At 47.0% G+C, this 70,537-nt stretch overlaps 3 protein-coding genes across 5 annotated transcripts; 1 reads left to right on the plus strand and 2 right to left on the minus strand.

Moving 5' to 3' along the window:
* Window positions 1-370: 370 nt before the first annotated feature.
* Window positions 371-17,737, minus strand: PPP2R1A (protein phosphatase 2 scaffold subunit Aalpha). Its single transcript, XM_035118153.2, has 15 exons — window positions 17,632-17,737; window positions 12,737-12,827; window positions 12,265-12,365; window positions 10,953-11,185; window positions 10,672-10,819; window positions 10,433-10,588; window positions 9,985-10,099; window positions 8,996-9,066; window positions 8,436-8,570; window positions 7,252-7,425; window positions 6,831-6,891; window positions 4,643-4,797; window positions 3,367-3,509; window positions 3,073-3,164; window positions 371-1,831 (listed from the first exon to the last, which is right to left on the minus strand). Exons 1-15 carry the CDS (start codon window positions 17,707-17,709, stop codon window positions 1,815-1,817), a joined length of 1,770 nt encoding a protein of 589 aa, XP_034974044.1. The 5' UTR covers window positions 17,710-17,737; the 3' UTR covers window positions 371-1,814.
* Window positions 17,738-23,866: 6,129 nt separating this feature from the next.
* On the minus strand, window positions 23,867-29,117 carry LOC132592258 (uncharacterized protein K02A2.6-like). The gene is made up of 2 exons (XM_060275270.1): window positions 25,183-29,117; window positions 23,867-23,975 (listed from the first exon to the last, which is right to left on the minus strand). The coding sequence occupies exons 1-2, from the start codon at window positions 29,049-29,051 to the stop codon at window positions 23,867-23,869; spliced, it is 3,978 nt and encodes a 1,325-aa protein (XP_060131253.1). The 5' UTR covers window positions 29,052-29,117.
* Window positions 29,118-40,433: 11,316 nt separating this feature from the next.
* LOC118086499 (sialic acid-binding Ig-like lectin 14) lies at window positions 40,434-57,517 on the plus strand. 3 transcript variants are annotated; one of them, XM_035118148.2, is made up of 12 exons: window positions 40,434-40,509; window positions 42,433-42,582; window positions 43,412-43,846; window positions 47,570-47,881; window positions 48,003-48,035; window positions 48,835-49,086; window positions 51,135-51,200; window positions 51,324-51,575; window positions 52,298-52,606; window positions 52,999-53,089; window positions 54,401-54,557; window positions 54,733-57,517. In XM_035118148.2, the coding sequence occupies exons 2-12, from the start codon at window positions 42,471-42,473 to the stop codon at window positions 54,928-54,930; spliced, it is 2,217 nt and encodes a 738-aa protein (XP_034974039.1). In that variant the 5' UTR covers window positions 40,434-40,509; window positions 42,433-42,470; the 3' UTR covers window positions 54,931-57,517. The 3 variants fall into 3 exon arrangements, with proteins under 3 accessions (XP_034974039.1, XP_034974041.1, XP_034974042.1); XM_035118150.2 differs by having other exon boundaries at window positions 43,415-43,846; XM_035118151.2 differs by lacking the exons at window positions 51,135-51,200; window positions 51,324-51,575.
* Window positions 57,518-70,537: the final 13,020 nt, after the last annotated feature.

Consider the following 70,537-nt stretch of genomic DNA (forward strand, 5'->3'; position numbering starts at 1 on the left):
ATCATAGAGTTGGAAGAGACCACAAGGGCCATCCAGTCCAACCCCCTGCCAAGCAGGAAGCATCTTTAGGGATGGACAAAGCCTGGAAGGCTGAATTCAGGCCCACAGGCCCAAGGTTCCCCCACTCCTGTCTCAAATAGTTTTACAGTGGTACCTCGACTTACGAAGACGATCCGTTCCATGGCTGTCTTCGTAAGTCGAAGTCTTCGGTTCTCAAAGCGCCTGTTCTGCGCAGGGCACACGCGGCAAAAAGACTTCCGGGGTTGTCGACTTTGGAATTTGAACCCTTCGGAAGTCGAGTCGTTCGGTTGTCGAGGTACCACTGTACTCTGTTCCCGTCACCCCAGCTCAAAGTGAATGAGATGCCAAATAACGATTGAACATTTTATTAATCGTAGAGAGGGGGGGGGAAACAAGTGTGTACACACACACACAAAAAATTCCAACAGTTTTAAAATTACATGCCACTAACAGAGGGTGTTTGGGTGTGTTTGTGTTAAGGGGTGTGTGGTTAGAAAACACACTTATATACTTGTTCAGTGCAAGAACCACAGAAGCAGCAGCTGGGAACTTAAAAAAAAGAGGGGTCAGGACCTAATCAGGGCAGACTAAGAGTGGAGGGGAAGAGGAAGTTGGTGGTGGTTTTTCATGATAGACGCTGGAGATTCCAATCAGCTAATATGCCACACTGGATAGTCCAAGCATTGCAGGAGACAGCGACCTGATTGCCCCTTCTGCTCCTGCCGACTGATGTCTTCATAAAAGCATCCCTTTACCCCCTCCCAAATTTAGGAAGGGCCAACCTTGAAAAGCCTGGCTGAAATAGCAGGTGTGTGTATGACAAATTTTTAGCCTAGAGGCAGTCTCCCCAAACGCTGAGGACCCAAGGCAACAATTCCTGCTGGGTTCATATCTGTCACCGCCCCAAAGTAATATTTTCTGCAAAGAGTTGCTTCTCCCAACATGCTATCTACAGAAGCTCCTTCCAGCACAGAAGATAGGGTACGAGGGGAACCTGAACTAAGAAAGAATAGTAGTGAGTTTGGTGAGAAATTAAAACAATAGGGATTTAAGCACCCCTTCCCCCCCCCACCTCTCTGGGGCTGGAGGGGAGAGGCCTCTGCTGCATTCAACTTATAGCATAGGAGAAGTTTGCTAACAAAGGCACCCCCTGAGAACTAGTTAGTTTTGTTGCTCTCTCTGATTAAGTGGTGTTAGAGATACTGAATGGAGGAACCCTGGGACTTTTTAAATCGCTGTGATGGGGGAGTGGCAGGGGCGATCTGACTTCCTACTGAGCGAACTTCATCAGGAGGAAGGCCAAATCAATACCTCATGCACAGCTACATACAGCACTGTGGGGAAGTTCTCATGCAAACCACGGGCAAAAGGTTACAGAAGCCCCAAGCAGGCCTTGCCTCCCCAGAGTGTTCACATTGATCATGCCAAGTGTAGGTTTGAAGGGGCTGCTCTGCCTCTCATGAGCTTGCACCAGGAGGCAGGACTGGAGGGGGGGGTGAGGGAGAGGCTGCCATTTGCTGCCACCTGGTGGCACAACAAAACTAAATATTGAACCCAGCTAAGATGAGAAAGGGAGGAAGTATCACAGCTGCCCAGGAAGGTTTCAGAACATGGAGCGAACGAAGAGTGGAAGAGGGAGGTGGACTCCAGAGTCGGCCATTGACCAATATCACCATATGGATCCACTTGAGCTGGGGGCTCATAGACATGCAGGGAAATGGGGAGGGGGAAGAGAAAGATCAGTCCAATTGGGGTCCAAGTGGAAGAGACAACAGCGTTGGGGCTCCTAGGGCTCAAACCAGTGCCAACACTGTGAAAAGAGAGAAAGAAAATGAGTTAAATTCCAAGGGTTACTTGCAGAAAGTTGCATACAAATTCCTCCACCGCCAGATTTCCAGATGGCTGGGTTTCTTTCTTGCATGAACAATCCCATATGCAATTATGAACATCTATTGTGACTGTACAGCTAGGAGAAGCAAGAGGGCTGCAGCTCCACCCTCTTGTCGTTGTTGGTTGACGGCTGCGACAGGAGCTGGCAGCTTGTAGGTATTAATGTGTCATCAGAAGCCATTCAGCCATAATCTCCGTGTCACCTCAACCACCAATCTCTGCCCCGTGAAGTCAGTCCACCCACTTAGACAATAGTCACTGAGCCAGGAGGAATCGAACTGTGTACATGCATTGTGCAAACTAACCTGATAAATATTCAGCCCCAGGGTTACAAAAAGGGCAAATCAAACTACTTGTGTGTGGGGATTGAAGGAAGATGCAAGAGCTACTGCCAAAACAAAGGAAGTTACAATGCTTGGGCCTTTTTTGTTTAGAAAGCAAATCTATGGAATTATGTGCGGTGAAGAAAATGGAAAGAGCAGCATTTCTCTACCTCTCTAAGGACCACCCACTGAAGCTGGAAGGTGGGAGTCAGAACAAACAATAGGAAATACTTTACACCGCACATAGTGGAATGCATGACCATATGACACCAAGGCTATCAAGAGGCAATAGTCATAAGGGCTATGTACTATCTCCATGATCAGTGGCTCCAGACTACTGGGAAGCAGCCACATGCCCCAGGTCCTGCTTGTGAGCTTCCTACAGACATGTGGTTCGCCACTGTGGGGACCAGGAGGATGGACTAGATAGGCATTTAGTCTCATCCACAGCACTTGCTCCAAATTCAAGCAAGCTGCAACGTCTGTATCCTTCCCCATCCAAGCTTTTTTTTATGTACACCTCTCCCTCTCACCCCTGCTGATTATGGAGCTGGTAAAGAAAACCTCCCCTTGCAGCAGCAATTCCTTTCCCGCCTCACTCCTCTTCCCTTTGGCTGGAATAATTCAAGTATCAGGAGAAACACTTGGGCACTCTTCCAAGAGAGTTTGCACCCGTCTCAAATCTGGGACAGGAGCAAGCTCCAAGGCACCTCGGGAACAGAGGTTAAGAGGAGAAGGCCTCTGCTGACAAGCACATCCTTCCTAGTTGGAAGCAGGGCGGGAAGCAAGGACACAAGGCGAGGTTGTTCCCGTTGGGGAAAGGACATTTCTGACTCACCAGTCAGCGCCTCCTGGGCGAAGTATTTGACATCCACATCGGGGTCCTGTGTTAGTTTCTCCAGCACTGGCTTCACCTCATTCTGAAGGGTGCTGTGGGGATAAGAGTGGCAGAGGGATGAGTAGGAAAAAGTAAGTGGAAGGCAAAGGCAGTAAATCCAAAGGGCTTCAAAGGCCCCAAGTGCTTCTCCCACTTTCCCCCCTCCCCATAAATGCATCCTCCAATTGGGAGGAGTTTTGGGACTGCTGCCATAAAGGCATCAGGTGCAATGGTGTCCCCAGTGAACTGTCATACTTGTTGTCCAGGATTGGTCCAATTTTCTGAAGGGACTTGGCCACGTTGAAGCGGACGTTTGCTACGGCGTCGCCTGCCATCCGCAACACAGTGGGAAGCATGTGCTTGGTGGTGATCTCCTGCCCACACACCTCTGACAGCACCTAGCAAAGGAAAAGGCATAATGGAGCTGTATCATGATCAAGTGGGATTCACAGGGTACGTAGGAGACTTTGAGCTTCCCTTGGCTGCTAGGTCTGTGCTGCCCCCTCACTTTGAATGCCATACTTGCCGACGGAGCTAAAACGATGCCCTAGCCCTCAGAAAGCATAGGAGGTTTCGCCACTGGGAGTTTCCACTAAACAAGTAAAGCGCCCCTAAAATTTCTCAACATGTTTCACAGAAAGAGTATAATTAATCTGTTCCATAGGAGTCCTAGAAGAAGCACTCAGTAAAGGAGCAGTTTGAGGACTCTCCACTCCTCCTCCTCCTCCTCTCAAAGCATGATGCCCAATATCTAAACCAATCGACAACCCAATGCCTCTTAATGGATTTCCCTGGGCAGCTTATTCCTATGCAGAACAGCTCCATGAGTACTTGGTGATAAAAAAAGAAGAAGAACTCTGGTGTATCCAAGGCTAATCACCCTCAGAATAGACCCATGGAAAATGAATGGAAAGGACTAACTTCAGACCATTAATTTCAACAGAACTTAGAGACAGACAATCTAATGTGTGTTTGGGGGGGGGGGGACGACCTGGAACCTGAAAGTTTTTACTCTCAAGTTTGAAAAGCAGGAAATCTCATCAGGGTGGGGTGGGGGAGCTCTTTTGTACCTGGCATAGGAGTCCATCCATTTCTAATGCCCCCCATCACCCTCCTCTTCCTCAGTGGTTTACACTGAAGGTAGTTTATATGGGGGGGGGGGCAAATTCAAAGTTCTGCACACAAAATGCCTCAAAAGTTGCAATTAAAAATATGCACCCGTTAATTTTGGTTCAGAAAACGGGTACATGAAGTAATCATGCAGAAATGGAAAACTCCACTAAAATATTGGAGAGCAATTTATTATCTGGAGAAAGAATTTTAGCTGCATCCAAATGGAATTGAAGTTCCTTCTAGGTCTAAATCCTTTAACAGAATATGGGACGTGGCAATATTAGAACAATTAATGACTTATAGGTGAGAGGAGAAAAGGAGAACATTTTTCATGCAGTATGGCAGCTCTTGCACATTCTTCCCTTTGCCCTGAGTTTATCCCAACTTCCTCCTCTACCCCATCCTTGCCCCAACTCACGTTGATGCAGAAGAGCGTGGTCATGCGGTGCAAGTAGTTGGGGTCGTTGGACATGGCCAGCACCTTGGGGATAATGGTGGCATGGGCCCAGTCCTTGCCAAACTTCTCCACAAGCTTCTTGAGGTTGCTGGTAGCTGCCTCTCGGATAGCGTAGACTGGAAAGGAGAGCAGAAGAGCAGTGTCAGCACAGGTTAAAAGGTGAGAACGGTCTGAACTAGAGCTATTGTCCAACTTCTTCAGCACATTTGGCACCCCATTTGCAAACCCACTCTGAAGTTTGCAAGATTTTCATGCATGTGTGGGTGCTTATTAAGGTCGTGCACCGGATCTGGCTAAAGTCCGGAGCCCAAACCAAATTCGGTCAATGGGAGGAGTGGATATCACTCTAGGTCAGGCATCCCCAAACTGCGGCCCTCCAGATGTTTTGGCCTACAACTCCCATGATCCCTAGCTAACAGGACCAGAGGTCGGGGAAGATGGGAATTGTAGTCCCAAACATCTGGAGGGCCGAAGTTTGGGGATGCCTGGTCTAGGTCCTTAGCATCTCTATGTCGAAAACCTTCTATGCTTTGCATTGGAAAACAATAGAAACCCAGCTCAATTTTAGACCACAAATGCTGCAAGGACTGGAGTTGGGATTGTACTCCTATGCCTTATACATGTCACTTGTTTCCTGCCCCATTAAAATTCAAAGCAGGAGATGGAAGTGCGACAGATTTCAGAGCCCCGCTCCAAAGAACAATAGGCATCTTTCCACTGGCAATTTACATCCACTCTAACGCGGCATTTGTCACTGGTTAAGCATCCCTTCCATGAAAACATTTGAAATTAGCAGTGAAATTCGGGGTGGAAATGAGGGAAGATAGGCTTTCAGAGATTTCATAAATTGATAGCTCATTTAACAATTTGAATTGTTCATTGGTCACACATTTTACTCGGTGAATATGAGACTGAAAGACACAAGTTCACTTCTGAATCATTCTGGATGCACTGAATGGTGTGTTTTTTTTAAGGCAGAAGGAAATGGATAAAAAAAGCAGTAGCTTTTGGTTAGAAAGCTTTTGGGCCTTGTACTTTTTCAACAGCCCCTAAATGGCCCCAGATATTTAAATTTTAGTTACATTATTCCCCCTCCACACAAAATGACTAAAAGAAATTTTAATTAGTGAACATGTTATTGAATACACATTTGTCTGGTTCAGATATTGTAAACCAGGGGTAGTCAACGTGGTAGCACTCGGATGTTCCTGAACTGCGACTTCCTTCATCCCTAACCACTGGCCATGCTGCCAAATATGATGGGAAGAACTGGTGCTCTTCAGGTGTTGCTGGGCCTCCTACGTTGGCTACCAGCTCTTGTTACAAGAGCAAGCCTCAGAAGGCTTTATGGTCTCATGCTTCCCCTCTGGTGTGGCAGCAAAGTGGATCAGAAGCCTTTTTTCTATCACTGTATGTTTGCCACAGCCTGCAGTGCCATCTGAACTTGGACAAGCAATGGTTAACCTTAACTATGGTTTTAAAAAAACCCCATCATTAATAACCATGGTTTAGTCTGTTATCTGATGTAAAACTAAGCAGAAGCTTCTGAGCTGTGCCAAAAGCATGAGGTTTTCTGTGGCTTATATAAACCATAACACGTGTAAACCAGGCTATTGAGTTAATGTGGCAAACAACCATGGAAACGAGCTACACTGCCCCCCTATCATTGTGAAATAATAGCATTGAACTTGAGCTTAATTGCTCCTGTGGCTGAAAAAGAACTCTCCCATTCAATATTAAAAAATACAACTTTTATTCCTGCACTAAAAGCTTAGATGAGTCAATTCTCTCTGCTGGAACAGGAGCTTTCATAATGGATCCCATTAGCTTTGAAATAAACTTTCTATGTTAAGAGATCTCTAGTTGGATATAAAGTGCTTGATATTTTAAAGAGATATAAAGCACCTGGGCCATAATTTAAAGAGCCACTTTAGCATGTGCTCTTGGCCCCCCTTCCTCTCTATAGCCCTTTCCCCTACAAATAAGGGTGATAAAAATCAACCCTCTAGTTAACAGGGAGAGACTGCACTTCTAATTCTTGTCCAGATGTGGCATTCTACCTTCCTTTATTTGAACAAATGCAAATGTAACCATAGGAAGAAAAAGGGTTAAGGGAGGAAAGGGAAATGTTTAAACTTGAGAGCCTTACCATGATCCACCAACCATGCCATGCAAAGGGAATTTAGCTTCTCGTCAAAGAATTCCACACCCTACAGAGGGGAAATTGCAGAGAGCTCAGATTAACTTGTAATAATGCCGTTTATGGGATTCTCACAGGCAGAAACAAAACACAGAGAAAGTGGTCTCACTCATATGGCAGGTAGGGAACAAACCAGTACAAAGGTTGTGAAAAGTTCCAGGTCTTTAAGCTGAATGGTTAATACTCCCCAAGCAAATGGGCAGCAACTAGCAGTTCCCACAAGGTGGGAAACATACAAAAGCCTTCACAAAGCCAAACAATGTGCCTGCGGCAACCCAGGCCCAGCTGACCCAAGAACATTTTGATCACTGCGTTCTCCCAGCACGTCAAACCTGTTCACTCATACGCAAAAAGCCAAAGATGCACTTACTAGCTGCCCAGCCAACAGGGGCATGTACTCGATGATGGCCAGTCGCACACGCCACTTGGCATCCTCTGCCAATTCCACAATGGCTGGCAGCAGGGACTGGGACAACTGCCGGATGCCAATCACCTCATTCACACAGTCCAGGTTAGAGATTATATTGAGTCTGACTTCCGGGCACTGCAGAAATGTGAACACAGTGAGATCAGAGGGCAATTCCACCTCCCAGGTGCAACCCCTAAAATCTACCCCCTCTTCTAGAACTAGTACATATGGACTGTGAATACTTGCATATCTTCTTCCACATCTAGACTAGGCTTGCAACCTTTTGACTTGGCGAGGTGGCTTTGATTTATTTTCTTACTACCCCAGCTTCCTTCCATCAAAAATCCCAAGGTGGCATACATGTGGCTCCCAGGCAATCACCTATCTAGGCGCTGACAAGACTCAGACTTGCTTAGCACCAGCAAGATGGTGACCTCACGTGCCTTCAGTCCATACTGGGGGCACAGCCTCCCATTTCAGAGGTGGAAGACACCAACCCTAATCTAAATTGGCCTAATTTGGCCATATAAGCCCTTGAACACCAAAGTCAAGGGTAGGTGTGGTACTATGTAGGAACCTGTTGGTCCATCCCATTCATTATTGAGTTTGTTCACAAATCTTTCCAGTCCCAGCTACCTAGCACTGAACCTGGAACCCTAAACATATAAGCATGTACTCTTATTACTTTTCTATGGCCTCTCTTTAGAGAAATTGGTCATTTACAACTCCAGCTGAGTTCCCAGAATTCCTTTGGGGGGGACCAGCAGAGTTAATTTACATTCACAGTGTGCAGAAACACCCCAAGGCATATCTGAGCCTCAGCTAATCTTATGTAACAACTCCCCCAGGATCCAACCTGGTGCCCTTCAGACACTGTTGGATCCTAACTCCATCAGCCCCAGCCAGGAAGGCCCAATGGTCAAGGATGATGGCAGTTGTAAGTCAACCATATCTGGAGGACACCAGGTTGGGGAAGGCTATATTTAGCACTTCAGAGGCAAGGGAGGTAAGCAGCCATGAAATAATGCAACTTAAGGAGATGAAGGCAGGGAAATGCTCCTAAGGCCAAACAGTTTGACACAGAACTGTTAACAAGTGGCCCAAAGGAACACGATGGGGGGGTGGGGATGGGGTGGACCACTCACCTCATCTTTGAGCTGAGCCAAGAAGAGAGGCAGCAGGTGTTCAATCGTGTTGTCTTTGCCCAAAATGGGAGACAATCCCATGATCACAGATGCCAAAGCTGATTTTACATGTTGATTGGCATCTGACACTAGTTCCTGAATGGCAAAAAGTAGTATTAAAAAAAAAACAAACAAACAGAAATTTACTTGCTTGCTGTGAGGCCAACCAAAAACACTGCACTCTGGGTAGCTGACAAACATAAAATACAAGCAAATGGGACACACTGAACACAAACATATCTGCAGTAACTCTTCAACCCATATTCAAAGCATACATACATCTTACTTCTTTATTCTATTACAAGCAACCTTTATACTGTAAATCGCCCTGTGAATGTCAGGTGACAGGCAGTATATAAATTTAACAAACAAACAAACAGTAAAGTCACCCCCTGCTTTAACAGTGAGACACTTGCCTCCATGGTTTCTTCAGCCCTTATTTGTACTGTTATTGCAAGCCTGCAAATGCTTCAAAAAACAAGCTCAAGACTCACTAGAGATTGTCACGTCCTAGAACATACCTTAATGCAGGGCAAGATCTGGGTCATAATGACATTTTCACGGCAATCAGGAGACAGGTTTTCACAGAACTCTTAAGGAAAAACAGTAATCACATTGTTAGGGCTTCACAACCAAAGTGGTGCAGTGGGAATGCTGTTTATCTGGCTAACAAGGAGCCCATCAGGAAGATACAGTGGTGCCTCACTAGACGAATTTTCTTATAATGAAAAATTCGTCTAGCGAATCCCATAGGAATGCATTGAATATTTTTTGATTTTTTTTTTTTGCCCATAGGAACGCATTAATTGAATTTCAATGCATTCCTATGGGAAACCACGATTCGCTAGACGAATTTTTCATAAAACGAACTCGTCTAGCGAGGCAACCTCCGCTCAAAAAATCCTTTCATTAAGCGGAAATTTCGTTAAGCAGGGCATTCGTTAAGCGAGGCACCACTGTATGAGCTCTAAGTTAAAGCTCTAGTAGTCCATTAGGCATCATCACTCCACTGTCAGACTTCCTAACACACCATAATGTACAAATTGCTGACCTCCTGAAACGTATCTTCCTGCAACTGAATTTAGACAAGTCTCTCTTGTTTCTATAAACAATGTAATTTGGCTGTTTAAAGGTTAGTTGTTGCGGCATTATAGAACTACGTCATGTGCAACCTTTAAACACTTTACCTCTTATAAGCATTCATTTTCTATCACTTACATTGCCCCTCTCCCTAGTTTCTTCAAGATGTCAAATAAGTTCAGAATAAAGCCATGTATAGGGAACAGAAGTTATATTACAACAACGAAAATCTGATTTGCAATATTTGAATGCTGAATTTACCTTTTCTAGAACAGAAATAGCACAAAACATGAACTGCTGTTTACAGGATTTCAGATACGTGAGAATACGGATGTGGCAGGAGCACCCCCTCAGAGAATCTGGGTTCCCTTTGATTCCAAACAATTGGAAGGCTCAAGCCAACACCACAGGCGGTGTGACTGCAACTGACCTTTGACTTTGTGGGAGGCAGCAGCCCGCACTTCAGCTTCACAGTCTTTCATCAGGTTCTGGAATGCTGGGACCAAGTCGGTTTTTGTGATTTCTGGACCGACAGCTTTCTGGAGCTGTAGGGAAGAAAAGGCAAAACATATGATGATGATCCCAAATGAATCCCTGCCAAAAAGAATTGTGCTCGAACTGAGAAATACCCTGGAACTGCAGAAATAAGAGGAAAGGACCCTGCTTCTGACCAGAGGAATAAGAGCACTAAGTGAGTTTTTGCAACATTCTTTTAATAAGTTGAATTGAGTTTTGTTTGTTTTAAAAGCAATAATGTGTGTATACACACACACAAAGTTTGAATTTCAGATGATTTGATCAAAAGGCTGGGTAAAAATCTTTAAAATAAAACGAATACCACACAAGCACTGCTGTGGCATAGATGGACTCATACTAACCTCCGTGAACTTGTCAGCCACCATGTAACGGACCCGCCAAGATTTGTCCTCTGCTGCTTGCCGTAGTGTTGGCATCACCAACGATTCCAGGTCCTCCTGGGGCAGGAGCTGTGCAATATTAACACAGGCCTCCACAGCTAACAAACGCACGGAGTCCTGTATGAGAGACGTGAGGTGTGTTACAGGTGATCTAGTCTGGCCCAGCCCTCTCCTAGAAAGCAATGTGCCATCCCACAGACCTGCTCATCAGAGGCCAAGTTAGAGAACATGGGGATGATCTCGCTCTTGACATGTTCCAGCTCCAAGACCTTTGCGAATTCACCCAGTTTAGAGGCTGCCGCTCGCCTGACCATCGGAGTGTCATCCGAGCACAAGTTCCGGAAGTACCTGCAGGAAAGGGATAAGTGACAAGGACCGTCAGCTGGGAAATACAGAACCGTCTGAATTGGTGTCTCTCACCCTTTGACATCAGTGACCCAACAAACAGGCCCTGGACCTTAAAGTAAAGCATCTCACTTACTGTCGGAGCTCAGCTTTGACCGAACTGGAGACTCGAGGGTAACAGACACTGAAGAGGCCACAAGCAGAGGTGCGGGAGGTGAACCAGTCACCTCCTGCCAGTCGCTTCACGAGGGGCACAAAGTGGGCCTCAAGGTCAGATGGAGAGTGTTCATGGGAGATGGCTCGCAGAGACTCCACTGCTTTGTCCCGCACCACTGTCTCCTCAACAGTAGCAAGGCTCTCGAGCGGAGGCTGCAGCACAAAAAGGGAGGATGCATTACACATTAAATGCAATGTCTGCAGCTTAGCATATCGAAGAGTGTTGTAACACCAAATGTGTTACTGCCTGACCTTTTGTGGGTCTCTTATTACAGTAAGTAATAACAGAAATGGAGGGGGGGGATTTGAAGAAAAATGTGATGTTTTGAAAGCTAGATAAATTATCTAAAGATGTGGCATCCTGTCTAAGCAACTTCCTCCCAAGGGAATGTAAGACTGGCTCCATCTCAGCTTTCTGTTCCACATGGGTTTTTAATGGTTTTTAGTATGTGAGTTAATTCCACTTCTCCAGATTTCAATGTATGTTCTGCTCCATTCATAATGTAGTTTACTGATAATCTAGCAAGGGTCCCCAAGGCAGTATGTGTGCACGTGCACACACACAAAACTAAGTTTAGATATTTTGGTTTTGTACACTGCTTTGGATACCCTCTCTAGGGCCAAAAGACAATTTATAAATATTTTTTATAATAAATCAGCAAATCCCTCAAGGAAGAAAACAGTCTTCTAATAGTTCCAGCATGCCCCTGTTACAGTCTTTGGCCCCTGTGCAATTTCTGGAAATACAGAAATTCTGTTTTCAAAGAAGTATGAAGAGGAGGAAGAAAATATGGAAAGCAAGGGGTGCAACTTGTATTGTGTGACAGTGTATGTCAACCGTGCATGGAATCCAAATACAAAGTTACAGCATCTGTTGTTTTGGGGCAACATTGTTGGAAGTGAATTGGAAATAATAATAATAATTTATACCCCGCCCATCTGGCTGAGTTTCCCCAGCCACTCTGGGCGGCTCCCAATCGAGTGTTAAAAACATTCCATATCCCATTAAGCTGCACTTTAGAAGCAGGCAAAGGGTGGATGCATGCTACCATTTCACAACATATCCTTTTTACTAGTGGGCAGTATAATTTAGAATCCAAGCTAGGGCCACCCTCAAATTTGCTAATGACCAACACTTCCCCCACTAAAGTTTGAAAGGAACAGAGGTGTTATAAAATTTCACATTCTCCCACTGTGGAGATTACTCTTCCCCAGGCATTCACTGGGCTTACCAGCAAGCAATGGACATATTCAGGGCCCCCAACCAGAGCTGTGAAGGTTCCCAGCTGTTCCGCCAGAGCAAGTAGCACTTCATCCTCATCATAAATAGTGTCTGTGGGGAGAAAAAAAAATCAGTTAAAGCAAATAGAGACTAAAATCTGCATTGTCAAGAGCAGGAAGTACACCTTGGGCACAAGCAATCCCATCAGCACAATCTTGAACCAACTAAATTCAACAAGGACGCAGTCCCTTTCTTTTGGCAAGGCTGCATTCATCAGCAAAGCTTTGAAAAGGATTTAAAATTCTGTAAGAGTTTCAAGTGCCACTGAGCACATATATACCGCAGCCCTAAAAAGAAAATCACTACAGCTTTGGAAAAGGGATTTGGCGTACTGCCCAAGCTGCAATTCAAACTTGCATGCATCACAGCCCCTAGACTCAATTCCTATTCCCTAAAATCAGAGTTCCTGGTCTTTTCATTACCTGTGAGAAAAGGCAAAAGCTCGCTGCGCGTCCTCTCAACTCCCAGGGCTAGTGCAATGGTGGAGAGTTTCTTGATGCTGTTCAGACGTAGCTGCATAGGAGAGAAAGAAATCAAAAGAACACATTTTTAAAAGGTGAGCCACTAATTTGCCAGCCAACCCTGATTCCTCATGAGATGTCACTGGAGTACAATCAATATAGCGATAGCAGGTTTAAGTGGTATGTAGTCAGAAAACATGCTGGACACCAAAGAAAAGGTCCATGGGAGGTATGGCTTTTCCAAACTCTGAAATAAGCAGGCCATAACTTGTGCGAGCGAGAAATGGGGGGGAAACATTTCAGAGATGTCCCCTGTAACTTTCTTGATTACATACAGAACAAACCTACCTTGCAAATAAATCTACAAAAGGTGATGGCCTACTTATCATTTTTACACTACGATATGCAGTCAGTGTGGCAAATTGAGGGAACCAAATGGGACACTTCCTGGACAGAGAAAACCTGGACATAACTAGCTGTGCGTTCACTAGATTGCTGTAATGTGCTGCAAGTAGGGTTGCCTTTGAGGAATACTGGACTACCTATGTTTTCCAAAAACATGCCTGCTGGTTTGCCAAGTGGAACCAGCCAACAGAAACATCTCTCTGTTTGTTTTAACGCAACTGCACTAACTTCCAGCCCATTTTTTAAAAAGAAAAAAGTATTAGCAGCTGTCCTGGGAGCAGCAAAACGGTATGAGTGGAACATAAACATTATCTATACAATTCAATAAATAAAACACCCAATTGTTGAGATCGGTTGTTTCCTGTTATGAATCACCCAATTAATCATCCACCATCCCTGTTAGAAAAGTAATTTCTGGAAGGCTACTACTGGTGGCAGATCATCATCATGCAGCAACACCAAAGGGCAGATCCATTTTCATTTTTGAGGGCACTGTGAGATAACATCATGAAGCCATGTAGATTCTAGAACAATAAGTTTTGTTAGGTGGGCCCAGTAATAAAGGTAAAAGGACCCCTGACCGGTAGGTCCACTCGCGGATGACATTGGGGTTGCGGCGCTAATCTGGCTTTACTGGCCGAGGGAGCCTGTGTACAGCTTCCGGGTCATGTGGCCAGCATGACTAAGCCGCTTTCTGGCCAACCAGAGTAGCGTATGAAGCCATCTAGATTCTAGAACAGGCATCCCCAGACTGCGGCCCTCCAGATTTTTTGGTCTACAACTCCCATGATCCCTAGCTAACAGGACCAGTGGTCAGGGAAGATGGGAATTGTAGTCCAAAACATCTGGAGGGCCGAAGTTTGGGGATGCCTGTTCTAGAACAATGAATTTCGTTAGGCAGGCCCAGTAATAGTTGAGGGCAAAAGATATTTCTTTCTCTCATTAACACCCCTTTCAGTTTACTTCTTCACTCATTTTGCATGCAGTGCCATTAAACTATTGCTTGTGAATCCCACTGTTTTGAATAGTTAAAAGGAAAGCCCCCAAAGCAGCAACTCATAGTTGTTCTTTGCTTTGCTGGGTAAAGGGAAGCTCTTTGAATCACCTGGAGAGGGGCAGGGATACCCCTACAAGATTGCCTACTGTGAAGGGGTGTGCGTGCGTGTGGAATGGTGTTGAGCAGGCATACGCCGAGGTGAGCCGGAGTGCACGCGGGTACACATGCGCAAACGCTATTTCCGGCACTCCTTCCAGCGCGAAGGAGGCATGTGCACCTTCCCATTGGCTGCAGGAGCTTCCTGCTGTCAATGGGAAGCTGGCTAGCGTCGTGGAAGGCGGTCCCCGCTCTGCTCCGCTCTGCTCCAGTGCGGCACACAGGAGCTGACCGAGTGGGTGGCGAGGGTCCATAGGCCGCTTGTGGCCCATGGGCCTTAGGTTGCCGACCCCTGGTGTTGAGTGTTTGACATACCAGAGAAGATGATTAGGTACCTTACACCTATCCCCTCTTCCAATCTTTCCCTCAATGAAAATATCTCTGGCCACCTCGCCAACCTGGCCTCTGGTCTGCTGATGCTGTAGGAAATTCCTCCAATCTATTACTTTAGCATGGTTGATCTGAACTATATTACTGAGGGTAGGTAGGGTAAGGGAGCTTGGAAAAAATACTCTCTCCCAGCTGTGCCCCCCTAGGTACTCAGGTTTGGAATCAGATTTGATTGACTGGTTGGAGAGAATGATGTGGTCTTCCGCCAGGCTTTTCATCTATTTAAGTAGCAATCTGCTGTGTTTGAACCTTGTGCAGGACAATTAGGACAAACTGGAAATTCTGCTGCTATACTGCCCACCCTGCTGTCTAGGGGTCTCACTGCCCGTATCAACAGATGTGACCTCAGCTTTGTTGTTGAGAGTGCCCAGAATTGCTCTAGGGGATCCCAACACCCACCATATCAAGGGCAGCTCTGGACCAGACAGCCAGAGTAGTCCCAACATGTCAATGGCCCAAGCCATGTAGCAGAGGACAATAACGGTTTTTTTTAGTAATATTAATAATATTATTACTGCAGAAAACATACAGAGGGAGAAATTCACATGTTTAGGCTGGCATACTAGCTATGACCCTACCTGGGCAAATATGGGCTAGCTTTCAAGCCCTGATAACCTACTGAATTTATTCCTGCAATGTGTATCATATGTGGGGAAGCTAGAATTGAAAATGTTTCTGAAACTTCAGTTAGTACCCTTGTAGCCATATTCTGTATCTTGTGGGGCAGGTGTATATATTGTGCCAGTACTCCATCATATTTTTGTTTGTCATTATGATATGTATTTTTCTGTTTTTATATTGTAAACTGCCTTGTGATCTTCAGATGTAGCAGGCACCCCCAAACTTCGGCCCTCCAGATGTTTTGGACTACAATTCCCATCATCCCTGACCACTGGTCCTCTTAGCTAGGGATCATGGGAGTTGTAGGCCAAAACATCTGGAGGGCCACAGTTTGGGGATGCCTGAGATGGAGGGTGGTATTGAAACTGAATAAAATAAATGATAAAAATCTTCACTGACTTCTGTTCCATTCCTAAGCCCAATTTTAAGTGCTGATTTTGACACTGGCATCTGAAGGAGCACCTCTCCCCATATGTACCTACATATGCCGAGTTGTCATCTGATGCTCTTCTCAAAGGGCTCTTGCCAAATGAGGCAGGGAAGGTGGCCCTGCAGGAAAGGCCTTCTCAGCAGCCTCACCATCACCACCTGTGAAGTGCCTTCCCCAGAGAAGGCATCTATTTTAAGATATTTCCAGCACTTTGAAAAGCTTTCCTTTTCCCCAGGGCTTTTAGTAACTACTGTTATAACTCTGCAAAATTTGAATTCCTCTGTGGTGCATTTAATTTAATGTTGCATAGTTGTGATCGTCTGCTCAGTCTGTATTTATATATAGTTCTGAAGTTTTTGTTACTATACTGATAGAAATTATTATAACTTGTTCTTGTTTTTATCTTGCCAGCCCCCTAGAAAATGTCTTATAGGGCAACTCACAAATATTCTAAATTAATAAAGATGGAGAGCCTTAGTAACACCCATCTCATGCTACATGTACTGCACTGCACACACACACACATCTGCCATTCTTTTCTATAATACCATAATGTAATGTAACATGGGAAATTGATTTACATAAAGAGGCAGGTCTTACACTCTAAATTAAGCAGCGGGGACAACAGCTTAAAAAGCAAGAATGAACAAGGATAACAAGGGATAATGGTAAGTAAGGGAAGCCACACAATTTAAGCTTGGTTTACAACCTTGAAGTAATTAAACACATTTTACATCTGAAACAGAAACCCCTAAAATGACACCCTGAAGCTCCTTTCATCACATCAAACCACAGCTGTATAATAGCACATGTACATATTCTTCCAATGAACCTTTCCTTTTCCCTCCCCCAACCCTTTACTGGCTTTTAGACTGTTAACTCCTCAGGGCAGAGACCTTGTTCTGTGCTGCTCTACAAACAGCAGTTCAGTGTTGCTTTTTTACATACAAAATACAAAGGAACAGCTATTTTAGATGCACCTCGGGTGCCACCTCTGCTAGCCCTCAAACAATTCCAGCACTGCAGCCGTTTGGCCCCAAAACACATCTGATGTATCACCAAACAAAGTATTATGGATGGTATTGAGGGATGCAGCCATTCCCAATGGGCACCATGCTAGCATTAATCACAGATTCCAAAACTCTGCATTCCTTACAACCAGAAACCCAAGTGATATGAGAGAGAGAGAGAGAGAGAGAGAGAGAGAAGGGGAGCAGTCGCGCACCCCACATACATACTAAGGCTACCTCAAGGAGGACACCCCTACTGATACCTCCCCGCCCCCATGACTGGCTCCCCTCCATGACAATAGGCAATGCACCACTTCCTCGTCTATGTCCTTAGCCTAACAAGCCCTTAGCAGAAAAAGCCGTGGTATGACGGGCAGGAGACCCCTCCCCTGGAGATCAGAACAAGACGCTTCCTTGATTGGTCAGGAAACACCAGTATAATGAATAGGCGAAGCTCGACCCAATCAGGAGCCTCCTCTCGCCATTCCATCAATATATTTATTAAAGAGAAAATGCGACCCTCCTCTTGGTGGTTTTGACTAACCCCCATACCAAACAGGTCGCCCAGCCAATCACGTGGCTGCTCGCATCACGGACGAAGGGGGGAGTTACTGAATAATACGGACCCTTCCATTAGCCAACACCCTGCTCCTCGCCTTCTCAAATGAAAATCCTTACAGCCAATCCGGTTGAGATTCTGATCGCTCACACACGGGGTTCTCGGATGAAAAGCGGCCGCTGATTGGCCACTGTAACCCAAGGCGCGGCTTTCGGGCCCCGGCTGCCCGAATAAACACCGGCCGCTTTCCCTTAGGCCCAGGGAGGCGTCCGTAGACGCGGGCCGTACCTGAACGTCTTCGTTCCGCAGCTCATCGATCAGCACAGCAATAGGGTAAAGGGAGTCATCTCCGTCGGCGGCCGCCATCTTACCTCCCGGCTTCGTCTCTGAAGGGTGCGCGGGGTTCGCGCAGACGCCTTGCAGGGGCGGCTCAAAAGCCATTGGCTGCCTAGGATGCCAATCTCAACTATTCCTGAAGCTAATTGGCTTGTTTCTAGCACGCCCCACCTCTTCTGTACTCCTGTTTGAAATAGCCTTATATCAGTCATGCTCTCTCTTGCTATTCATTGGATTAGACATTCAGAAATCGACCACTCAGTAAAAAGCATTAGGAACGGGTTCCCTTAATTCCCACCTCTTCCTTATAGGCATTGGCTAGATGTACTCTATCCCCACCTCCGTCACCCTATCATGGGTTGAATTTTATATTTGTATTCCCAGTCAATTCGGCTTCGCGGGCTCTGAAAGGAAATTGCCCCTCCATCCTTGGCACGCTATTGGATGGAACCGAAAGCCCGCCCTCCATGTTTTGGAAGACGATTGGCTGTTCATTTTTGAGCGACAATGAAGAGTATCCAATAGTAGGCATTTGCTTCGCCCGAAGAGGCGGAGATGGACAAGGCGAAGGGGTCAGACCACATGTATACACGTTGCCGAAGCAACCACGCGTTATTCCTGCCCGCAGGGCGACGGAGTTCTCGCCTGACGTCACTGTATATTGTGGCGCAATTTTAAAACGCAGCCGTATGATGTCATCTTTGCGGGATAATAGGATAAACTAAAAAAATGCAATACGTAAAAGTGTTACATATGTAACCACTATTCACCAAAGAATTGGAAGGGACCCCAAGGGTCATCTAATCCAATCCTATGCAATGCAAAAATCTCAATACATAGGCCCTTATCCAATTTGAAACCGTACCTGCACCAGCTTTGCTTTGCTAAAATGTATTGGCAGTTTTCATGCTGCACCATTGGTTCTTCTCCCACTGTGGCCATGCTCCGTCTAGTCTGCACAGTGGACCTACCATCCATTGTTGCACCAGCCCCATTCGATGAATAAAATGCAAGCAACAAAATAATTTATAAACGAAATGTGTGCACATATGTGTGAGCTTATGTATTGATAATAAACTCTCTGTGTGTCTCACTGAATGCATGCCAAACAGAATTATACAACATCTTCAGCTGCTCTGGTGCTGCACTGACAAAAGGAGAACATTGCAAACGACCTCAAAGGTCGAAACGCAGCTCCCAAACCGAGCAGCGCTTACAGTTTCTTGCAGGCACTATGACAGCTGCAATTCCCTAACAACCTGGTTATCTTGAAAACAGGTCTGGAGCAAAAAGAACTGGAGGACACCATGTTGTCTACCTCTACTCCAGGGGTCCCCAAACTAAGGCCCAGGGGCTGGATGCGGCCCAATCGCCTTCTCAATCCGGCCCGTGGACGGTCCAGAAATCAGCATATTTTTACATGAGTAGAATGTGTCCATTTATTTAAAATGCATCTCTGGGTTATTTGTGGGGCCTGCCTGGTGTTTTTACATGAGTAGAAAGTGTCCTTTTATTTAAAATGCATCTCTGGTTTATTTGTGGGGCATAGGAATTCATTCATAATTTTTTTCAAAATATAGTCCAGCCCCCCACAAAGTCTGAGGGACAGTGGACCGGCCCCCTGCTGAAAAAGTTTGCTGACCCCTGCTCTACTCTAATGACTACTCCATGGCTCACAAACTACAGTACCTGCAAGCAACCCAAATTACTTCTAGGTCAGCGTTTCTTTTTTTTTATGGATCACTTGAAAGTTTTCTGGGGTCTTGGTAGACCATCTAATAAACTGTTCTCCCCCCCCCCCATTGAAAGCACAGGCATTGCTCATTTATATATATTTATATATACTGTATATATACACACGACCCGGGTGGCGCTGTGGTTAAACCACAGAGTCTAGGGCTTGCTGATCAGAAGGTCGGCGGTTCGAATCCCTGTGACAGGGTGAGCTCCCGTTGCTTGGTCCCAGCTCCTGCCAACCTAGCAGTTCGAAAGCACGTCAAAATGCAAGTAGATAAATAGGAACCGCTACAGCGGGAAGGTAAACGGTGTTTCCATGTGCTGCTCTGGTTTGCCAGAAGCGGCTTTGTCATGCTGGCCACATGACCTGGAAGCTATACGCCAGCTCCCTCGGCCAATAATGCGAGATGAGCGCGCAACCCCAGAGTCGGTCACGACTGGACCTAATGGTCAGGGGTCCCTTTACCTTTATATATACACACACAGTGTTTTATATATATATATATATATATATAGCTTCCAGGTCATGTGGCCAGCATGACAAAGCCGCTTCTGGCAAACCAGAGCAGCACATGGAAACGCCGTTTACCTTCCCGCTGTAGCGGTTCCTATTTATCTACTTGCATTTTGACGTGCTTTCGAACTGCTAGGTTGGCAAGAGCTGGGACCAAGCAACTGTGTGTGTGTGTGTGTGTGTGTGTGTGTGTGTGTGTGGACAATTTATATACTACATCAGTTTAAACTCTAAGCAGTATACAACTTTGTTAAAACATCTTAAATAGCAAATAAAAAAAATACACTAGAGAATTTTTACAACGTATAGAACACAATTAACAACAGTTTTTTAACCAAGCACAACCATATAGACCATCGTCCATTGGATCAAAAGATCTTTGAAGTTGATCTCAGTCATTGGGTAAAAACAAACACAAATTAAGCTGCATGGCCAAACACAAATATGTTCAGCTGTTCTGCAACCTCTCAGCAGAACGTCTGAATGGAGCTTGCAGATCAAGATTTGGAAACCTCTGCTCTAGATACGGTAATAACATGAATACCAACAGCAGTTGACTCCCAGCAACCCAGCAATGCCTTCCAGAAGAAATAACCTGACAATGGAGCCTGGTGCCCATTGGGATTGGTAGAGCAGAAAGCAACAACACGAGGGGGACTCAGAGCCAATGACAGGGAAAGCCAAATCATTCCGGTTTTACTTGGATCCTCTGCCCCAGGGCCACCCCTATGGCAAGGCTGGGCGGTGCCGGGCCGCCAGGGGGGCACCATGTTGCTGCGCCTGCAGCAGTGCCCACCAGGCAGCCGCGCTGGGAAACGGCGCGGGGGGGGGGGGACGGCGGAGGGATCTTGGTGCCAGGGCGCCAGATATGCTTAAGACGGCCCTGCTCTGCCCTGCTGAGTTCTACAAGGGGCAATGCTGTGACTAAGGAGAAGCAGAGGATGACAGCCAGTACCACCCCCTGTAAGTAAGGACTCAGGTGAGTGAGGGCTGGCTGAAGACAGGCTGAGCTTGGTGAGGCAGTGCCCCCTTTGCCCCAGTGGTAGGGTTGCCATATTTTAAAAAAGTGAAGATCCGGACACAAAATTCATCAAAATCTATACTACCAACATGGGCTGCCATACGTCCGGATTTTCCTGGACATTTCAGCGATTTCCACCCGGACACTGTTTACGAGGACTGAATACCAGCTATTTCCGGGAGTAGAGCCTGCACCTCAGGAGAAAACTGACCAGACAGGCTTGCTGAGACAAGAGTCCCCAAGGACAGAGCCTCCAAATGTCCCTATTTTCCAGGGACAGCCCTGGATTTACAGAAGCTGTCCCGGTTTCTGTTTTGATCGCAGAGTGCCCCGCTTTTCCTTAGGCCGTCCCTATTTTCAACAGAGAAGTGTTGGAGGGAAACCCAGCCAGATGGGCGGGGCATAAATAAATAAATAAATAAATAAGAATAATATACAACCCCCGAGCCAAGGAGATAAATAACTACACAACCTTTAGAAGACATCTAAAGGCAGCCCTGTATAGGTAAGTTTGTTTGTTTTTTTATAAAAAAGTTCAATGTCTTATTATGTTTTTATGTTTCATGTTGTTAGTTGTCCAGAGTGGCTGGGGGAACTCAGTCAGATGGGTGAAGAATAATAACGAAAATGATGATGATAATAACAGGACATTCCTATTTTCATCGGAGAAATGTTGGGGGATATGCCTATGGAACGATGCCTGTAGATGCTACAGAAGCAAAATTGTGAATGGCAAGGTTGCCATGGAAACAGAATCTGGAGTAAACTACATTCAGACTGGTAGTTGAATAAAAACCATCTTTTATTTATGATGAGAGTTATAAGGTCATCCATATTACTTGGGGGGGGGGCTGTCAGGGCAAAGAACAGAATGCAATATTAACCGACAAGGTAATAAGTAAAAGCATCAGCAAAACTCCTAAAATGCAGTGCTTAAGTTTATCTTTGCCTTTCTTTCTTTTTGTCGGAGGAAAAGCAGCATTAGCCACTCAGTAAAATAAAACACAGCTTTACACAAAGAGAGCCCAAGTTTTGCTTTAAAATACTAGTCATTGAAAAGGCCAGGGCGAATCAAAAGGGCTTTCGCACTGCGCTAAAAAGATCATGAGGGAAGTGCCATGTTACTTTTTCTGAGGAGGCATTCTACAACCAGAAGGACCTCTCTCTTCTACAAGAAGGACCCCTCTCTCAGGGCTGGACTGCCAATGAGGGTGAAACAGCCCACATCCGGTGGCAGTATCTCATGGGATAAAGAATTCAAGGAATCAAAGCTAAGATGTGCTTACATGGAGAGTAATCATTACACTTGCCACCTGTTGTTTTTACAAGGGCCAGTGTGTTGCAGTGGATAGAAATTTGGATGGACACCTCGGAGACCAGGGTTCGAATCTCCACTCTGCCATGAAGTTCACTGGCTAACCTTGAGCCAGTCACTGCCTCTCCATCTAACCTACCTCACAGGGCTGTCGAGAGGTTAAAATGGAGGAGAGGAACCATGTATGCCACACTGAGCTCCTTGGAAGAAAGGTGGTGTATAAATATAAACATAATATTCCCCCTGAAAGGCGATCAAGGAAACCTTGTATTCTGCCCTGAACTCCTTGGAGGAAAGGTGGGAGCAAACATTCCGCATGTGTGCCATAAATTTAAAGCACATAACCCCCTCTCACAAAAATCCTGGGAATTGTAGTCCACCCAACTGCACCCTTAAACTACAGTTCCCATGATTTTGGGGGTGGAGAGTCATATGCTTTAAACCTATGGCGCAGCAGTGTGACTAGTTGCCAGGGAGGTGGGGTGAGCCACTCATGGGGCGGGACGAGCCAGGGCAGGGTGCACCACAGAGCTTGTATGCAGTCAATCTGCTGCCTCCCCCTAAGCTGTAGGGCGGCTGAGGGGAAGGTGGCAGGCAGACGCAAGCCCCACACTGCCCTTTCAGGCAGCGTGGAGCCTGCAGGCGCCGGGCCACTGCGTCACGCCCAGGAGAGATGCATGGCATGGGCATACTGCAGGCCCCACGGTAAATGCCCCTACACAGTGTGGTGCCCAGTACGCCCCTGCCTCCCCCCAAGCTACACCTCTGCTATGGCATGTAAAGGTAAAGGACCCCTGGATGGTTAAGTCCAGTCAAAGGCAACTATGGGTTTGCAGCACTCATCTTGCTTTCAGGCCGAGGGAGCCAGTGTTTGTCCACAGACAGCTTTCTGGGTCATGTGGCCAGCATGACTAAATCGCTTCTGGCGCTGTGGAACACCGTGATGGAAACCAGAGCGCACAGAAACTCCGTTGATTTTCCCGCCGCAGCGGTACCTGTTTATCTACTTGCACTGGTGTGCTTTCGAACTGCTAGGTTGGCAGGAGCTGGGACAGAGCAACGGGAGCTCATCCCGTCACAGGGATTCGAACTGCCGACTTTCTGATCGACAAGCCCAAGAGGCTCAGTGGTTTATACCACAGCACCACCCTTTTAACCTTTATCTTTATCTTTACCTTTGCTATGGCACGTATTCACATGAAAGGCACGAGATTAACTTTCCTTTTTCAGGCAGTGCTTATGCAAACACACCTTCAACTCTGGGCTGTTTTGCCTGAACTTGGGGGTGGAGGGTCATGTGCTGCAAAACACACACAGGTTTATTGAGTTGTATGCAGGAAGTTACTGTGCACTCATGTCTCATTTTGGTTTTCTCATCCCCAGATGGCCCCCTCCTTCTTCCGTCTTCTTCCAGCCAGACTGGTATAGTCTTGTGGGCTGGAACTTCTCCATACCCATTTTTTGTTCTAGTTTCTGCCTTCTTTCTCAACACAGGAAACAGCACATCAGAGGATGGTCCCCTGCAGTGTGCAATTGGCTGCATTTCCATACAAATATATAGGGCTTTTCATCTTCTGCTTCCCTCCCCTCTCTCCCCTGCCTACTTATAATTCTCCACAGATGGGTTATCTGGTGCAGAATTTGAATGCCAGTGAATCTCAGCTTGTAGGCTGTCTTGTTTCCCCCTTTTTACTGCTATCTGATCGCTGCTGCAGAAATGGACGGGGCTGACATATATTAGGCGCACTGGAGGAAAAATAGGGGCGTAGAGGCGTCGTTGCAACATCTCGTCCCTCAGGCCACCGACGAGGCGGTCACGAAGCATGTTCTCCAACTCTGAGAAGTTGCATAACCGGGCGGCTTGGCGGAGGGAGGTCACAAACCCAGTTATGGTTTCCCCCGGGGCTTGCCGCTTTGCGTAGAAGGCATTTCGGCAAGCTACCACCGAGGGCTGTGGTGAAAAGTGCTCCTTCAGCCGTTCCATTATTGTTTTGTAAGAGACGGTAGCGACATCTCTAGGTGCAAGGAGAGCCCGGGCGATTTCAAACGTCTCCTCTCCACAGACGCTGAAGAATGTCGCCCTCTTCATGGCATCGTTGGTGACTTCTTTCGCTTGCAGGAGGAAGTTGAAACGGGCGGCGTACCCTTCCCAGTCTCCTGATGCTGGTTTGAATGGCAAGAAGCTGCTGTCGGTTGCCATTCTGGGTTCCTTGGGTCCTGGAGCTGAAGCCTGGATGCACGGTGCGATGCAGCGGTGCAGCAGGTGGCGGTGCTGCGGTGCAGTGCGTGGTGGCGGTCAGCTCAGTAGGATCCCACCTTCGTCGCCAGTGAAATATACTCGGAGTCGAGAGTGAATTTCATGCTCTTTATTCAGCTCATATTCATCAAGGAGAAGAAGAGAAGACGAATGGCTCTTTTCCCAAAACCATCTGCTTATATACATTATTTACACAATGGGCCTTGCGTGATTGGCTACTTCAGGGCTACACCTGTGGGCCAATTATATTGTGGATTGACTTCTGCCTGCAGCCTGATTGGCTGCTCCTACAGGCCAATCAGGTAGCAGATTCACTTCTGCCAGCCGCCTGATTGGCTGCTCCAGCAGGCCAATCAGGTTGCGGATTCACTTCCACCTGGAGTTGGATTGGGTAGCTCCCGCTGATTCTGAACCCTATTGTTCTAGGATTCAGCTCAGTACATAACACCCCTCCCCTCTAAGTTCCAGTCCTGCCCGGGAAGTTGCATTCGTAGTCCTCAAGATCTGCTGGCCGCCTCCGTGTGCGCTGTGGCCTGGGGTGTTCCTTGGTCAGGGGTTCTGGTTCTGGCTCGTGTTCCGAGACTGCTGGCTGTGCCGGGGCTGTCTGGTCTGGCGCCACTGAACCACTAGGTTGTGACTCTGGTTCCGGTGTCCTTCCAGCCTCGGGGCGCCCCTCTGTGCCTACTGCTTCTGCTTCCCCTGCCCACCCCTCTCGCTCTACAGGCCTCACTGCCCTGCTGTCCCCTTGGGACCCCTCTGTCCCGCTCTCCTCCCGGGTTCCTCCTGGGAATCGTCGCCGTAGCTGGTCGCAGTGGCGGCGCCAACATTGCCCCCCTTCTGTTAGTACCTCGTACGACACGGGACCGGTCACCTTGGTGACTGTGGCGGGTACCCATGCTGGGCCTGCCCCAAAATTCTTTGCATACACTGGGTCCTGGGCCACAAATGTCCGGGGGTTCCTGCCTTTCCCCACCACTACCTCATCCTGAGCTCTGTCGGGGTGAAGTCGGTCCAGTCTAGTTGCAAGGCGCCGGCCCATGAGTAGTTCAGCTGGGCTCCGGCCCGTCGTTGTGCTTGGGGTGCTGTGCTGTGCTAGAAGAAATGCGGCAAGGCGGTATTCCCAGTCCCCTTGTGTCATGCGGCGGAGGCTGTCCTTGGTGGTCCGCACCATGCGCTCCGCTTGGCCATTGGTGGCAGGGTGGAATGGTGCTGAGCGGATGTGGCGGATGGCGTTCTGCGCTGTGAAGGTCTGGAACTCCTCTGACGTGAATGCGGTTCCATTGTCCGAGACGAGGGTGTCAGGGAGCCCGTGGGTTGCAAACAGCTTACGTAGTACCCGGATGGCTGCCGCCGTAGAAGTGGACGGTACCAGTGCGACCTCCAGCCATTTGGTGTAGGAATCCACCACTATGAAGAATGTTTTTCCCTGGAAGGGGCCAGCGAAGTCCACGTGCAAGCGTGACCATGGATGTCGGGCGGACTCCCAGGGCTGGACTGGGGCCCTTGGGGGATCCGGGCGGGATTCTTGGCAGGTCTGGCAGTGTTGGACCCAGGCCTCTATCTCTCTGTCAATCCCCGGCCACCACACATAACTCCTGGCAAGGGCCTTCATCCTCACTACCCCTGGGTGTGTCTCGTGTAGGGCTGTGAGGACCCTTTTGCGGAGGGGCTGGGGAACAACAACCCTGCTTCCCCATAACAGGCACCCCTTGTGGGCCGACAGTTCATGTTTGCGGTTTGTGTAGCCAGCGAATTCTGGCCCGGGGCTGCTGCTGGGCCATCCTCGCCACACCCAGTCCAGGACCCGGGAGATGACCCTATCTTTTGTGGAATGGTGCGCAACTTCTTGTGCCTGAATGGGTCGGTCGGGAAGCAGCTCCAGGGTCATAACCTCTTGCGCAGGCGCTGGGTCGGGGCCTGTTTCTGGTAGTGGTAGCCTGCTGAGTGCGTCTGCGTGGCCCATCGCCTTCCCAGGGCGGTGGATTAGTGCATACTGGTAGCCGGCAAGGAAAATTGACCACCTGAGGACACGTGGAGACAACACTTGGGGGGTCTGCTTCTCGGGGGCAAACAGGCCAAGCAACGGCTTGTGGTCAGTCACTATGGTAAAGGGCCGCCCGTACAAGAAATCATGGAATTTTTTTACGCCCTTCACGATTGCCAGACCCTCCTTGTCAATCTGTGAGTAGTTTCGTTCGGCTGCAGCAAGCGTCTGGGAGAAGTATGCCACCGGCACCTCTCTTCCATCCGGGAGTTGGTGTCCCAGGACAGCGCCGATGCCATAGGGAGAGGCGTCGCATGCCAGCACCACTGGCAGCCTCTCGTCGAAGTGTGCCAAGACCGAGTTCGAGACGAGCAAGTCCTTGACTGCCTGGAATGCGGCCCTTTGTCGCTGGCCCCACACCCAAGGGGCCCTTTTATCTAGGAGTCTGTGTAGGGGCTCCGCTACCGCTGCCTTATGGGGAAGGAAGGCATGGTAAAAGTTCAATAGTCCCAAGAATGACTGAAGTTCGGGCTTGCTCTTGGGCGCTGGGGCCTCACAAATGGCCCGTACCTTGTCACCGGTTGGATGGACCCCTTCTGCGTCCACCTTAAATCCCAGAAAGTCCACCTGCGGCACTCCCAGTAAACACTTTTCCCGCTTCACCTTGAGGCCCGCCGTCTGGAAACGGTGCAGGATGGAGCGGAGGCGGTCCTCAAATTCCTCTGGTGTGGGCCCGGCGATCAGTACATCATCGAAGAAGGGGGTGACGCCAGGAATCCCTTTAAGGAGAGAGTCCATTAGATTCTGGAATATGCCTGGTGCCACGCTAACGCCAAATTGCAGCCGCTTTACTCTGAATGCCCCTCTGTGCGTCACAATCGTCTGAGCCTCTGCTGTGGCTTCGTCCACAGGCAACTGTTGATACGCTTGGGCCAAGTCCAGTTTGCCAAAGATTTTTGACCCAGCCAGGGTGGCGAGGACATGGCTGACCACTGGCACTGGGTATGCATGGGCCGTGAGAGCCTTGTTTATGGTGCATTTGTAGTCTGCACAGATGCGGACCGAACCGTTAGGCTTGACGGGTGTGACAATTGGAGTTTCCCAGGGGGCGTTGGGCACCGGCTCCAGCACTCCTTGCTCCACGAGCCGGTCCAATTCCTCGTCTATGCGGGGTTTCAGGGCGAACGGGACCCGGCGGGCCTTGTGCCTGATGGGTCGTACAGCGGGGTCTAGCTGTAGGGCAATGGGGGGTCCTGTATATCGTCCCAATGCCCCATCGAAAACCCCTGGAAACTCTTTGCATATGGCGTCCACGTCCACTTGTAAGCTAGTGCGGTTCACCCCGGTAACGGCTAGCCCCAGAGGTCCAAACCATGCCAGTCCCAGTAAGCTAACGTAGGGGCCCTTAACTACCAGCAAGTCCAATTGTTGCTTTCGCCCTCGATATTGCACCCTGAAGGTCCCCACCCCCATTGTAGGGACCTTACGTTTCTGGAAGTCCCGGAGGGTGAATGGGGCCGGCCTTAGTTTGGGACCCCCATTAGGGCACAGTTCCCTTAATGTTCGGGCCGAGATTATGGATAGAGTTGAACCCGTGTCCAGCTCCATGCGGCATGGGGCTCCCTCTATCTGTACCTCTATATAAATTTTCTCTGTGCTGGGATGGGGCAACTGGAATACCTGGTAGTCCGTGATCTCCGTCGAGTTGCCTTGGTGCATGGTGCCGTGTGACCTGGGGCTCCTGGGTCGGTCATCTGATGCTTGTCGACGGGTGAGTCGAGCCCGACACACCCGGGCGATGTGTCCCAATTTTCTGCACTGCCTGCACTCTGCGTTGCGGAAACGACAGGTCCTCCTCTCGTGGTTCTCCCCGCAGCTTGCACAGTTCCCTCCTTCTCGTCGAGGCTGCTGTGGTGTGTGTGCTGCTTGAGTGCGCCGCTGTACTCGGTGTACTTCCTCCCTGTCAGATTCGGATTCGTCGGTGAGGTCTTCGTTGTAGACCCTCGGTTGGGATGGCGGGGCCGGTCGTGCCTCTTGCGTTGACCTCTCGGCGGCTTCGGTTGCCAGGGCTTCCTCCAGAGCAATCTGGAACGTGAGGTCTTTTTTGGCGTAGAGGCGTCGTTGCAACATCTCGTCCCTCAGGCCACCGACGAGGCGGTCACGAAGCATGTTCTCCAACTCTGAGAAGTTGCATAACCGGGCGGCTTGGCGGAGGGAGGTCACAAACCCAGTTATGGTTTCCCCCGGGGCTTGCCGCTTTGCGTAGAAGGCATTTCGGCAAGCTACCACCGAGGGCTGTGGTGAAAAGTGCTCCTTCAGCCGTTCCATTATTGTTTTGTAAGAGACGGTAGCGACATCTCTAGGTGCAAGGAGAGCCCGGGCGATTTCAAACGTCTCCTCTCCACAGACGCTGAAGAATGTCGCCCTCTTCATGGCATCGTTGGTGACTTCTTTCGCTTGCAGGAGGAAGTTGAAACGGGCGGCGTACCCTTCCCAGTCTCCTGATGCTGGTTTGAATGGCAAGAAGCTGCTGTCGGTTGCCATTCTGGGTTCCTTGGGTCCTGGAGCTGAAGCCTGGATGCACGGTGCGATGCAGCGGTGCAGCAGGTGGCGGTGCTGCGGTGCAGTGCGTGGTGGCGGTCAGCTCAGTAGGATCCCACCTTCGTCGCCAGTGAAATATACTCGGAGTCGAGAGTGAATTTCATGCTCTTTATTCAGCTCATATTCATCAAGGAGAAGAAGAGAAGACGAATGGCTCTTTTCCCAAAACCATCTGCTTATATACATTATTTACACAATGGGCCTTGCGTGATTGGCTACTTCAGGGCTACACCTGTGGGCCAATTATATTGTGGATTGACTTCTGCCTGCAGCCTGATTGGCTGCTCCTACAGGCCAATCAGGTAGCAGATTCACTTCTGCCAGCCGCCTGATTGGCTGCTCCAGCAGGCCAATCAGGTTGCGGATTCACTTCCACCTGGAGTTGGATTGGGTAGCTCCCGCTGATTCTGAACCCTATTGTTCTAGGATTCAGCTCAGTACATAACAGTTTTATACACACACAGACACACACACAAAAAGCTGGGCAACCTTTGCAAATTATTGGATCGGTCTGGAGGAGACAGTAGATCTGGATCTGCTGGCAGATCTCTGAGTGATTTGCAAGGATTTCTTACGCTCGCTTGTTTAACAGTGGTAACAACAAAAGGACTCTCCTCCACCAGCCCAATATTCTATGATGTTGCATTTATATCCTTTTTCTCCAGGGAGCCCAAGGTGGTGCACATGGTTCTGTCCGTCCTCATTTAATCAGTACAACAACCCTGTGAGGTAGGTTAGGCTGAGAGGAACTGACTGATCCAAGGTCACCCAATGAGCTTCATGGCCAAGTGGGGATTTGAACCCTGGTCTCCCCGGTTCTAGCCTGACATTCTAACCACTACATCACATGGGCTCACAAATTATACTGCTCAAGTGACAAATACCGGTATGTTTGGGGAAGGGCTGTAGGTTGGTGGTAGAGCATCTCCTTTGCATGCCAGATTAAATCCCCAGCATCTTTGGGAATGACTGTCTAGAACCCTGGAGTGCTGCTGCCAATCAGGGTAGACAGTACTGATCTAGATGGACCAATGGCCTGGCTCACAGGAAGCTTCCTGTGTTCCTATGTCTGATGGGGGAAGGAGCATAGCTCAGGGACAGAGCATCTGTTTTGCATGCAGAAGGTCCCAAGTTCAATCCTCAACACCTCCAGGTAGAGACTGAGAACCACTCTCTGTCTAAAATCCTGTAGAGCAGGCATCCACAAACTGCGGCCCTCCAGATGTTTTGGCCTACAACTCCCATGATCCCTAGCTAACAGGACCAGTGGTCGGGGAAGATGGGAATTGTAGTCCAAAACATCTGGAGGGCCGAAGTTTGGGGATGCCTGCTGTAGAGGCACTGCCGGCCAGTGTAGACGATACTGAGCTATATGGAACAATTGCCAACCTAGCGGTTCAAGAGCATACCAGTGCAAGTAGATAAATAGGTACTGCTGTGGTGGGAAGGTAAACGGCATTTCCATGCACTCTGGTTTCCCGTTGCGCCAGAAGCAGTTTAGTCATGACCTGGAAAGCTGTCTGTGGACAAACGCCAGTTCCCTCGGCTTGAAATTTGGCTGGACTTAACCATTCAAGGGTCCTTCACCTTACGTACGGTATATGGACCAGTGGTCTGGCATAATAATGTTCCTATGAAGTAACCAGAAGAGGATTTTTATGAAGAAGGGCTGTCAGCCCCATTCTGTTCTTGAACTCAGAACAAATCCATTATTTCTAAGTGTATGACTTTTGCACCAGGCTCTAGGGCTGGGCGATATTTGGTTTTCAACATTGTGATATACCAATATGCCAATATATCACAATGCCTGAAATAAGGATGGAGCTAATGTTATTTCCATTGGGACCCAGGTGGCACTGTGGTTAAACCACTGAGCCTAGGGCTTGCTGATCAGAAGGTCGGCGGTTCGAATCCCTGTGACAGGGTGAGCTCCCGTTGCTTGGTCCCAGCTCCTGCCAACCTAGCAGTTCGAAAGCACGTCAAAATGCAAGTAGATAAATAGGAACCGCTACAGCGGGAAGGTAAACGGCGTTTCCATGTGCTGCTCTGGTTTGCCAGAAGCGGCTTTGTCATGCTGGCCACATGACCTGGAAGCTATACGCCGGCTCCCTCGGCCAATAATGCGAGATGAGCGCGCAACCCCAGAGTCGGTCACGACTGGACCTAATGGTCAGGGGTCCCTTTACCTTTTAATGTTATTTCCACTTAATGGTCTTATGCCCTCCACCTTCTCTTAAGGTGGCAATGTGTGTATCTTCATGTATTTCAAAATGCTCCAAAGTCCTGATGGCACCACTGCAAATGGTATTGACCTCAATGCGTGCTTAATATTTTATACAATGAGGAATGGTTATATGGATATTATTTTTGCACATGATAAGAATGAGTCTTGTATGGCATCTTTAAGACTAAGAGATGCATTGCAGCATAAGCTTTTGCAGACTAGAGCCTAATTAATCATCCACGGTTGACAAATATTTATTCACATAAGCATTATTTATCGTTTACCGGTAGTTATTTGCCTAATGCATTTTATTCCATTATTTCAGTGCCTGCCCCCAAGAAAAGTCTTGCAAAGCCACTCACAAATGTCATTGATAAGATAGCTCTTGCCTTCAAGCTTACAATCTTAAAGGACATGACATAAAAGAAAAAAAGGATTGGGAGGGAGGAGGAAGAACTCAGACTCAGGCACTATTACTTAAATTACAGAGTTCTTGTAATGACCAGCTGAAAAGAAGAGGAGGGACCAAACATTGCTGGTCTTTCAGCATAGCTGACAGAGAAACCCTGCAATTCAATCTCTTTTGGGATGGGGATGCTAGTATCATGAATGGTGATGAAACCTAAGAAGAAGATACCTTCTTCGTATCTGAAGAAGTGTGCATGCACACCATAGCTCATACCAATGACAAACTTAGTTGGTCTCTAAGGTGCTACTGGAAGGAATTTTTTTTATTTTTTTGTTTCGACTATGTCAGACCAACACGGCTACATACCTGTAACTAAGAAGAAGAGTTCATGACAATTTGCATATAAGATTAACACACTGGCCGGTCATTGAAGCAAAAATTGGTGACAATTCAACTCTCCCTAGCTTGCTGTGCTAATAATTTAACTGTGAGCAAGAAAGTCCCCAGTTCCAATTGTTCTCCAGTTATAAATACACTCTTTGCAGCAGGCCGTTACCCATCTGCCTCAGTAAAGGGAACAAAATAGACTTCTCTTCTAATATAGGGAAGTTCATATACAGTATAGTTCCTATATTGCAAGTAAGGGTTGCTGGCTGCTAAGGATATTGTTTTGAGTTTTTTGGGTGTGGGTTCAGCTGAATGCCTGGGCCACCTTCCAGTTGTCACAGCCAAGCTAGTTTCCTGGTGAAGTGATAACCTAGGTAATGGGCCATTAAGGGAACAAAGGAAGGGGCTCTGTGCGAGACAGAAAATGGGTAGGGCCCCCTCTCTCAACTTGCAGGGAGGACAAAAGGTGAGAGTTGAGAATTGAGTGATGTGAGCTAGAAGCAGAAAAGCAACAGGCTGGGAAGCCAGAGAATCAGAGCAATATTGGGTTTCTGATTGAATCCAAGGCTGCAGCTATGGGGAAAACCAGACTCTCTTGGGGTTTTATGTTTTGAACCCCTCCACCGTAGACTCAGGTTATATATATGCTGGGGTTGCCATGTGTCCTCTTATTCCAAGACACATCCTCTTTTTCAGGGGTAAAATTTCTGTGGGTGGATTTTTAAAATTTGCCAAAATGTCTCTGGCTTTCCTTTCTGGATGAGACATAGACATAACTAGTGGTTGAACTAGTGGCCTTTCTCTTCTTTTCTCCTGTCCCCTCCCTCAGCAATATATCACAGCTTCTATATCCTACATATAGTAGGGGTATTTAAAATGACAGTCGTCATAGCTTCCTCATTTTTGCTCTTCAGAATATGGCAACCCTAAAAACCATCTATCATAAAGACACTGCAGTCTCCGCTGTGCCTCATTCCAAAGGAAACATGAACCCCGAATAAGTGCCCAGAACCCCAGGAATCTCGCCCTGCTCAGTGGTTGTGCATCAATGTGATAACATACACAACAACTTTGTAATCCATGACTCAGCACTTTATACAGTGGCTAAGACTGCACTTCTAAACACAGTTCCTAGTAAGAAGTGCCTGCCTTCTGTGGCAATGCCTCAGATTGCACTGTGTTATTGCGGATTATCCAAAAATCCAAACTCTGCAAAAACCTGAAATACTTTGCATTAAGACAAAAGCATGCAATCTGGTTCCTTTCATGGAAAGGACCCTTCATTGGTGTAAAGGGAAGGGAATACAGAGATCCCCCTCCCATCATCAAGAGCAGCTCCTCCAATAGCAGCAATGCCAGCGGGGAGGGGTCCAGTGAGGAAGGAGGAAGAGGGATGCAGGGCTCCGGCAACACAGAAGAGCCCCTGCTCCACATGAGGGAGGAAGAAAGAGAGGGGGGAAAGGGGGAGAAGGAAAACATGGAGCACAGGCCCCTTTTTCCTCCAGTTCCGGAATTACGCAGGAGAAGGTGGGGAAGAAGGTTTGGCGTCCCAAGACTCTTATGCTGGAAGAAGACGAGGGGCGCGCCATTCCCGGATTCTGGCTCGGACTAAGCAGACATGTTTCTGCACCCCCATTTCACTGTAAATAGACTGCACTAAATAAAACTGTCTAAAGACAAGAATGTGGAGCGTCGTTACTCTAGAGTAGTCACAACAACAGCCTCTGACAATTGGTCTACTGTTCTCTCTCCTAGGATGCTGTAGCATCCAGTCAGGTGAGGTGGGAAAAGGCCCACCTGTTTGTCTCTACGGCAACAGGGCAACCTGTTTGGATATGTAAATGGTTGTACTTAACTGGCCAGCTCACACCATTATATTACGAAAAGACTAATATGAGTGGTATAGCAGGTTTCCTCTTAAAGATTTTAACTTTGGAAGGGACCCATGGGGATCATACAGGTGGATCCCTCAAACCGACAATACTATTTTCTTCTGTAAAATTTAGGAGGCTGTGGACAACTGACTATCAAATCTGCATTCTGGATGCAAATCTACACTAAAAATGCCACCCCCCTCAGCCATTGATTTCCAAGCTCTTTATCTCTGTTGATCAAAGCAGCTCTTGCTCAACGAGGCTTTCTCCCTCAATCTTCCCATTGCAGAAAGGATTACTGTCACTGTCACCACCTTCCCCACAAAGGGGAAGAGAAAATCTAATTTGAATAACCAGCAGAAGTTGCTGAAATCCCTCACATCGAAGTTTTTCACACCATAAACAAGACAGTTCCCAGAGGAACATCTGTTTGAGGAACTGAGAATTCAGCAGTTGGCCTTAACTTTCTCTTGCACCTGAATATCTAACAGTATTTTTACTAGGGTTGGCATACATCCAGGAATCCAGTTGTCTCTAGTAGTTGTCTGGGCGGGAATCTGTAAAATGTCTGGGAAAATATGGATGTATGGCAGCCCATGCTGCTTTTGCCGATGCTTCATAAAAATAGCTCTGGAGCAGAACTAGAAAAAGCTCAACAACTTTGGCCAAAAATACCCCCGTTTGAAATATGGCAACCCTAATTTTTACAAAAAGCAGAATGTTGTTTGTTTCCAGAATACGCAAGAAGTGGGGAAACCACTTCTGAGTCTGGTTTCCTTGCAGCTTTATAAGCACAATGTTTTTCTTTAAGTCAGGAGTGGAGGAAACTTTTCCAGCTCAAGGGCCACCTTACCTTTTGGGTAGCCTTCCAAGGGCCACATGCCAGTGCTGAGTAGGGCCAGAGCTAAAGTGGGTGGTAAACTAGGCTGGTTTCCACCCCCACCCCCCACTGACCTCCATGCCAGCAAGCAAGAGGCATTATTGTGCATTCCAGCCAGGAAAACAGACTCAAGGAGGGTGCAAATCAAGGAGGGAGAGGGGTGTGGCCTGGGCAAAGGGGGTGTGGCTAAGGAGGGGCTTGGTTTGGGGAGAGTTCCAGGAGTGAACCAGGGAGGCATAGATGGCCTCATTTGGCCCCTGGGCTTGAGGTTCCCCACACCTGGCTTGGGATAGTGAAATATGATTATTTATTTCTTATTAATTGCCTTCTGCAATACAACAAAAAGCACCTGAAGAAAACAGTTAGAAAAAGCATGGCAAAGAACAGGAAGCAAATGGGAAAACAATAAATGGGCATGTAAGGGGTGCTAGTGTCTAAATCAGGCACCCCCAAACTCGGCCCTCCAGATGTTTTGGGACTACAATTCCTATCATCCCTGTCCACTGGTCCTGTTAGCTAGGGCTTATGGGAGTTGTAGTCCCAAAACATCTGGAGGGTCGAGTTTGGGGATGCCTGGGAATTGATTGTTATCGTGCCTGGGGGCTCCTACCAGCAGGACCTGCTGAGCTGGGGGCTGAGGACGAAGTAAGTTCATGGCGCTGGGGTCCTGCCAGCCGGACTTCTGAGGTTTGCAACGGGCAGGTTGCAACGGGCAGGTTTGCAACGGGCAGGTGGGTTTCATGGTCACGCTCCTTGCTTTCAGTGGAACTGGCACAGTTTTTAAAACGGAAGATAAAACAAAACACCTCTCTCTGTAAGGAACTTTCCCCTGTGCTCAATTTGCAAATAAAACAGGAACTGAACCAAGCAAAAGAGATAAGCCTACAGGAGTCTCTCACTCTCTCTAGTCACATGGACTTTCCCCTTCCAAGCAGATGCCCCTGGAATGTTCAAGTAACAAGTTGTTCAGGTAAGTGGTTTGTTTGTTTCATCTACAGCCCACCTTTCCCCCCCAAGGAGCTCAAGACGGCATACACGGTTCCCCCCTCCCCCTTTCATCCCCTCAACAACCCTGCGAGGTAGACGTGGTTAAGAGGCAGCGCTTAGAGCACGGTCCCCCAGTGAGATTTGTGGCTGAATGGGGACTTGAACCCCGGGTTCCTAAAAATCCAGCACTCTAACCACTGCCTGCCCTGTGGAATGCCCTCCTGTCAGATGTCAATGAGATACTGTAAATAACTGCAACTTTTAGAAGACAGCCCTGCATGGGGAAGTTCTTAACCTTGGATGTTTTATTATATATATTTTTATAGTTGGGTAACAATTGGCAGAGCAGACTGCAAGGTGAAATGGTGCCACCCCAAATTCCTACCTCGACTGGAAGAGGATTTGGGCAGGTGAAGGGAGGAACAGGGCCTCCTCTCGCTTGCATTCAGAGTTAGGGATGTCATGGCCCACCCACCCCCATCTTTTTCAACCCATCCAAAATTCAGCCCCACAGATCTGAAGAAGCAGATATGTCACCTTCACCCAGACCATTGGTTGTGTGGGCATCTTCTCGCCTGCTGCATTGCTGTTCTTGTTGCTGTTTTGATACTGTCTTTATTGGTTAGTTTCGTGGTTTTGCTTCATGATGCCAATATGCCTCATGCCTGTTTTCATTGTGGCACTTTTGAATTCTGCTCTGGCAGTGCTTTTTCTCTGGAGGTACTCAGTACTGACACCTTTTTTTTCCCTAGAAAAACCCCCCACTGGTTAAAAAAGTGGCACTTCATGGTGAGTACCGGTACTGTTTTTCCCAGAAGAAAAACACTGTTCTGGGACCATTCAGTGAAGGTCAGGTTGTAAGATGGGCCAGCAGGGTTGGGTGGGGGAATGCCTAATCCATCCAAGTCAGAAGTGATGGTAAGGAATATGCTGAGTCATGTGTAGAAGGTAACACCCTGCAAACATCTGACTGGTCCCCACTCCTGGACATCACATGGATTGAAATGAAGAATTAGCAGGCATGGGCTTGGCAATTAGGCTGCCCCCATTGTGTGAAGCTGGCGGCAGACAGTTGTCATCCTGGGCCTAAGAGGGGAGCCAACATGACTGCTCAAATAGTTCACTTTTTCCATTAGTGAGCACACTTTGGGTTTGGACAGTTCACCAGCTATAAATCTACCTAACAGTAACCTCATCCAGCATCTTCTCTGCGAGGATATCATGGGGGACTTTGTCAAAAGCCTCACCGAAATCAAGATACACTACATCCACAGCATTCCCCTGGTCCACCAGCCTTGCAACTATCAAAAAAAGAGAGAAAGAAATAAGATTAAGTTGGCATTACTTGATTTTGAGAAACGCACGCTGGGTCTTAGTAATCACAACATATTTTTCTCAGTGCTCACAGACCAACCATTCAATTATCTGTTCTTGGACCTTTTCAGGTATTGACATCAAGCTGGCTGGTTGGTAGTTACCTGTCTTCTTTCCCCCCTTTTTTGATGATGAGGACAATGTCTGTCTGCCTCCAGTCTGCAGGGACCTCACTTGTTCTCTAAGAATTCTCAAAGATTATAGACAGAGGCTCTGAGAATACACCCGCAAGCTCCTTCAGGTCCCTTGGGTGCAGCTCATCAGGCCCTGGAGATTTGAATTCTTTTAAAATAGCTCTGTGTTCACTTACCACTCTCCCTCCCCTATCTTGGGCTGCAGCTCCTTCCCTACATTGTTTATTCTGTTATTGCCAGGTTGGGTGCTGCTTTCCTTTGGGTGAAGACCATACCCTCCAACATTTCTCCGATGAAAATAGGGACATCCCATTGCATAATGATATTTTTACTATTTATACCCCACACATTTTACTAGGTTGCCCCGGCCACTCTGGGCAGCTTCCAACACATATAAAAACATAATAAAATGTTAAACGTTAAAAAAACTTCCTTATACAGGATTGCCTTCAAAAACAGCTCTGGGGGTAGATAACTCCATACCCTCCAACATTTCTCCAATGAAAATAGGGACATCCTAAGGAAAAGTGGGACATTCCGGGATCAAATCAGAAACCAGGATGACTTCTCTAAATTAGGGATGTCCCTAGAAAATAGGGACACTTGGAGGGTCTGGAAGACAGATGCAAAGTAGGTGTTGAGCAGTTTCCTTTGTTGCCCAGCAGCATTTCTCTGTCTTCTGCACACCAAGGAGCTACTACTTGCTTGTTCTTCCTCTTTCTTCAAACATAGCCAGATAAACCTTTTAATACTACTTTTTTACCTCTCTTGCAAGCCTGGGCTCATTCTGGACTTTTTCCCGTCTGGCTTCCCTGCAGCTGTTGGCTGCTTGAGTATATTCTTCCTTCGCTATTCCCCCTTCCTTCCATTTCTTATACATGCCCTTCTTAAATCTCAGCCCCTCTCTCAGCTCCTTATGCATTACCTTTAAGTCAGACTTGGACCAGACCCCCCCCTTCAAAGAGTGGGCTGTCCTCTGTAAAGTAGGGCACATGCTGACCCATTGGTGGATCACGGCACATGACCGGACAGTTGGTCAAAATTGGATGAGTCATGTGGCTTCTCTTTATCCCTGTGTAGAAATCTCAAGGGTCACCTCACTGCTTTCCCCACAGATGCCCACCCTTTTGTCTCAAGCAGGGGACCGCAGGTAGATCCAATTAGACCACCTCTGGTATTTGGACGCAGGGCTCTCTCTCGTGGGCTTGCTGAGCCAGGCCTGGTGGCCTTTGTTATAAGCTTTGTCAGAGGCACTTTGAAGCAGCAAGAGCTGCATTTTGAAACCAGATTTGAGACAGGATTTGCATGCCTGTCTTGTCTTGCAGTTTCCCATCCAGTCACAAGCCTTCCTCAATGGTTACACCATCCTTTCACCAAGGAAACTCCAATCTGCATGCAGACACGTTGCCCCATTGCCTCAAAACTGAATTCTCCACTTTCATCTTCGCCTTTAACTCGTGTCTGGGGGCACATCTATGCTATCACTTTAAAATTGTTTTAACAGCCCTGGCTTCCTCCAAGAAACCAGGTGACTGCATTTCCCTAGGCTGGGTGTGTGGAGATAAGCACCTGCACCACAGCCATGCAATTCTCTGCACAGAGCTATGATTCCCAAGAATCGTAAGTGTAGCATGCCAGAATCCTTCTGTGCTGTTTCTTTTCCACAACCAAGGCAAGTGGGTCAGAATGGTTTTTCTTGTCTGCTTTGAAATGGGATTTGGACTATCCTGCCACCTCTTTCCCTTCCACTCCCAGTTACATCTCTTCTCCTCCTGGGCCAGCCCACCCATAAGGTGGGGAGAGGTAGCTGCCTTGGGCAGAGGTGGCATCTCCCCTTGGGCCCCTCACCGCCTCTGCTGCTGGTGCAGAAATGGTGCCAGAAGCGGGGTGCCAGCTTTTGGCAAGATCTCGCTTGAAGCTGCCACCACGCAACCCAGGCAGAGGAGATGGGGGGGGAGCGCACGGAGGCACTGCCTCTTGGGCTCCTGCCCCCCAACCCCAATTAGCATACCGTAGAGTTCTGGTGCTCTAAATTCTGGAGGTGGTTGCAGTGGACTAATCCATTGTAGATTTAATTCTACTGGTAAAGGTAAGGCACTTAGATACCCATTTAAGCTGTGATTCTCAGGAACTGGGAATCTGCCTTTGACAGTGGCAACTGAATATCCCCATCATGGCTAGTAGCCTTTGACAGCCCTCTCCATGAATTTGTCTAATTCTCTTTTAAAGCTGTCTGTCCTGTGGGAGTGAGTTCCATAGTTATGCACAGCATTCTTTTATCTGCCCTGAATCTTCCAGCATTCGGCTTCATTGGATGTTCCTGAGTTCTGGTGTTATTGGGGAGAGCTGTCCATTTATTCCCACTCCCTGCTTCCAGCTACTTGCTGCCTGGGGCACAAGCCCATGGCACATATTTGCATGTGGCAATTTGCATGTGCTCGGGTTTTTTTTAATGGCTAGATGCCTCTGAGCCAACTGAGATGGCTAGTGGCTGGAGTCTCCCAAGCATGGCACTTTTGCAGTGTGTGTGAGCAAACCTTTTTAAAGGGTCAGGAGAACCAGGATTTGACAATACCCCAATTTTAAAGGGAAGAGCATTAGTGAAAGTGGCCAGGATTACTGCTTTGCATTTCCTTTTCTTTAAACCCACCCCCAGCTTATTGCATTAATATTCCAATCCCCACTCTGCAAAGAGTTTAAGGCTGGCAAACATGTTTCTCTGCTCTGACCTATTTTATCCTCCCAACAACCCTCCGAGGTGGGTTAGGTAGAAAGTCTGGCTGGCCTGAGAACAACCAGCAAACTTCATGGCTGAGCATGGAATTTGAATCAACACCCTAACCAATACACCATATATTTTATCCACCCAGAGTGAAGCTAATGTCAAGCTTCAGTTGTGATATCTTGAGATTTCATATATGATAGAAGGGGGAAATGCCTGAGAAAGCCGTCCCCCCCCCACCTCCTCATCCTGCTTGCAAAAGCCGTTTTGCAGAGACTTCTGCTTTTCTGGTTCCTGTCTATTATTTCCCCTTCTGAATTTAGCAGAATTCTCATTGAGGGTCAGGACCACAGGCGGAAAGACAGAGGCAACCAGGAGGTGCATCTCTCGCTGCAAGTCGGAACGGACAGGTCAGGAGAAATTCTGGGTCTGGACAGGGAATTGTATTGTGTACCACCATACATTTAAAACACATTCCCCCTGTCCCCCCAAAATACTGCGAATGGTCATTTTTTGAAGCGGCTCTCAATTCTGGATCTGTAAGAGGCAAGCTACCATTCCTTGGGGCAGAAAATGTGCTTAAGATGTGTTTTAAAGGTATGGTGCACACACTGGCCAAAATGTCTTAGTTGTCTTTACTTTGAACCCCACCCAAAGCGGTACAGTAATGGTTCTGAAGAAGTGGTTCAGTAAGCAGATGTTTGGGAGGTTCTCTTGAGGGTTGGTGAGCAGAGCCAACCCTACTATTGGGCAGGGTGAGGGAGCTGCTTCAGGCGGAAAACTGATTTAAGGTGTTGTGTCAAAATAACTTGCCTTGTCTTTGGTACTGTGCACGTGTGTGTGTGTGTGTGTGTGTGTGTGTGTGTGTGTGTGCGCGCGCGCACGCATGCCATTTCCTGCTCCACCTCAAGCATCAAAATGTCTTGGGCTCGCCCTGGTTTTGAAGAAGGCTTTCCCCCCTCTTTCTTTCTCTCTCTCTTTCTCTCTCTCCCAATCTCAGAGAAAGGAGCAAAAGAGACTGTTTTCACCCAGGGCGACTATTGCAGAACAAAACACAGCCATGAGTGGGAAGGTTCTGGGATGGGTCGTTCTCCTGTTTCTTGCATTTATTATGCAGGTGCAACAACACACAACAAAGAGCTCATCCAGACTAGCATTTGTGCTGTGTTTCTAGATACAGATCTCCACTTTCAAGCTCCCCTGGTTTCTCTCTCAGCGTCTCATTTCCCCTGTCTTTAGTTCTCCACATTTCCACATCAGTGAGGGCTCATCCCCCCCCCCCCCGCAAGCTGCTATTTGCTCCACAAGGATGACAAATAGCTACCAGAGATGAGGAATTTCATCTGTGGAAACAACATGGAGGGAGACAGAGGGAACCAATCAGCTGCCTTTCCTTGATGATGCTGGGGTCCCCATCTATTTCAGGGGTTCCTATTGACTGTCTTGAAGCAGAGATCTCCTGCATTGCGTGTCATTTGGCCGTTGGATGAAGAGATTAGTTAAATATGAGCCCTTTGAAAATGTCTAGAGATGTGTATGTTTAAAATGTTTGTTGGCATAAAAACTGTGCATCCTGACTGGATAGATCCTGGATCCTGAATGGAATCAAGCTTTGCTGGGTCAATCTGGAATTGGTCCAGAGCTGGTCAGGGTAGCCCTGGATCGCCCGGGAGGGGGGCAATTGGGTCCTTCTTCCTTTTCAGTCTTCTCCTTCTTCCTCACTCATTGCTGTCCAAAAATCACAAAAAAGCAGATGCACTTGGCTCTTCAGCTTGGATTCCACTGCGGCCTTCTCACCAGGGTGTGAGCTGCCTCATGTGTTTGACTCCACTGGTGCCTGTGCAAAGTAACTGGCTCCACTCAGTGTGTGTCTGTCTCTGTGTGTACCAGTATGGAGACTCCCTCAGCTCTCCCGCACCCCCTTATGAAAAAGCTTCCTGAGCTCATATGCTAGTAGAGGGCAGGATCAGAGAACCAACTGGTCCGCCACTGGGCCTGGTGCCTGATGCCAGCTCCCCACAGAGCACGTCCTTGGGGAATCCTGCCATTTTCCATTCTGTGAACATGACCAGTGTAGATGTCACTGTGACAGGAGTGCAAGCATGCTGGGAATGTTAGAAATGGGGAAACTGAGGCTGGGGCTGGTGGCCCTTGTGAGCCTGGCATCTGAGCACATGCTAGATTGTGGCATTGGAATGAGAGACTTTGTGGCTAATGCTGCTTGGAGATTTTTTATTCTTTCCAAAACTATGAGTTCCAAGCACCTTCCCTGCTTCAGCCAGTGCTGCTCACTTAGTGCCTCACCCTCCTTTTCTCTTATTTCTTTGCCCCAGAGCTCCAGCCTCAGAAAAAAGGCTCCAGTTCAAAAAAGATGCCAAGAGGCAGAAGGACCAGAGAACTCATGAGCCTCACCTGGGGGGTGAAGAACCCAGCCTCATCCATGGCGACGGTGACACTGTTGATCCTTCCCATTCTCTGCAAAGGTAGATATGGTTGACAAGACACTGGGGAACCTTCAGCCTTTGTTGAATATTGTTCAGATATTGTTAGACTCTAGATGCCATTGGCCCCAGCCAGCAAAGCCGACCCTCAAGGAAGATGGGAGCCGGAGTCCCTCAACTTTTGAAGGGTCACATATTCGCCATCCTTGGTGTACAGAAATGAGAAAATGTGTTTTTCTGAGTGTTGCTTCCTAAGAGGGAAAGGCCATGGCTAAGTTTGGAAACTGACTGCTTGTGATGAAAGGGCTGGTGCCGTGCTATTTTTCTTGAAATTATCTGTATATTTTAAAGTGTGTGTTTGTGTGTATATAGCTTTAATGTTTAATTGTTTTCAGTTATTGTTTTTTAAATGTTTTTAGCTGTTCTTATTTTTATCTGTATGTCACCATGAGTCCCTGTCAGGAAAAAGGTGGGGAATGAATGAATGAATTGCAAAAAATACCCAAGTTAAACCCCCAGCATCTCCACAAAGGGCTGGGAGAGGTTCCTGTCTGGGACTCTAGAAACCCACCACCCATCAGAGTAAAACTAGATGGACACCCGAATGTTCTCCTCCTTCTTGTCCAGGCCCAGGAAATGCTTCCCCCTGAGGTCCTGCTGCTGTGGTGGGTGGGTGGGAAGTCCTGGGACTGGAGACCCACCATAATCCCCAGGCACTGCTGCTCCAGACAACCCTTGATGTTTTTATGCTGTTGACTGTGCAGGATGCTCCCTGAGGTGTACAGTACGCTGGCAAGAGGGTCAGCTTCAAAACTGGCCTTCTCTAAGCATCTGCCCACAAACCAGTGAACACCTTCCTTCTTTCCTTTAGCAGGTCTGCAGAGTCAGTACCCAGGATACGACCTTAAAGCGCTAAAGGCTGTCACCGTGCAGAGAGGTCTCTGCGTTCACATTCCCTGCAACTTCACTTATCCCACTCAGTCCTCAACCACTTCTGAGGATCCGTATCCCGGGAAATTATACGCCTACTGGATTAAGAACGATGGTGCTGGGTCCACTATTCGCAACACCGGGCATGAAAATAGTGGTAGTGTTGTTGCCAGTAGTGACAATGCTCAACACATTGCCTCATTTGCTGGGAATCGTTTCCAGTTGACTGGAAACCCAGCAGAAGGTGACTGCTCCTTTAGCATCAATGATGCTCAGTTTCAGGATGCAGGGCAGTACTATTTTCGAATTGAGAAAGGACAGATCTTAAAATTCAGCTATCGTTTTTATTATATTTTACCTGATGTTTCTGTGACAGGTAAGAGGTTTCCTACTTCTTTATTTGCTTCCTCACTCCCTGTTTTGTGCTCTTTCATGCTGTAAAGGGGGAAAAGGCTCTGCCTACAAATATGCCTAAGCTTCTAGACATTTTGCTGATGCGAAAGGGACAGGAGGTACAAGTGCTTCACATTTCCTGTTCCTCTCCATTATTGTAATGCCAAAATTAGATCATTTGCATCTCCAAATGTCTGAATACCCCACTTTTCCATGTATAAGACGAGGTTTTGTTATTATAAAATTATGTTAAATTTTTTGGGTTGTCTTATACAAGGATAATGCATTGGGTGGACGGGGGATTGGTTCCTGCCTTGAGCCAGAAATAGTAAGTGGCGTTTGGGCGGGTGATTGGTGGCTGCGGCCAGGTCTGGCATCAATTGGCTGTCGCTGCGACAATTGGCTGGGCGATTGACTGCTGCTGGTGGTGATGAGATTGGTAGTTGATTGGTAGCTTCAGCAATGTGTAATAGTGGTTTTAACCCAGACAGGTGAACTCTGGGCAGTTCTCCCCCCAAGAAGCTCAACAATTCTGGGCAATCTCCCCCCCCTTTCTTTATTTGGAGTCCCCCCAAATAGGGGTTGTGTTATACACAGGGAAATACGGTACTTCATACACCTCACTAGAGGGAAGAACTGTCTCATGGATTCCATGCTGACAGTCTGGAGAAACAGGAAACACGAGGCATTTTCTCCCTCACTTCCAGCTGCCATCCCATCACCTGCTTCTTCTCCTTCCCCCAGCATCTCTCCACAGCTTTCTCAATGGCAGGAGAAGCAGAGAGGTATTCTCTTGCCACCTTTGAAATCAGCCTCAGTGCAGATCTGGAATGCTGTCCTAATCCACTGCATCCTGAATTCTAGGACCAGAGGGTGCTTGGGGTGGGGGACATTTCTTCCGTTAGAGGAAACCTTCCAGGTGGGCAGGACCAGAAGCACACATGGATGGAGCCTCAAGCAAATGTGGGCAGAAGAACAGATGTGCCTCTTATCTTTGTCTAGGCCCCAAACTCAGGTCACTTCCCCATAGCTGATTGGTTTTAAAGTGAGTGCACAGTGGGTTGAGGCATAGGGCTAAAATTAGGGGCACTATGCTCCTCCCCTGTTTCTCCTGCTGCTGTTCTGCACAGAGCTAAGCATGGAGGTCAGCATGGAGGTGGAGAACCTTCCCCTTGCTGGTGTGGGGCAGGTGACTTTACAGGAGATTAAGCCTCAGCTTAATGTCTGAGCCCCCCAAAAAACCATGAGCAATGAGCTAAAAAGCAAGCCTATGTTACAGCTCATGGTTTCTTTGGGAGAGAAACAAATCATGAATCTGAGTTTAGAATGGTTCCCAATTAGGGGTCCATGGATTACACACAGGGGCTCCGCAGCCCCATCCCTTGCCTTTTCCCCAACTAATTTTTTGTCATTTTTGCATGGTAATATCACAAATTCTATGGTCTGTTTCACTGTGCAATTTTTCAATAAATTGGCCAAAATCATTTTTTAAATCACACTACAATAACGATTTTGACCCAGTAATACACAGCAATATATCACTCCTCACACGAGGAAGAGCAGGGCAGACGATTTCAAGGCACCACCTAAATCGCATGATGATCTCAGCCGATAACACTGCTGATCTGAGCCGCCTTCCCTCACGCCAAGGGAGACCAGGGCAGCTGATTGCGAGGTGCTGCCTTCTCCTCTCACTGATGGAGAACAGGGCAGCTGGCTGTCATGACTTCAAGGAATTGTGGCACTGACTCGGAGCAGCTTTTCTCTGTCAGTAGGAAAGCAGCAGCAGCAGCAGCCGCAGTGGATGTGCATATTCACTGGTTGCCCCAATGACAATGGCTTTATGCATTCCCTGCCCCCTCCCACTGAAACCATGCAGTGGAGGTGATTCCGCTTCCTCTCCTCCCCCCAGCCATCCAATCTCTGCGGCTGCTCCTTCCCTCATCCCCACGCCCAATCTCCAAATTCAGAAATTGTGATATATCGGAACATTGTGATATATCGGAACATTGTGATATCGGAACATTTAGCTGCTGATATATCACAATGTTCAAAACCAGATATCGCTCAGCCCTACTTTGTTTTTTTTTTAGTATACCTTATTAGAGGCTACACCACATTTTGTTCAAAAATTGCTTTGCAGAGGTCACTACCATAGAGTTATCAAAATGTCCAAAAGTAGGGGGTCCATGGCTTGGCTTTTGAAAAATAGGGGGTCCTTGGTAATTAGCTAATTGGGAACCACTGGTTTAGATTAACATTCTGCCAAACCATGGCTTAGCTCCTGGCAACATGACAGGAGCAAAACACCTGTGATTTGGGTCCCTTGCACCAACACATTGTGCATTCACCTTCAATCAATAGTTCAGCTAGGGTTAAGGTGATATGGAAGCCAGGCTTGTGTCGGCTATATGGCATTCAGGTAAATGTCAGCTGTTTCTACATGGTCATCCACCTCTTTCCATCCAAGCAAGCTAGACACATTGTTGTTGTTTAGTCGTTTAGTCGTGTCCGACTCTTCGTGACCCCATGGACCATAGCACGCCAGGCACTCCTGTCTTGCACTGCCTCCCGCAGTTTGGTCAAACTCATGTTCGTAGCTTCGAGAACACTGTCCAACCATCTTGTCCTCTGTCGTCCCCTTCTCCTAGTGCCCTCAATCTTTCCCAACATCAGGGTCTTTTCAAAGGATTCTTCTCTTCTCATGAGGTGGCCAAAGTATTGGAGCCTCAGCTTCACGATCTGTCCTTCCAGGGAGTACTCAGGGCTGATTTCCTTAAGAATGGATAGGTTTGATCTTCTAGCAGTCCATGGGACTCTCAAGAGTCTCCTCTAGACACATTATTGCAGTTCAACAACCCATTCCTGGAAGAAGGTGTGTGCGTGGAGGGGGTGGGGAGTGTGGCCAGGGCAGTTCTGAATTTGTTTCCATGTTTCCTAGGTGGAATCTACACACATATTAAAAAAAATTCTCAGGAAATGCTTTTTTGAAAAAAACGTTTTGAAAAATGTATGGAATTTGCCATGGCTCACCATCGCCATCTAGTGCCAAATTTCTATATATCACTTTGCAACATACTTGAAACGTTTTATTTGCAACTGTATAGCTGAGTCCCTAGAAATTGCCCTCCCCAAGCTCCTCACCCTGCAGCAAAAGATATACAGACCTGCTTCTTATTCCCCTGTATGCAAGTGAGCAGTTTGGGTTTTGCTTCAGAAAAAAATAGTTCAAAGGTTAAGTGACCCCTCCTTACTTTGTGCTCCTCTTTTGATGAAAGACAGATCCCCCCTGTGGCTGCTACATTCAAGTTGTCATTTCCCCCCTCTTTTCTTCTTGTGTCTCCCAAATCACATCTGGCTTTGTCCTCCAATTTCAGGATCCTGAAGCATCATCACACATCATGTTCAGCAGCATAGTGGCAGCCATTGAGATTTCTCCCTCTCCAAGCTGAGTCCACAATGAGCAGAAACATTGACCAACATTGGTAGAGAAAGCAGGACATTGCATGGGAAATTAGGCTAACAAGAGAGATACATAAAATTATTGTTAAAGGTCAAACAAAAGAAGGGCAGGATTTGTTACAAAGTAGGGGGTAAAGTAGTGTTGGTGACCATCCATAATTCAGGACTCCTGTATCCTGCTCCCTACTTAATTTAGTCTGTGAATTTTCTTCTGATCCCATCCTGGGGACTTCTGTTTTCTCAGTGCTGGCAGAGAAGCCAAAGATCCTGAACTCATCGGAGGTGGTTTTGGGGAAGAGCGTCACCCTCATCTGCCAGGCGCCAGGGACTTGCCCATGGAAAGAATTATGGAGCCAGCCTAAAATCTCATGGAGTACTCCTTTGCAAGGAACAACAAGTGCACAGAACCATCAGCACAATAATGGGAGCTGGACCTTTGCTTCTGGCTTCACCTTCACACCCACTCTGCAGACTCAAGGCAGAACCCTCACTTGCCGTGTCAGATATCCTGAAGTTGGGAAAACAGTTGAGAATACAATCTCTCTTGAAGTGATCTGTGAGTAGCTTCCACAGCGCAGTACTGCTTCCCCTTCCCCTGAATGGCCAACAGTTCTTTCTACCCCATGCAAGCTAATTTAGCCCTTTCATGCTCCCCTCACTGTTTTCTTATGTTTCAGACCCACCTCAGGACATCAGAATCACAAGGCCTGGTAAGATACAAAACTCTTAAGTGTTTTTGCACATCCCCATCCTCACTGAGCTCTGCTCTGCTGGACAACCAATAACTGCTTAGGAATCTCAGAGTGGGGATTCTGCAGGAGGAAGGGTTTTAGAGAGTGGGGATTCTGCAGGAGGAAGGGTTTTAGAGATGGCTGGGAGTTGGGGCAGAGTCCAGGATGGTGGTTTGGGGGGGGAGTTGAAGACAAACTGGACGGTAGCAGGGAGGAGCTGGGCTCACTGGATCTTTCCAGCAGCCATGCCATGCTATGCACATATCCTTGCACCCGAACCAAAATTCACTCCCCACAGTAGCATCCTTCAGGCAAGACCTGAGTCTCCTCTTTTAATTGCCGTGGGTTTTTTATTGAATGGGACTGTTCTATTGCATATTTAAATTGTGGGTGTTTATATTTTAATGTTTGTGTAACTGGTTTTTTGCACTTTGTAAGAATCCCATGTTTGCATTAAGTGGAATGAGAAGGAAAAGAAATGGGCCCAAGTTTTCCCTATGGAAGGCAAAACTGGGGGTATTATTATTTTTTCTCTTACCAGTTGAACTTGCAGAGAAATGAAGGGATTATTTCTCTTTTTGCAAAACTATGGCCCAAAGCTGTCTTGAACCAATTATAATTAATAATCATTGCAAAGATTTGAATCCCCACTTCTGCAGATCTGGTGTCAACCATCCTTCTTCAAAATACACAAGAACATCTGAGCATTGAGTGAGGATTCATTAGCATCAGGCATCCCAGGTCCTATTATTGTGATCTAATTGCATTTCTCTTACAGATTTTTCCACACAGAAAGAAAAGCTGGTGGTTCGAGAAGGTGCCACTGTCAGCCTGCTTTGTGAAGCTCAGGGCAAACCTATTCCCTCCGTGACATGGATGAAGAACAACAAGACCCTAAACAACCATATGCAGGGCAGTAAAGAAAGTCTTCAACTGTCCAACATTACATCAGAGGATGCTGGGATGTATCAATGTCAGGCAGAGAATCCACATGGCTCTATCAGGAAGAATCTTTCAGTGATTGTGCAATGTAAGAGAAGATGGGGAGCGGGAAGTTCCTTGGGGGCATTAACCTGGGAAATTTTATTGTATGCCAAATGACTTTACCTGCAACTAATACCAGCAAACTTCCCTACTTAGTTTTTCCATCACTTGATAATAATTTTATTTCACAGTCATGCTGAGATCCACTAAGGGGACCTCTGCAAATGTACATGGCTGTGGCTGCATTGCACAGTGTGTCAGCCTAGTAGTGTGTGATGCAGCTTTTGACAGCTTCATCACAAGTTCAAGAACCCCATGATGAGCTTACATATTTGCAGAAGTTTTCTAAGAAGTTAGTTTCAGGATGCATAAATGCAGCCCCAGGGGCAAAACCACAAATTCAAGTCACTGAACATAACCCTTGTCTTAAATCTGTGGGAGTATCCTCATTCACCAGGAGAGGGCATATTTATGCAACCTCTTATCGGAATGACAGCTCTCTAATATTAAATACAAAGACCAAACTTAGAAGTTTTTGTTCACATATCTGTCCAGCCGATAAAGCAGGATGTGTAGGACGTGGCTCTGATGTTTTGGAAGAAAAGGTCTGCGTGGATAATGGAAGAGAATGGCTGTATGTCTCTTTCCGACCTGCCCATCTTCTGTTGCTTCAAGACCTTTTTGTCCAATGAGCATCTCATGAAGGACTATCTCCAGGTGGCAATGGTCTCACTATTTGCTACCTGGAGATGCAGAACATAGTTCCTTTGTTACAGGTAGGTAGCCGTGTTGGTCTGAGTCGAAGCAAAATAAAAAAATTCCTTCAGTAGCACCTTAAAGACCAACTAAGTTTATATTTTGGTATGAGCTTTCGTGTGCATGCACACTTCTTCAGATAGTTCCTTTGCTTATCCAATGAAAAGGCTCCCATAAGGATGCTGTTTGTGGGGTCCTAAGTCATTTTGCAAAGTAAGTTCTCTTCCCCATTTTAGGTTCTATGTCTCATAGGTGGTGCTGTGGGCCTTCTGTTTAGCTGTTGGGGTGTTGCACAACCCAGTACAGTACTCTGATATTCATTTGGCATACTGAGAATCTCTGTTGTCTTTTTTATGAGCAATTTTCTGTCATCATGGTGTGTTTGTGTGTGTATACAGTGCTCCCCCCCCTAAAAATATGTTTAGGGGTACTCGCTTTCTCCTACTCATATTGAAATACTGCCAAACTTAGATTCACAAAAATGTTTAGGGGTATGTGTCACCCTGCGTCCCCACAGAAAAAACCCAGTGTGTGTGTGTGTGTGTGTGTGTGTGTAGCTTAGAAAAGGATTTACTGTATGCCCTTTTTCTTTCTCTATTTCCCTCTGTTTCCTTTTGCAAAAAAAATGCAGTAATCTGATTAGCAACGACAACAGTAACAGGAACAGAATAAAGTAAACATTTGACACGCAGAATGTCGCTGGCTAATTTTTCTCTGAGTAGATCCACTGAAATCAATGGACTTTTTAGTCATGTTCATTCATGTCAATGAGTCTACTCTGTGACAGATTAGCACCCCAAATGCACTGAGATTATAGACAATGGAGGGCAGATCTAGATCCAAGCAGGAGGTAAAAGACGCAGCCTAGATTGGCAGATCTTGCTCTGTCTGCTCTGTGTACAGTGGGCAGGGGAAGAGGACTTTCCTGGACAGTCATTACTGACCCAACCTTCCAGTGGACAGTACAGGCTGATCCATTGGGGAGAACGGGGCACTGACCCACCAACCTCAGTCCACCCTTAGACAGCCCCTACTGGCTGCCTTCTTACTTACAACCAGCCTAAGGGGTGGCCCAGGCTGACAGCTTTCTCCTCCTTGGTCTCCATTTTACCCTTCTAGAGCTCAGCAGCGATATAACTGGATTTAGTTGGCTCTACCTGTCTCTGGCTCCACCTCTCATTGCTTCTGGATCTACTTGCCATTGGTGGTCTCCCTCCCCTCCAGCAAGCTGGTCCAATGCCACCAGGAGGCCCTTTCTTGCACAGCAACGGGCCTCTCATTCACCAATGTAAAGGCTCTTCTTCTCTTGTTGATTCAACATTGATATGTCTGTTCCAGATCGCCCCAGGACAATGACGTTCAATGTCACCCATGCACACAGGAGGGACCCAGCACTAGCTCGAGGTACCAGAGAGTTTTAGGGTGCAAAAGTCAGCACACTGATCCTTTCTCCTCTGGAGGATAAGGCTGGCTTCAGCGGGGCAGCTGCTGTTTCACAGACATGACGGCACTTTCCTGTGATTACAGGTTCCCCCAGGGAAGTAGCCAGTGGCTCCCAGTTGACGGTTCAGGAAGGCAACTTATTGCGGCTGCTCTGCAAAGCCGATAGCAACCCTGCAGCCACTCTGAGCTGGTTCAAGGAAGGCAGGGCCTTGAAGAAGCTGCCAGATGACTGGTTGGAGCTGGTCAATGTGAAAGTAGAGGATCAGGGTGACTACAAGTGCCAGGCTCAGAACGCCATAGCCTCTGCTGAGGGATTCCTCCACCTCCTTGTAGAATGTGAGTGAGGGAGTCAGGGTTTGGGTCAACCACTGGGACTTCCTGCTGCAGGGGAAATGTTATGGATGCTGATCTCCCATGTTGCAGGACACCCCTTGTCCTCTGCTGGGCTGCATCTGAGGTTCAGTGTGAAAACACCAAGCAAGATTTACATCCCACCCAAATAGCTGCCTAGAGTAGTGTGTCTATTTAGGGAGGCCAACTCCCTTTTTCATTAAGGGGTCTCTAATAGCAGCATGGGCAGAAGAAACCCATTCAGTGCCTCTTTTGCTATTGTTGCTGCCCCGTGACTGGAAATGCCCAGACCACATTGTTTTCTCCCACAAGAGGTGGTGGACTCTCCTTCCTTGGAGGTTGGGTGGCCATCTGTCATGGATGCTTTAGTTGAGATTCTTTCTTGCAGGGGGTTGGACTAGATGACCCTTGGTTTCCCTTCCAACACTAAGATTCTATGAGACACAGCTCTTAAGTTCTTGTAAACCATTCCTGTAAATTCTGCTTTTATTTTCTAACAGGACACAAGGGGGAAAGAAACTCCCTGCCTTCTGAACGCAAACAGAAGCAGGATTTTACCTTATGCAACAGAGTAGGGAACTAGGGTGGCAGCAATGTCTGCTCCCGGGTGCCTCTTGTGGATGAATTGTGGTATTGCAGCTGGTGCTGTCATTACTGGTAGTTAGATCGGAATGAATTCTTCACCTTGGCTACTTGGGTCTCTGCAGATGCCCCCAAGCTCAGCAAAAAAAACCAGAAAAACACTACCTGTTGGCGTAAGGACAATGACATCCTCTGCAACTGTTCCCTGCACTCCAAGCCTCTACCTCGGATCCATTGGCAAGTGGGCGGGATGACTGTAGCTGAGAACAGCAGCACGGCAAACCTGAAAGTCTCTTCCTCAGTCCAGAAGAATGAGGTCACCAGCTCCCTAATTTGGACAGGTAGCCCGAATGGCGACCTCAGCATCATCTGTCTTGGGAACAATTCTCTGGGAACCTACACCATGCAATTCCTCCTTAGTTCCTTGAAAACAGGTGAGGCTCCACCAGACTGAGAAATCCTGACTTTTGCAGCCTTGCCGATATTAGAAAATCCCAAAGTGGTTGTAGATATGCACCCTGATTCTAAAGTACATTTAATGACAACTGAACTTCATTTATTTCTGTAGTTCGGGATTGCCAGAATGGTGTCTCCACCCATTTCACCCTTACTGAAAAACGATGCCACTTAAAAATAGCATCTTAATTTTTGCATTTATTTTACCTGTTTGTGTTAAACCACTTGGAGACGTTTAAAAATAAAATGAGCAGCAAATGATGAAATAATCATAATCATCTGCTTTTGGGAAATGAAGGAAGGAGGATGGGGACCAGGATTCCTGATTTCCAATCCCACTTTTCTTTGAGATATTGGTTTATCATTGCAGGTGCAGGAAGCCATTCAGCACTGCTCCTTTCTGGGCTGTGTGGGGCTTTGCTGGCAGCAGTTGTCTTCCTGCTCTGCCTGGGCCTGATCAAGTGAGTTTATCCTTCTCTGATCTCCCTCCCTCCACCTGGTTCTAAAAACAGTCCACCTGAGAAGTCAGGAAACATCAAGCCTGGACAGCTCAGTTCGTTAGACTTTGGGAAGGAACGGGGGATGCAAAGTTATCATGGGGACTATCAGGGGATTGTTGCGGCTACTCTCGAGTAAAGACGCTCCAGTCCACGCTGTCTTTGAGTTTTATTGTGCATACTATTTACAGTGCAGAGATAGCAGAAAACATGACCACCTAGTCACTTTCAGAATCCGGCAATGGCTTTCGTCTGCATCGGGGCCAGCATAAAAGCCTGGGCACCCCAAAAACGCCGCCCCTTCGCCCTACGTGTGGGCCACGCCTCAATTTGGGCATCGGAAGGAGGGGTCTCCTCTCTTGCTGGCTGGGGTGGCGCCTGGGCTTCGACGTCTCGCCAGGGGCGTAGCGAGGCGCCGTGACACCCGGGGCGGCAAATTGCCATGCACCCGGGGGCGCAGCATCGCTACATAGCGCCAGATCCAGTGCGTGCGCAGTCCAATCGGGGTGCCGCTGGCTTGCAGCGGCTCCACAAAGCGCCACTCGTGCACGGTGGCCCGTTAAGGGGTGCCGCGTGAGAACGGCATCCCGTAAGGGCTGCCAAGCGCGTGCGGAACACCGTGGAGCTACCGCAGGCCAGCGGCACCCCGAACGGACTGCGCATTTGTGGGCGGAGGCGAGGGGCGGGCCAGGGAGGCCAAGTGTCTGTCACCCCCCCCCCCCGGGCGTCGCTCGGGGCGGACCTCTCCCTGCCCCTGCTTGCTCCGCCCCTGCGTCTCGCTGAGCCTCTCATCCGCTGTCCCTCGACCAGAGCGGTGTGAAGGCTCTGACGCGTCTTTGAGCCCTTCCTGCCCGCTCTGTTCCCCAGAGCGTAGCCAGGGCTCGGACGCCTCACTGAGCCCTCCCTCCATTCTGCTCCATTCCTCATTCCCTCCTCCTGACTCGCTGCTCGTGCTGTCACTGGGCGAAGTGCTGGTCAGGATGTCGGGGGGAGGCTCCCTGTAGGGAGTACCCCCTGACAGGGACAGATGACAGAAGATGACTGAGAATGAAACCAAATCCATCAGGTTGTGTCCAACTAAGTTCTACTCAGTGGACCCACTGAAATGAATGAACCAAAATTGATCATATTGGTTGACTTCAGCAGCAGGTTCTACAACAAGATAATGAGTTTTGATGAGCGCTGTAGAGGAAGAGAGAGAAAGATCTGCATGCAGGTTTTCTAATCACAGGAGTGTATGAGAATCTTACTATGTTCTGACCATTTCGCTCTTAGGTTTTATAAGAAGAGGAAAGCAACTCCGAAAGTGGCCACCCCATTGGCTGTGGATTCGGCTAATTGTGTAAACTCAGCTAATTATGTAAATTCTGCCAATGGAGGGCAGCAGAGAGCAAACAACCTCAGCCTGATCTATAGCAACTATTTACCTCAGGTACGCATCCCATGTAGCTTTGCTGTTCTGCAACCTCTTGGGCCTCCTGAGGTAAGTATTATATATTTTGGGAGGGGGTGCTTCAACACAGAGAACAGGTGCACAAGCTTTTTAAGTGCTTTAAAGGTATGTTGCAAGGAGGGGTCTTTTTCACAACACCTCTCTTCCCTTTCAGGGTCAAAGATCACCCCATGTTGGCCAGCCTAAAGCAGCTGGAGAGAGGACCCCGAAACCCAGGCAGATCGCCAGACCTCCCAGTCCAAGCGCCGAGGAACCAGAAGAGGTTCACTATACAACTGTGGCATTCAAAAGCAAGGGACCTCCACCCCCAGTGGAGGAGTCTGTGGAATATTCAGAAATCAGACGGGAATGAAAAGGAAAAAAAAACACCTTGCTTCTCAATAGGAGAACAATCCCATCATGATGGAAGGGCGTTATTTGACTGACAAGAGGAGCTGGGTGTGAAAGCGAGCTGGACTTCAAGAATAAGCAAACTGGATTTAGTGTCCACCAAGTAAATTGACTGGGCAAGAGAAGCATTAGATATGCCGGAAGTGGAAAGGGTCTTCCATTTTAGTAACTCTGGTGTTTTTGGCTTGTTTGTTTGTTTTTACACATGGAAGGAGGAACCAGAAGAAGGCAATGGTAGTGGACATAGTTAACCAACTTACTCTGAACGGGGTAGACATCATCAGCTGTCAACTACCTGCCTTTTTGTCTGTGTACATCTTCCCTCCCCAAAGTGATTGGCTGGACTGTTGTGATGTCATGGACTGTTCCACTGCTCAGTAGGGGAAAAAAAACAGCACACCATCTTCTAAAGCAGCCTTCGCCAACCTGGTACCCTCTAGATGTTTTAAGCTGCAGCTTCCATCATCTGCCAGGATACATGGCCAATGGTCAAGGATGTTGGGACTTGTAGTCCAAAACATCTAGAGCGCAGCAAGTTGGGTAAAGTTGTTCTAAAGATTTTGTTTGAAAAGATTATTGCGGCGGGGGGGGGGGAGCCTACATTGTACAGCTCTATTTTTTAAAAGTATTTCCAGTACATCTCACTAACTTTCTTGCTTTGTGGCTCTTAATTATTTATTTGATGTGCTTGTATCCTGCCTTTATACGGAGAAATAATTTACATGCTTTGTGCTTCTATCATAGCTGCCAAGTTTTCCCTTTTCTCATGAGGAAGCCTATTCAGCATAATGGAATTTCCCTTTAAAAAAGGGATAACTTGGCAGCTATGTTCTATACAGCACCTGCCCTTTCTCTATTTAGGATGGTCATCCCAATAGCCTTTCCACACCCAAAAGCATTTTGCAGATTTCTTCCCGCGTAGCCATGCAACATTAGGTAAATAGGAAACTGCCACACAAAGTGCTGCTGAAAAAATTTGAAAGCCCCAAGTTTCTCTCACACACTTGCCTCAGGCTCTGTTTCTTTTGCTGGAGGGGCAGAACGCTTCTAGTATATTCTGAAATATATATTTTTTCCTGTGTAGAGCACAAGGTTCATTTGCTGGCATTCAATAATTTATTAAAAAAAATCTTCCACACATGTGGTATACATGCATGTCTCTGTGTTAATTAATATGTTGTTCTCTTCCCCAAGCTGTTGGGGATCATAAATCTGATTCAGGCTGTCTTTATGGCGGTGACTCCTTAGATCGATTTTCCCTCCCTCGACCTTTCATTTCCTGTCTCATCCTATTTTCTCTAAGTGCTGCAGTGACATTTCCTCCTGGATGTACCGACTGCCCCCTCAAACAGAACTTGGCAAAGATTATAAGCTTCTTAATCTTTTCCTGTCATTATTGTGACCCCCTTGGAGATAACACTGTCATTTTGACTCTGTCCTCTGCCTTCTCTCAGGCAAGCAGTTTGGGGGGCTACTCTTTTTGAGAACTGTGAGAAATGGGGCACACAATTTGGCCCAAAGCAGAGTGATGGGTATGCACTGGGGAAGGGGAGAGAAGGATAAGCTGAGAAAACACTTGAGGTGGTTGCATCCGATATGGTACTAGGGTAAAATGGTGTGCTTGTTCCACTGGCAAAATATTTTGTGCCAGCAGAGCATCATTGTGCAAGAGAACGCTCAAGCGGGTCGCTGGTAACTTTGCCACACAATAGATTGTATGATCTGTTGCACAACAAGTTTACATTAGTGCCCCTTCTCTGCCACAACATTAAAACTTGCCCTCTCATCTGCTAGCACAAGATTCCTTGCACTAGTGAACAGAGAACATTGCCTACAGTCCTTGGTTTACCAGGTCCCAGGTCGTCATGGTGCACACACAACAATTTCAGAGCATGTTGCGTTGTCTGGGCTTGCAGGTGTGCAATTCAACACCATAGGGCTCTAAAACCTCCTACCAAATAGGGGATGCAGGGAAAAAAAGAGTGTGATCAACAACTTACAGATGTTGCTGGATTCAGGGTCCCTTCAGAGGTGATGGGAGCTTGCATCCAACAACATTGGAGGGCCAAAGGTTCCCCATCCCTGATGTACAGATTTATTTTCATCAGTTATATTTTACTAAGTTTCAGCATTTTCAACAGATAGCACAAATTTCATCTCTTCTCTTATTTTTGTCAACTTCCCACCCCTTTTCCCATGGAGTTTTTTTGTGCTGTGCCCTATTTTCTATCTTATCATAACCACAATATTATAATCTAATGACTTCTGTTTCTCATAGCTGAAATCCTGATTGTGAGTTCATCATACCGTAACATTTAAATAGTCCAAAAAAATGCATCCATTCTTCCATAAAATACTCAGAGTGACGTACAGATTTATTTGATAAACAGAAGCATGGGTAAACTCCAAATGGGTCAGAAAACCTGCCCCACCCACTGCCCCACTTGGAGTCCTTGAGCTGAGCTGTGACTTCTTTAGGGAGGCTTTTAATGTTTAATAGATTACTGTATTTTATTTTTTCTGTTGGAAGCCGCCCAGAGTGGCTTGGGAAACCCAGCCAGATGGGCGAGGTATAAATAATAAATTATTATTATTATTATTATTATTATTATTATTATTAATCTGTTCAGGACTATGTCTCTTGCCACCTCTCTGCTGCCTTGCCCAGACACAGCTGCAATAGTCTCTGTCCACTCAGCTTCCAGCTCTGCCTTTGGGATCCAGCTGGCTGCAGCTTCTGGTCTGATCCAGGAAGGCTCTTCACATTCATTCATTCATTCATTCATTTTAACCATTTATACACAACCTAATACTGTAGTTTCTAAGACAGGGGTCAGCAACCTTTTTCAGCCGTGGGCCAGTCCACCATCCCTCAGACCATGTGGTGGGCCAGACTATATTGTGAGGAAGAAAAAAGAACAAATTCCTATTCCCAACAAATAACCCAGAGATGCATTTTAAATAAAAGGACACATTCTACTCATGTAAAAACATGCTGATTCCTGGACCATCCATGGGCCGAATTGAGAAGGCGATTGGGCCGCATCCGGCCCACAGGCCTTAGGTTGCCCGCCCCTGTTCTAAGAGCTGTGCGGGGGAGGGGGGTTACAGAAGCGATACGAAAGCTAAAATCAATTAACCACAAAATCCCAAAAAAGCTCATTTCAACACCTCACAGGAACTTGCAACTCAGGGCGTAATATGGCTGTAACGGGGCCATGCCATGCCCTTGCTCAACACCACTTCCCCAGAAAGAAAATGGAAGCAGGTTTCCTGATCAAGTGCACGTTTTGAAACACTGCTGCGTCATTTAGAAACGCTTTTGAGAAATCTCTGCCAAAAACAACCTTCCAGGCAGGGGCATAGGAAGGGGGGGCAGTGGGAGCGGACATTCAGGGGGTGACATTCGGTGCGCCACCCGCCCACCACTCCCAAGCCTCCCCCAAGCCCTTGGGGTAAGGGGGGAGCTGTGCCGCTTTGCCGGTGGCATTCCCCCCTTCCCCCTTCATTTTGACAGCTTGGGGGAAGCTAGGGAGTTGCGGACAGGCGGCACGCCGAATGTCTGCCATGGGCAGCTCGCTCCGGCCCCATAAGTGGGCCACTCTGCCCCTGGCTGCAGGGTGCGTGCGCCACGCACCTGGGAGGGCACCCTCCACACCACACACCCCTTGGGAGTGCGCCCACCTTGAGCAGTGTGGGCATATGCTCTGCTACTGCTTCCAGGAAAGACAGAAAGCAATGAGTTAGGACAGGGGTGGGCAATCTTTGTTTTCTTCTTAGCAGTGGCAGACCTACGTTAAATTGGGATCCCTGAAACTTGAAGTGATATTGGGGACCCCTTCGCAGCCAGCAGCAAGGTTGGGGTAACCACTGTTATTTTCTTCAATGGCATACCTTCCAACATTTCATCTCTGATGAAAATAGGGACGCCCCATTCCACAATGATAGTTTTACTATTTATACCCCACACATCTGAATGGATTGCCGCAGCCGCTCTGGGCAGCTTCCAACATATATAAAAACATAATGAGACATTAAACAAAATACCCTATACAGGATTGCCTTCAGACAGCTCAGGGGTCGGATAACTCCATACCACCCAACATTTTCTCCATACCCTCCAACATTTCAGGATTGGTCAGAAACCGGGATGGCTTCTCTAAATCAGGGACGTCCCTGGAAAATAGGAACACTTGATGGGTCTGCAATGGGGTTGTTCGACAACAGATCACCACATTTTTTATTTAAAAAAATAGTTACGACACCTCAGAGTTTGATTAAAATTGCTTTACTGGATGATATCACAAGTCACTGGTGTGAAAAAAAATTGCCTATGCCTTGGGTTATTTGGGTGTGTGTGTGAAAATTAGGGAAAGGGGAATGTTATATACATGCATGATGCACTTTTTGAAGCAAACCTCTTGAGCAACGTGGACTAAATTTGCTTCTGGGGATTTGCTCTGGGATTTGTTGTTGTTGTTTAGTCGTTTAGTCGTGTCCGACTCTTTGTGACCCCATGGACCATAGCACGCCAGGCACTCCTGTCTTCCACTGCCTCCCGCAGTTTGGTCAAACTCATGTTCGTAGCTTCGAGAACACTGTCCAACCATCTCATCCTCTGTCGTCCCCTTCTCCTAGTGCCCTCAATCTTTCCCAACATCAGGGTCTATTCCCAATGAGCCCAAATAGGCAAATTCATCTGCAATATTAAATTAAAAATTACACACATTAAAACTCGTTGTGGCCCTTCTTTTAACAGCTGCCACTAGAAAATTTGCAGTCTTTGCAGTCACCGGCTTATCTGGATCTGCAAGGAGAAAAGTCACATAAAGAATCAGCTGAACACCACAGGTGAGATGATGATAATGGGGTGATTAACTCTCCACACAAATCTCTGCGAAAGGAGCAAAACAGCAATACGGGAGCTGGTATTTCAGTATTACCATCTCTGCATGAACACATGCGATTCTGAAATGGAGTTCTCTTAAAACAGCCCTCAAGTACTGCTGAGAGCGGCACATTAAAACTGCGAACTTGAGAGAGCTCTTCAATATTTTAGAATAGTTGGATGCTGTAGATAAGATGCCATTGTATGGAAAAGTTGGAGAACAATCATACCAGGGGCACAGTTTTCTCATTGCAGGCTGGTTGTTGTTCATTATCAAATAGGCATTGTCTCCTTACATCTTTTGCTTCGCTGAGACCTCAGCTTATTAAACTGTTATAGTGAAAAGTCCAAAGGGCATAATCTTAAACCGATGGCTTTCATCCAACTGATTTCATGCAAATGAAGCAGAACTAAAGGAAGGAAGCCAGTAGGGAGGGGAACCAATTCAGTATCTATCTTTAAATGTCCTGAGCCAGGCATGGATGAAAATAGAGGGGAGATCTGCGTCAAGTCACAAAGATGCATTCAAAACATATCCTGGTTCAGGGAAAATTTGCCTGAAGAATTCAGACTGTACAACTTCCAGTGGGCATGAATTGGCTCCAGCCCAAATCTGAATCCCATAAAATTATTGAGCTGAAGGTTTAACCTTAAAAACGTCAAGCACAGCAGGGATGAAATTATAACCTTTTGCTTGGAAGAAACTCATTAACATTTGAGTGCGACATATAATTTTCCTGCCATGTGTTCTTGTTGAGCTGCCCATCTATGCCCAAATAGTTTTGAAAACTCTTACATGGTCAGTGAGCTATTTATTCAGATACTATGGGGTGGGGTCTGTGTCATTTACACCTGCTGTTTGAGAAGTACTCCTAAAACAAGGATTTACCATCATTTTAAAATAATCTTATTATTATTTATTAAATTTGTATACTGCACTTCATCTGTAGATACAAAACTTGTTTCTCTACCACTGAGCCATGGCTGTTCCCCAAGGAGTCTACCGCATTTCTCCGAAAATAAGACACTGTCTTATATTTATTTTCCCTCAAAAAAAATTGGCTTATTTTCAGGGGATAATAATACCCCCCTCCTCCTGCCACGGCCGGCATTGCTGCTGCGCCTATCACTATGTCTTATTTTCGGGGTATGGCTTATATTCCTTGAATGCTTAAAAATCCTACTATGACTTATTTTATGACTACGTCTTAAAATAGGGGAAACAGGGTACTTGTGTGCATGTAATAATGCAGACTGCTATGAGAATTATAAGGTCTAAAATATAAAATAAATGTTCATAAATGTACCAGGCAAACACATACATAAATATATAAACCACATGTCCTCTGAGCTGTGATCTCCCTCAAACCCCTGTTGTAATTTTGAACTGTCTTCTTCTACTCTGGAAGGGTCAGGCTGGGGAGGCGGTCTCCACCATTCCTCCTCTGCCCACTCCCTGACAGTGGGTGACTATGCAGAAGACCATCAGAAAAGGAGGTGAGCATGGCAAGACTCCTTCTCTGCCATCTTCCAGACCAATAGCAGCCCAGCTCTCTGCCTCCTCCTGCCGCCCCTACTGAGCTGTGGCCCCCAGACCTCTTCCATGGCACCCTCCAGCGCCGTTCAGCGCCCTGCGTCGTGGTTCCCCGCATCACAAGCCTCTATGGCTAAGACGCTCCTGACCGCTCCAGTTCTACGAATGGACTCTTGTCTACATTGGGCTTTAGCCTCCCTTCTGGTGTTCTCAATCCAGCAAGCACCACTGTCCCTGCTAAATGCAGGTCTGGGAACAAAGGGGTTTTTGCATAATAAGGAAGGGATAAACACATCAAGATGACTTGCCCTGCACAGTGATGGCCCACCCATGAGACAAAGGAAGGTGGTTGCCTCAGGTGGCAGGATCCATAGGCACAGTCCACGTCTTAATGTAGATCTTCATTCCCCCATTGTTCCTCATGTAGATCTTCACTAACCCCTTCTTTCGTGGTGGGGAAGAGGAGAACCATTTTGTGGTGTGCCTCAGGTGCCAATAGAGGTGACATCTTCTCTAGCTGATTGAGGGGGCCTGATGTGATGTCCTGACATCATGTGTGCAACATTGCAAGGAGCTAAGAGGCAGAGCCAAACACTCTCTGACAATTAAGGGGGCCTGGCCCCCTCAAAAACTAGACTGGGGGGCCAAAACTTCCTTGACCTCTGGGTGCCAATATGTCTTGGGCTTAGCTGCCAAGTATCCCATTTTTTGCGGGAAACCCCCGGATTTTAATTCGTTTCCCGCTGTTCTCCCAAATGGTGAAAAATCCCGGAAATCCCCTGGATTTCCTACCTGCCAGGGAGTCTCCATTTTGGGTGCCGCTGTTCCCATGTGTGGGCACCGGAAACAGGGCAGAGCGGCACCAGAAGTCGCTTCTACGCATGCCCAGCGGCCATCTTGGCGGTGACCGCACAGCGGCGGCCGTCACCAAGATGGTCGCCGCCATGTGGCCACCACCAAGATGGCCGCCGGGCATGTGTAGAAGCAACTTCCGGTGCCGCTCTGCCCGATTTCCGGTACCCACACATGGGAAGAGCGGCCCCAGAAGTTGCTTCTACGCAACTTCCGGTGCCACGCCATTGCTGATCCCACATTTTTCAGTGGGAGACTTGGCAGGTATGGTCTTGGGCAAGCCCTGGCCCTGCACATCTGTATCTCCATGAGATCCATGAGATCCATCCCAACACAGATGTGATTTTGATGGAGAAACAGGAGTGTAGAGAGGGCCACTCCTTTATGCCTCTCTCTCAATTTAAATTGTGCATCAACAGCCCACTGTAATAGTACTTTGGTATGCTTGGAGTGTTTGGTTTTAATGGTGAGATTGGCATGCTGAGACGAGCATCCCTGTCTGTCTCTCCATGTTTGTGCATCTGTATGCTTGTGTGAATGAGGGTCGATGAGTTGTTGTTGTTGTTGTTGTTGTTGTTGTTGTTGTTGTTGTTGTTGTTGTTGTTATATTACAATTTATGAGTCACCTTTCACCCTAAAGTCTCACGGCAGGTTACAACAATTAAAACACCATATTAATCTTAAAACACAGTGTTGCACAATATTTAAAACAGTTTTAAACAAATTAAAATCACATAAACGTGTGTGTGTGTTGCAGCCACTGCTTCAAGTGACCCTTGGGGCCAAAAAGATTGCCCCCTAATGCATTAGCAGATCAGATGATAACAGTTCATTGAAAGACGGTTTGCATTTCTAATTATAAGTTAAAAGCGGCATTTCAGCTGACTGAAGATCTTTTGTTAAAACTCATTGAGTTTCACAAATACAGCTATGAAGTATGCACTGCTGAGTTCAGTGGAATGTACTCCCAGGAAACTATGTTTATAAGATTGCAGTCATGCTGTTCCTAATAAATTGGGTATTACGTCATGTACTGCTGCTGTCTAGTGTGTGTGTGTGTGTGTGTGTGTGTGTGTGTGCATGTATCTATGACTATATCTAAGGCTATATCTATGGTCAGTGATTTTTTTCTGGGGGGATGCAGGGGGACGCATACCCCTAAACACTTTGTGAATCTTTGTACTTTTGTCCATTTACTGTATTTATTTTTCCCAGTTTGAACTATGAAATGGTGATTTTCTTGAGTCAAAATGAGAGTACCCCTAAACATTTTTTAAAGAAAAAAAAGCACTGTCTATGGTTATAGCTATGGCTATCTATGGGACTTGCATTTTTGGGAAAAAGTCTCCTGGGAAACATAGCTTTGCTTTGCAGGCTGTCATGATGAAGCCCTGCATTTCAAGTTTTACCACTGCACCTCTGCTTTCCATCAGATTACCCGATTTGGGATGTCATTCTGGATGATAAGTGCAGGCCCTTTCCACTTAGCTGCCAAGTATCCCATTTTTCGTGGGAAACCTCCAGATTTTAATCCGTTTCCCGCTTCTTCTCCCGAATGGAGAAAAATCCCGGAAATCCCTCAGATTTCCTACCTGCCAGGGAGCCTCCATTTTGGGTGCCGCTCTTCCCATGTGTGGGCACTGGAAATCGGGCAGAGCGGCATCAGAAGTCGCTTCTATGCATGCCCGGCGGCTATCTTGGTGGTGGCCACATGGTGGCGGCCATCACCAAGATGGTCGCTGGGCACACGTAGAAGCGACTTCCGGTGCCGGTCTGCCCGATTTCCGGTGCCCACACATGGGAAGAGTGGCCCCGGAAGTTCCTTCTACGCAACTTCCGGTGCCGCGCCACTGCCGATCCTGCATTTTTCAGCGGGAGACTTGGCAGGTATGCCTTTCCAATCTTGTGTTGGTGAGGGTAAAACAGGGGTAGGCAACCTAAGGCCCAGGGGCCAGATGCAGCCCAATCGCCTTCTCAATCAGGCACGTGGATGGTCTGGAAATCAGCATGTTTTTACATAAGTAGAATGCGTCCTTTTATTTAAAATGCATCTCTGGGTTGTTTGTGGGGCATAGGAATTCGTTTATTGTTTTCTCCAAAATATAGTCTGGCCCACCACATGGTCTGAGGGACGGTGGACTGGCCCACGGCTGAAAAAAGTTGCTGACCCCTGGGGTAAAATCTGTAAAAGGAAACCAGCCCAACCTGTTCCTTTGTTGGGTCATGGCCTTAGGTGGCCAGATAAGCATGTTTCCATTTACTTTAGAATGAGGCTACTCTGTTGCCATAGAGACAAATGGGGTAACCCCACACCTCCACTAGATGGATGCAACACCACCTCGTAAAATAGAGATTTTGTGTGAGTTTGGCAGATGCCAGAAGCTGGAGACATGGAGGCATGTCTTCCTCTTTGCTAGACCCAAAGCTTCCCTGGAAACCTAATGGAAGAGAAAGCTCTGTTGGAGTTTTAATTCTGCAAGTCCCTCTATCCTATGCTCAGGTTGTATAAATGTGCAAAGAAAACAATACAGTACAGTATATCCTAAAGCAGCCACATCTCTCTCCACCGATCTTCATTCCAACGGAACCAAATCCTGGGTAAGCTCTGGTACTCCTGAAATCTCTTGCCGCTTGGAAATTTGGGGGCACGTGATGATATTTTCATACCAACCGTCAGTTATATTCCCAGGGTGGTTTGCAAAAAAAGAAGGAAACAATTAAAAAGGGACACACACACACACACACACAACCAGAACAGCAAAATAAGACACTTGCACCTCTAATGTTTTATTTCATAAGAAAAGAAATGGAACGCTGCACATCCTCGATAGTTTTGTCAAAACCAAGAATCATTAAGGGGAACTAAACATGATGCGTATTAGATTTTTGTGATGATTTAAATTAAGTTCTCAGACGGATTATTTATCCAGCATATGGGTTAATTTAAATGAAACAAATGTTATTAATGGGTTATTTTAAATTTGGCACTCCCAAATTGGAAAACTGTTTTGCTGTGATTAATGTATGATGAATTGTTTGTTTCTGTTTCTGTTTTTGATATGGGCCAATGGCCGCAATAAACTAAACAAACAAACACTTGCACCTCCTATCCCAACCTGTGGTCTTCAGCCAAATTTTATGCAATTGTCCTAGGAAGCAGGGGTGGAAATTAATGAAGCTTAAACTTCTGGACCCCTAATCCCAGATATACTAGAAAGATATGGAGGTCTCATACACCCCAGGTAGTGTGGTTGCTGACCTTGAGCCAGACATCTTGGAGAGTGAAGTCAAATGGGCCTTAGAAAGCACTGCTAATAAAAAGGCCAGTGGAACTGATGATATTCCAGCTGAACTATTTAAAATTTTAAAAGATGATGCTGTTAAGGTGCTACACCCAATATGCCAGTAAGTTTGGAAAACTCAGCAATGGCCAGAGGATTGGAGAAGATCAGTCTACATCCCAATCCCAAAGAAGGGCAGTGCCAAAGAATGCTCCAACTACCACACATGGAGGCAGTGATAGATTTTACTTTCTTGGGGTCCTTGATCACTGCAGATGGTGACAGCAGTCACGAAATTAAAAGACGCCTGTTTCTTGGGAGAAAAGCAATGACAAACCGAGACAGCATCTTAAAAAGCAGAGACATCACCTTGCCAACAAAGGTCCGTATAGTTAAAGCTATGGTCTTCCCAGTACTGGTTACAGGTAGGTAGCCGTGTTGGTCTGGATCGAAGTAAAATAAAAAAATTCCTTCAGTAGCACCTTAAAGACCAACTAAGTTTTTATTTTGGTATGAGCTTTCGTGTGCATGCACACTTCTTCAGATACAGTGAAATGGAAGTTTCCAGGCACTTATGTAGAGAAGGGGTGGGGAGGGGTGGGGATGGGGAGGGGGGATCACTCAGAAGGGTGGTGGAAATGGGTGATTGACTGACTGATAGCTGTTGATGACCGCAAACGACTGCAAATGGTTTTGCATGAAAAAGCAAGGGTTGAGATGGCTGAAGATCGCTTATCATGTATAATGAGATAAAAATCCGATATCTCTGTTCAAACCAGGTCCCTCCATGGTTTTGAGCTTGGTGATAAGTTGCAATTCAGCAACTTCTCTTTCCAGTCTATTTCTGAAATTCTTTTGTAGTAAGACAGCTACTTTGAGATCTTGTATAGAATGTCCTGGGAGATTGAAGTGTTCTCCTACTGGTTTTTCTGTCTTCTGGTTCCTGATGTCAGATTTATGTCCATTTATCCTTTGGCGTAGGGTTTGGCCTGTTTGTCCAATATAGAGAGCTGAAGGGCACTGTTGGCATTTGATGGCATACACAATGTTAGAGGATGAGCAATTAAATAGTCCTGAGATGGTATGTTGGATGTTGTTGGGGCCAGTAATGGTGTTGTCTGGGTGTATGTGGCAGCAAAGTTGGCATCTGGGTTTATTGCAGGCTCTGGTACCAGTGTCCATGTTAAGTCTGGTGGTTGTATTATTGTGGGTGAGGAGTTGTTTAAGATTGGGTGGCTGTCTGTAGGCAATGAAAGGTCTTCCTCCCAGAGCTTGAGAAAGGGAGCTGTCATTGTCCAGGAGAGGCTGTAGATCTCTGATGATGCGTTGTACTGTTTTAGCTTGGGAGCTGTATGTGATGACTAGTGGTGTTCTGTTATTTTCTTTTTTGGGTCTGTCTTGCAGCAGGTTCTCTCTAGGTATCTGTCTGGCTCTGTTGATCTGTTGTTTAACTTCATCAGGTGGATATTTTAGTTCTAAAAAGGTTTGCTGTAGATCTCTTAGGTGAGATTCTCTGTCTGTAGAGTTGGAACAGATGCGGTTGTAACGTAAGGCCTGGCTGTACAGTGGAACCTCGGTTTATGAACACCTCGGTTTATGAATTTTCGGTTTATGAACGCCACGGACCCATCTGGAACGGATTAATTCATTTTCCATTACTTTCAATGGGAAAGTTTGCTTCAGTTTATGAACGCTTCAGTTTATGAACAGACTTCCGGAACCAATTACACCCATGCTTCAGTTTATGAACGCTTCAGTTTAAGTACTCCGCGGACCCGTCTGGAACGGATTAATCCACTTTCCATTACTTTCAATGGGAAAGTTTGCTTCAGTTTATGAACGCTTACTCCGCGGACCGTCTGGAACGGATTAATTCACTTTCCATTACTTTCAATGGGAAAGTTCGCTTCAGTTTATGAACGCTTCAGTTTATGAACAGACTTCCGGAACCAATTGTGTTCATAAACCGAGGTACCACTGTATACGATGGATTGTTTGGTATGTTTGGGATGGTAGCTAGAAGCATGTAGATATGTTTGTCGGTCAGTTGGTTTTCTGTATAAGGTGGTGTCTATACGTCCATCCTGTATTTTTATAGTAGTGTCCAAAAAATGTATTTCTTGCATAGATTGGTTCATTGTTAGGTTGATGGTGGGGTGAAAGTCATTGAATGTCTGGTGGAAGGTTTCCAGGGTCTGTTGTCCATGTGTCCAGATAATAAAAATATCGTCAATGTATCGCAGGTACAGGAGAGGTTTGAGTGGGTAGGAGTTAAGGAAACGTTGTTCTAAATCTGCCATGAAGATGTTGGCATACTGTGGGGCCATGCGGGTGCCCATGGCTGTGCCGCTGATCTGGAGGAACAGGTCATCACCAAATTTGAAGTGGTTGTGGGTAAGGACAAAGTGGCAGAGTTTGGTAGCAAAGTCCGCTGTGGTTTTATCTGAAATGGTGTTCCTTATGGCTTGTAAACCATCATTGTGTGGGATGTTGGTATATAGAGATTCCACATCCATAGTGGCTAGTATAGTATTGTTAGGAAGATTGTTCAAATATTGTATTTTCCTCAGAAAATCTGTGGTGTCACGTACGTAGCTGGGAGCACTGATAGCATATGGTTTCAGAACAGAGTCCATATAGCCGGAAACACCCACTGTAATGGTGCCAATACCTGAGATGATGGGGCGTCCTGGGTTTCCTGGTTTGTGTATTTTGGGTAGAAGATAGAAAGTTCCTGGCCGAGGTTCCGCTGGTGTGTTTGTGAGGATCTGTTCTTGGATGTGTAGGGGTAGCTCCTTAATAATCTTGTTCAGTTCTTTTTTGTATGCTTGTGTGGGGTCTGAGTCCAATTTCATGTACACCACCTTATACAGAAAACCAACTGACCGACAAACATATCTACATGCTTCTAGCTACCATCCCAAACATACCAAACAATCCATCGTATACAGCCAGGCCTTACGTTACAACCGCATCTGTTCCAACTCTACAGACAGAGAATCTCACCTAAGAGATCTACAGCAAACCTTTTTAGAACTAAAATATCCACCTGATGAAGTTAAACAACAGATCAACAGAGCCAGACAGATACCTAGAGAGAACCTGCTGCAAGACAGACCCAAAAAAGAAAATAACAGAACACCACTAGTCATCACATACAGCTCCCAAGCTAAAACAGTACAACGCATCATCAGAGATCTACAGCCTCTCCTGGACAATGACCGCTCCCTTTCTCAAGCTCTGGGAGGAAGACCTTTCATTGCCTACAGACAGCCACCCAATCTTAAACAACTCCTCACCCACAATAATACAACCACCAGACTTAACATGGACACTGGTACCAGAGCCTGCAATAAACCCAGATGCCAACTTTGCTGCCACATACACCCAGACAACACCATTACTGGCCCCAACAACATCCAACATACCATCTCAGGACTATTTAATTGCTCATCCTCTAACATTGTGTATGCCATCAAATGCCAACAGTGCCCTTCAGCTCTCTATATTGGACAAACAGGCCAAACCCTACGCCAAAGGATAAATGGACATAAATCTGACATCAGGAACCAGAAGACAGAAAAACCAGTAGGAGAACACTTCAATCTCCCAGGACATTCTATACAAGATCTCAAAGTAGCTGTCTTACTACAAAAGAATTTCAGAAATAGACTGGAAAGAGAAGTTGCTGAATTGCAACTTATCACCAAGCTCAAAACCATGGAGGGACCTGGTTTGAACAGAGATATCGGATTTTTATCTCATTATACATGATAAGCGATCTTCAGCCATCTCAACCCTTGCTTTTTCATGCAAAACCATTTGCAGTCGTTTGCGGTCATCAACAGCTATCAGTCAGTCAATCACCCATTTCCACCACCCTTCTGAGTCTTCCCAGTAGTGATGTATGGAAGTGAGAGCTGGACCATAAAGAAGGCTGATCGCCAAAGAATTGATGCTTTTGAATTATGGTGCTGGAGGAGCCTCTTGAGAGTCCCATAGACTGCAAGAAGGTCAAACCTACTGTATCCATTCTGAAGGAAATCAGCCCTGAGTGCTCACTGGAAGGACAGATCCTGAAGCTGAGGCTCCAATACTTTGGCCACCTCATGAGAAGAGAAGACTCCCTGATGTTTGGAAAGATGGAGGGCACAAGGAGAAGGGGACGACAGAGGACGATATGGTTGGACAGTGTTCTCAAAGCTACCAACATGAGTCTGACCAAACTGTGGGAGGCAGTGGAAGACAGGAGTGCCTGGCGTGCTCTGGTCCATGGGGTCACAAAGAGTGGCACACGACTAAACGACTAAACAACAACAATGTCACTTTGCACACATTTGCAATGGCTGGGGATTGGATGGAAATGCCTTTGAAAAAGCAAAGTGAATTCAGACAGATTTATCTAGTTTGGCAGGGGGCAATTTTAATCAGGAACAGGGTGGGTGGGTGGTTTAAACCCTCCTCTCTATGTGCCACCATCCCATACCCTGATCATGTTCCCTTGCTCCACAGTCACTATTTAAGAAGAACTGAAATCTTGACATATTCAGTGTAATTATGCATTTAACATCACATCTCCTAGGGTTGCCAAATGTCAGGAATTTATCAGACATAGCCGGAATACGGCAGCTGGAAGCAGTGTCTGGGCAGAAATTTGGACGTATGGTAACCCGTGTTGGCAGTGTCGTTTCTGGTGATTTCCTCTAAAAATTGCAATTTTGCCAAAAAAGTTTTTAAAAAACCAAAAACCTTTGTGTTCAGATTTTCACTTTTTGAAATATGGCAACCCCACTCTAGACTGGCCGGAAGCCTTCTCACATCCGAACTCACAGCAATGTCCTCTTAAACCCATTGATGTGGGGGTGTGGTGGTCAAGATGGATAAACTGTCTTTCCTCCTTTTGCTTAAACTTTTGCTTAAACTGTAGTTTTTCCTTTTTCTCTCTGCATTCCCTCTGAATAGATATTGCATTTCCTGTCTTTTCCCAGCCTAGTACAGTATCCATCTCTGCTCC

This window comes from Zootoca vivipara, chromosome 6 (assembly GCF_963506605.1).
Source record: "Zootoca vivipara chromosome 6, rZooViv1.1, whole genome shotgun sequence".
NCBI classification, from domain to species: Eukaryota; Metazoa; Chordata; class Lepidosauria; order Squamata; family Lacertidae; genus Zootoca; species Zootoca vivipara.

What these genes read in the sequence shown, in the direction of transcription:
- LOC118086499 (XM_035118148.2), top strand. Translation starts at nt 42,471, where the DNA reads ATGCCAAGAGGCAGAAGGACCAGAGAACTCATGAGCCTCACCTGGGGG. An exon ending in GGACCCAGCACTAGCTCGAG is followed by an intron (nt 51,201 to 51,323) that starts GTACCAGAGAGT and finishes CTGTGATTACAG; the next exon opens with GTTCCCCCAGGGAAGTAGCC. An exon ending in ATAGCAACTATTTACCTCAG is followed by an intron (nt 54,558 to 54,732) that starts GTACGCATCCCA and finishes CTTCCCTTTCAG; the next exon opens with GGTCAAAGATCACCCCATGT.
- PPP2R1A (XM_035118153.2), bottom strand. Translation starts at nt 17,709, where the DNA reads ATGGCGGCCGCCGACGGAGATGACTCCCTTTACCCTATTGCTGTGCTG. An exon ending in GCTTTTGCCTTTTCTCACAG is followed by an intron (nt 12,366 to 12,736) that starts GTAATGAAAAGA and finishes TTCTCCCCACAG; the next exon opens with ACACTATTTATGATGAGGAT. An exon ending in TGGCTCAGCTCAAAGATGAG is followed by an intron (nt 7,426 to 8,435) that starts GTGAGTGGTCCA and finishes ACATTTCTGCAG; the next exon opens with TGCCCGGAAGTCAGACTCAA.
- LOC132592258 (XM_060275270.1), bottom strand. Translation starts at nt 29,051, where the DNA reads ATGGCAACCGACAGCAGCTTCTTGCCATTCAAACCAGCATCAGGAGAC. An exon ending in ACAGAGGGGCGCCCCGAGGC is followed by an intron (nt 23,976 to 25,182) that starts TGGAAGGACACC and finishes CCATTTCTGCAG; the next exon opens with CAGCGATCAGATAGCAGTAA.